The sequence below is a fragment of the Scyliorhinus torazame genome, chromosome 10 (genome assembly GCF_047496885.1).
Source record: "Scyliorhinus torazame isolate Kashiwa2021f chromosome 10, sScyTor2.1, whole genome shotgun sequence".
NCBI lineage: Eukaryota > Metazoa > Chordata > Chondrichthyes > Carcharhiniformes > Scyliorhinidae > Scyliorhinus > Scyliorhinus torazame.
Window position 1 is genome coordinate 183,410,180 of NC_092716.1, and position 72,089 is coordinate 183,482,268.

Consider the following 72,089-nt stretch of genomic DNA (forward strand, 5'->3'; position numbering starts at 1 on the left):
GAAAACCCCTTGCCAGCCCCGGACCACACCCCACCAGTCCCCACAGCTCTCGCCGAAGACCCTACCAGTCCCCCCGGCCTTTGCCGAAGCCCCTCTGGCCAGGGGAATGGCTCCCCCCTGACTGTGGCGGCACTGGACAGAGACCGCAGCCACCACGCGAGGTTGATGAAAACTGAGAGCACAATTGATCCACGCCGTCGTGAACGCGACGCATCGGGGGCGGAGCATCGGGGGAGGACCTTCAGGTGACTTCCTGAGGCCATCCCAACGGCGTGCGGCGTACTCCCCGATGACGCCATTTTGGTGGGGACGGAGCATCTGAAAACAGGCACCACCCCCGATTAATTGTAAAAAGGGGTTCTCGGCCCGATCGCCGATTACAATATTGGCATCGGCCAACGGAGAATCCTGCCCTTGTCCCACTGAGCGACATAGTGCATTATGGGTTTAGATGCAGTTTCTCAATGATCAAATCTTCATTCTTTATGTTTATATTCAATTTTGAACTATTTTCAGATCCCAGTTAATGCCATGCATGGTGCTGCTTCTCTATGCATGGTGCTGCTTCTCCATGCATGGTGCTGCTTCTCTATGCATGGTGCTGCTTCTCTATGCATGGTGCTGCTTCTCCATGCATGGTGCTGCTTCTCTATGCATGGTGCTGCTTCTCTATGCATGGTGCTGCTTCTCCATGCATGGTGCTGCTTCTCCATGCATGGTGCTGCTTCTCCATGCATGGTGCTGCTTCTCCATGCATGGCGCTGCTTCTCCATGCATGGTGCTGCTTCTCCATGCATGGTGCTGCTTCTCTATGCATGGCGCTGCTTCTCCATGCATGGTGCTGCTTCTCCATGCATGGTGCTGCTTCTCCATGCATGGCGCTGCTTCTCCATGCATGGTGCTGCTTCTCCATGCATGGTGCTGCTTCTCCATGCATGGCGCTGCTTCTCCATGCATGGTGCTGCTTCTCCATGCATGGTGCTGCTTCTCCATGCATGGCGCTGCTTCTCCATGCATGGTGCTGCTTCTCCATGCATGGTGCTGCTTCTCTATGCATGGTGCTGCTTCTCCATGCATGGTGCTGCTTCTCTATGCATGGTGCTGCTTCTCCATGCATGGTGCTGCTTCTCCATGCATGGTGCTGCTTCTCCATGCATGGCGCTGCTTCTCCATGCATGGTGCTGCTTCTCCATGCATGGTGCTGCTTCTCCATGCATGGTGCTGCTTCTCCATGCATGGTGCTGCTTCTCCATGCATGGTGCTGCTTCTCCATGCATGGTGCTGCTTCTCCATGCATGGTGCTGCTTCTCCATGCATGGTGCTGCTTCTCCATGCATGGTGCTGCTTCTCTATGCATGGTGCTGCTTCTCCATGCATGGTGCTGCTTCTCTATGCATGGTGCTGCTTCTCCATGCATGGTGCTGCTTCTCTATGCATGGTGCTGCTTCTCTATGCATGGTGCTGCTTCTCCATGCATGGTGCTGCTTCTCCATGCATGGTGCTGCTTCTCCATGCATGGTGCTGCTTCTCCATGCATGGTGCTGCTTCTCTATGCATGGTGCTGCTTCTCTATGCATGGTGCTGCTTCTCTATGCATGGTGCTGCTTCTCTATGCATGGTGCTGCTTCTCCATGCATGGTGCTGCTTCTCCATGCATGGTGCTGCTTCTCTATGCATGGTGCTGCTTCTCCATGCATGGTGCTGCTTCTCTATGCATGGTGCTGCTTCTCTATGCATGGTGCTGCTTCTCCATGCATGGTGCTGCTTCTCCATGCATGGTGCTGCTTCTCCATGCATGGTGCTGCTTCTCCATGCATGGTGCTGCTTCTCTATGCATGGTGCTGCTTCTCTATGCATGGTGCTGCTTCTCTATGCATGGTGCTGCTTCTCTATGCATGGTGCTGCTTCTCCATGCATGGTGCTGCTTCTCCATGCATGGTGCTGCTTCTCTATGCATGGTGCTGCTTCTCCATGCATGGTGCTGCTTCTCTATGCATGGTGCTGCTTCTCCATGCAGGGAGGCTGTTTCCAAAGTGATCGATGAGCCACTTACCATGTGACTCTCTGCATCATACTGTGGGCGCTGCTATTTTCCATCCTCACATTAAACCTTGATCTGTCAAATTACAATGGCAGGCTGACAGTCAACATCATACAACAAGTGCAGACCTCAGAGTCTGAACCTCCTCCTTCTGTGCTGTACACATTCCAAGATTCTATGAATTTAAACTTTATCCACCGTTGATTGATGAATTAATTGAATCCTGTAATTATTGGAGAAAGTATCAAATCAAATTTAGTTTTTAGACAAATTAATTTATGTTACAGTTGGGGTTCATGTTTCTGTTGATTATTTTTCAGTAAATGTTTACCACCCTACTTGACTACTTATCCTGTGATGTCACTTTGTAATTTCATTTTCCTTCTCTTTGATTTAGTCTCACAGCTTGAATGCAGATCACAATGCTGCTCCTGTCCGATCCCCAGGCCTCTCTCTCTGCTGCTGCTCCTGTCCGATCCCCAGGCCTCTCTCTCTGCTGCTGCTCCTGTCCGATCTCCAGGCCTCTCTCTCTGCTGCTGCTCCTGTCCGATCCCCAGGCCTCACTCTCTGCTGCTGCTCCTGTCCGATCTCCTGGCCTCTCTCTCTGGTGCTGCTCCTGTCCGATCCCCAGGCCTCTCTCTCTGCTGCTGCTCCTGTCCGATCTCCAGGCCTCTCTCTCTGCTGCTGCTCCTGTCCGATCCCCAGGCCTCTCTCTCTGCTGCTGCTCCTGTCCGATCTCCAGGCCTCTCTCTCTGCTGCTGCTCCTGTCCGATCCCCAGGCCTCTCGCTCTGCTGCTGCTCCTGTCCGATCTCCAGGCCTCTCTCTCTGCTGCTGCTCCTGTCCGATCTCCGGGCCTCTCTCTCTGCTGCTGCTCCTGTCCGATCTCCAGGCCTCTCTCTCTGCTGCTGCTCCTGTCCGATCGCCAGGCCTCTCTCTCTGCTGCTGCTCCTGTCCGATCCCCAGGCCTCTCGCTCTGCTGCTGCTCCTGTCCGATCTCCAGGCCTCTCTCTCTGCTGCTGCTCCTGTCCGATCCCCAGGCCTCTCTCTCTGGTGCTGCTCCTGTCCGATCCCCAGGCTTCTCTCTCTGCTGCTGCTCCTGCCCGATCCCCAGGCCTCTCTCTCTGGTGCTGCTCCTGTCCGATCTCCAGGCCTCTCTCTCTGCTGCTGCTCCTGTCCGATCCCCAGGCCTCTCTCTCTGCTGCTGCTCCTGTCCGATCCCCAGGCCTCTCTCTCTGCTGCTGCTCCTGTCCGATCCCCAGGCCTCTCTCTCTGCTGCTGCTCCTGTCCGATCCCCAGGCCTCTCTCTCTGGTGCTGCTCCTGTCCGATCTCCAGGCCTCTCTCTCTGCTGCTGCTCCTGTCCGATCCCCAGGCCTCTCTCTCTGCTGCTGCTCCTGTCCGATCGCCTGGCATCTCCCTCTGCTGCTCCTCAAGTCCGATCCGTACCTTATGTGTGGGACCTTTTAAAAAAAACTTCTGAAAATCAAATTACATCACACCCACCAATTTCCTCCTTTTGAATGCAGATCACAATGCTGCTCCTGTCCGATCCCCAGGCCTCTCGCTCTGCTGCTGCTCCTGTCCGATCTCCAGGCCTCTCTCTCTGCTGCTGCTCCTGTCCGATCCCCAGGCCTCTCTCTCTGCTGCTGCTCCTGTCCGATCCCCAGGCCTCTCGCTCTGCTGCTGCTCCTGTCCGATCTCCAGGCCTCTCTCTCTGCTGCTGCTCCTGTCCGATCCCCAGGCCTCACTCTCTGCTGCTGCTCCTGTCCGATCTCCTGGCCTCTCTCTCTGGTGCTGCTCCTGTCCGATCTCCAGGCCTCACTCTCTGCTGCTGCTTCTGTCCGATCTCCAGGCCTCTCTCTCTGCTGCTGCTCCTGTCCGATCGCCAGGCCTCTCTCTCTGCTGCTGCTCCTGTCCGATCGCCAGGCCTCACTCTCTGCTGCTGCTTCTGTCCGATCTCCAGGCCTCTCTCTCTGCTGCTGCTCCTGTCCGATCTCCAGGTCTCTCTCTCTGGTGCTGCTCCTGTCCGATCTCCAGGCCTCTCTCTCTGCTGCTGCTCCTGTCCGATCTCCAGGCCTCTCTCTCTGCTGCTGCTCCTGTCCGATCGCTAGGCCTCTCTCTCTGGTGCTGCTCCTGTCCGATCTCCAGGCCTCTCTCTCTGCTGCTGCTCCTGTCCGATCCCCAGGCCTCACTCTCTGCTGCTGCTTCTGTCCGATCTCCGGGCCTCTCTCTCTGGTGCTGCTCCTGTCCGATCTCCAGGCCTCTCTCTCTGCTGCTGCCCATATCCGATCCCCAGGCCTCTCTCTCAGGTGCTGCTCCTGTCCGACCCCCAGGCATCTCCCTCTGCTGCTCCTCAAGTCCGATCCTTACCTTATGTGTGGGACCTTTTTAAAAAAACTTCTGAAAATCAAATTACATCACACCCACCAATTTCCTCCTTTATCTGTGCTACAGCTAACATCCTGAAAAAGACTCCCAAGCGGTTCGTCAAACATGATTTCCCTTTCATAAATCTGTGTTGCCTGTCCCCGATGCAATCATTTATTTATTTCTAATTGTACAATTATCACATCCTTTATAATATATTCTAGTATTTCTCCAACTGTTGATGTCAGTCTAGGAAATCTGTAGTTCCCAGTTTTACTCTCTCCTTTCTGAAACAGGGGCGCTTCTATTTACGACTTTCCAAGCTGCAGGCACCATTCCAAAATCTATAGAATTTTGAAAGGCGGGTGGCATGGGGGCGGAGTGGTTAGCACTGCTGCCTCACAGAGACGACGACCCGGATTCGATCCCGGCCCCAGATCACTGTCTCTGTGGGGTTTGCACATTTTCCCCGTGTCTGCGTGGGTCTCACCCCCACAACCCAAAAGGATGAGCAGGGTAGGTGGATTGGCCACGCTAAATTACCATTTAATTGGAAAAAGAAAGAATTGAGTACTCTAAATTCATTTTAACAAGAGAATTTTGAAAGGTGCCCATTAGCACCTTTCTCCACCACTTTCAACACCCTGGGATGTAGATCATTGGGTTCTGGGGATTTATCAACATTCAGTTGCATTGATTTCTCCAGCACTACCTCCTAACACACTCATGTCTTTCAATTTCTTATCCACACCAGTCCATTGGTTGTCTCTTATTTCTGAGAGATTATTCTGTGTCTTCTCAAGTGACCACAGGCATTGAGTAATTATTTAGCTTCTCTGACATTTCCCTATTCACCATGATGAATTCCCGTCTCCATCTGCAATGGACGCCCATTTGTCTTTGCTAATGTAAACCTACAAACAGACTGCACTGAAATCTAAACAATGTTCTGCGTACGTGACTTTCAGTGTATAAAAATGCTTGCCGATCTGTCGGCTGCTGCTTCCGGAAGTCCCTCTGATGTAGTGATGTCCCAGCATATGTTGGGAGAATGAATTATGCCCAAGTCTCCTGCCATCGTTTCATGCAAACGTAGCGGCAGAAACTTTGGATACTCATCTAGCCAGCTCTGCAAAGAGGGCGTGTATATTATTGTCTTTTACCACGCCAGTGTCTTGTGAAGGTTAAGTAGGTCGAGTAGCGGGTTGAAGCGGCGCAGGCGGGTACAGTCGGGGGCGGGGAGGGAGGCTGTATTTGAAGTTATGTGAAGTTGAAGCCACACGGGGGCAGGCTGCGATCGGGACAAGACACTCCTCGCAGTCACGCAGAGGTCACAACACTTCAACAAGCTTGCAACGCGCCGCGCAGCTTCAAAGATCGAACCGTGCATCACAGAAAGAGGTTGCCATGAACTTCGCTTGGGAAGCTGAGGGCTCCATCACAAGCTTTCCGCAACAGAATGACAGTCAGAAATAATGAACATGCAGAAAGATGGGTGGAGACACCCCGGAGCATCAAAAGAGTTGGTGGGGAGGCTCGAAGAAGGATGATGAGCAGAGGGGGTAATGATTGTCTAGATTTACAGTGGGGTAGACGAATGAATAGTAAGATCCAGCAGAGTTAAGAAGGAGGGCCGCAGTTTGCAGTGACTTAGGGGAGACACAGGAGCCAGGGAAGGCCCACAGATACCCAAATCCAGTCACTTACCACCCTTCAGTGTGAAAAGCCATCATCTAACCCCATGTCAGTAACTATCAAAGAATAATATAGTACAGGAACAGGCTCTTCGGCCCTCCAAGCCCGCCCCGGCCATGGTGTTACCCAGGGTGAGTTCAAACTCTAGAAAAGGTGGTAAAGGTCTAACTGAAGGGACATCAAAGATGGAGAACCACGAGGCGAGGAGGACAGAATTGTCCCAGCCCCGGAAAAAAAGAAATGTTGTTTAATGAGTTGGCGAGATTTAAACCCCAGCATAAGAGTCCAGCCGAGTTCTGGATTGAATGACAGGAAATGCAGGACTTGCTGGTACTGCATCCTATGGATGTACATGTCTGACTGAAGGTAACATGCCCAGCGGAGTGGGGTGATTGCCCCGGCTGAATGGGCCAACCCAGTGTTCTCAGTTGAGTATTGGCAGTGGAACTGCAGAGCGGATTTGGGAAGGAGTTCAAAGAGGCCGTGGGGAGAGGTGAAAGAACTGGGGGGTAACATCAGTTACCAAAAGGAAGGGTGAGTCAGCAATGGGTTTTGCGGAGAGAAAGTGGGAGGTGTACATCCAGGTTGCGGGCTCGGTCCGGAAAATCAAAGGATCATAAGGTAGGGCCTCTTGCTCGGTTGAAATGAGACGGATATTAGGCGATGGACAGCGGAATTAGAATCTCAGGGAAATGAGGTGTGGCGGTGACCCAAAGGCGGGATGTTTCAACTGTGGAAAGGATGTCCAGAGATCCCCCCATATGTTTATTGACAGGCTGTCAGGGTGGGGGTGGGGGGGGTGGGGGGGGGGGGTGGTTAGTACAGTATATTAGTAGATATTGGAGTATCCATTTCAAATACACACCTGGATTCTCACACAAGTCATGCTGCAATAATGTTGACAGGAATAAGTGGGGTACGTGTGTGGGTAAAAAAGAGCAAGGCGATTCCCTTATTAGTTGTCTTCACACAGATTTGGGTACATCAGACTAATGAAAGAAATATTTTGGGGGTGGACGTTTTGACTAAAGGGGTCCTAATGAGTCCACAGAGCGGCAAGACCATTATCCAAGGTCTACCGATCCTCTGATGCAGCAGAACCGTGGTAAGCAGGAACCACGCTGAATGGGACACCTGGTGCCCACAAGGAACAGGGGTCAGGGCAATATGACACCTACACCTCGGGGACAGCAGCGGTTCAAGAAGGCAACTCACCACCATCTTCTGAAGGGCAACTAGGGATGGGCAATAAATGCTGGACTAACCAGCGACACCCACATCCCGTAAATTAATTTTTAAAAAAACACCGATCCACATCCTGGGACCATCTGAGGAGACAGTATCCCATTAAAGCAGAGGCACCGGACCTGGTATGGGGAAGAGAATGAAGTCTGGAGCGGGATGGGATATGTTAAGTGGCCGGTTAGGAAGCTGGCGGAACTGACCAGCTGACTATTGACTATACAGCCTTAAAATGAAGAAACACCTGGGAACACCTGATAGTGGCCAGCCCAGCTGCTGAATCTAACTGTTTGGGGTCCAATCATATGCTCTTTTCACTTCTAGACATTGCAAATGGGTTTTAGGTGATATGGTTGGATGAGGAATCTCAGAGTAAACATGCTTTCACGGTAGGCTTCCGGCAGTGCACATGGATGTACTTACCACAAGGGTTTCAGAACATCTCCCGCCAGGTAATAGAAACATAGAAATGAGGAGCAGGAGGCCCTTCGGCCCTTTGTACCTGCTCCGCCATTGGATTGGATTGGATTTGTTTATTGTCACGTGTACCGAGGTACAGTGAAAAGTATTTTTCTGCGAGCAGCTCAACAGATCATTAAGTACAGGGGAAGAAAAGGGAATAAAAGAAAATACATAATAGGGCAACACAAGGTACACAATGTAACAACATAAACACTGGCAGCGGATGAAGCATACAGGGTGTGGTGTTAATGAGGTCAGTCCATAAGAGGGTCATTTAGGAGTCTGGTAACAGCGGGAAAGAAGCTGTTTTTGAGTCTGTATCTCCTGCCCGATGGAAGAGTGAGTAAGCCGGGTGGGAGGGGTCTTTGATTATACTGCCCGCTTTCCCCAGGCAGCGGGAGGTGTAGATGGAGTCAATGGATGGGAGCCAGGTTCGTGTGATGGACTGGGCGGTGTTCACGACTCTCTGAAGTTTCTTGCGGTCCTGGGCCGAGCAGTTGCCATACCAGGCTGTGATGCAGTCTGATAGGATGCTTTCTATGGTGCATTTGTAAAAGTTGGAAAGGGTTAATGTGGACATGCCAAATTTCCTTAGTTTCCTGAGGAAGCATAGGCGCTGTTGTGCTTTCTTGGTGGTAGCGTCGATGTGGGTGGACCAGGACAGATTTTTGAAGATGTACACCCCTAGGAATTTGAAACTGCTAACCATCTCCACCTCGGCCCCGTTGATGCTGACAGGGGTGTGTACAGTACTTTGCTTCCTGAAGTCAATGACCAGCATTGAGGGAGAGATTGTTGTCGCTGCACCATTCCACTAGGTTCTCTATCTCCCTCCTGTATTCTGACTCGTCGTTATTCGAGATCCGGCCCACTAGGGTCGTATCATCAGCAAACTTGTAGATGGAGTTGGAACCAAATTTTGCCATGCAGTTGTGTGTGTACAGGGAGTAGAGTAGGGGGCTGAGTACTCAGCCTTGTGGGGCCCCGGTATTGAGGACTATTGTGCAGGAGGTGTTGTTGTTCATTCTTACTGATTGTGGTCTGTTGGTCAGAAAATCGAGGATCCACTTGCAGAGTGGGGAGCCAAGTCCTAGCTTTTGGAGCTTTGATATGAGCTTGGCTGGGGTTATAGGTTTAGGGCAGCACGGTAGCATTGTGGTTAGCACAATTGCTTCACAGCTCCTGGATACCAGGTTCGATTCCGGTTTGGGTCACTGTCTGTGCGGAGTCTGTACGTCCTCCCCGTGTGTGCGTGGGTTTCCTCCAGGTGCTCTGGTTTCCTCCCACAGTCCAAAGATGTGCAGGTTAGGTGGATCGGCCATGATAAATTGCCCTTAGTGTCCAACATTGTCCTTAGTGTTGGGTTGGGTTGCTGGGTTGTGGGGATAGGGTGGAGGTGTTGACCTTGGGTAGGGTGCTCTTTCCAAGAGCCGGTGCAGACTCGATGGGCCGAATGGCCTCCTTCTGCACTGTAAATTCCATGCATAGTTTTGAAGGCGGAGCTGTATTCAATAAATAGCAGTCTGATGTAGGAGTCCGTGTTGTCGAGGTGCTCTAGGAATGAGTGTAGGGCCAGCGAAATGGCGTCTGCTGTGGACCGGTTGCAGCGGTATGCGAATTGCAGTGGATCAAGGCGTTCTGGGAGTATGGAGGTGATGCGCTTCATAATCAACCTCTCGAAGCACTTCATTACGACTGAAGACAGGGCCACCGGACGGTAGTCATTGAGGCCCGTTGCCTGGTTCTTCTTTGGCATGTATGATGGTGGTCTTCTTGAAGCAGATGGGGACCTCGGAGTGGAGTAGGGACAGGTTAAAGATGTCCGCGAACACTTCTGCCAGCTGGTCCGCGCAGGCTCTGAGTGCACGACCAGGGATCCCGTCCGGGCCCGTCGCCTTCCGAGGGTTCACTTTTAGGAAGGCTGATCTGACTTCGGAAGCTGTGAGGGTGGGTATGGGTGAGTTATGGGCTGCTGGGGCTCTCGACTGCGGACTGTTGGTTACCTGCTCGAACCGAGCATAGAATGCATTGAGTTCATCGGGAGGGGTGCGCTGCTGCCGGAGATACTGCTCAGCTTCGCTTTGTAGCCCGTTATGTTATTTAGTCCTTGCCATTCATTATGATCATGGCTGATCTTCCAACTCAATAGCCTAATCCTGCTTTCCCCCCCATATCCTTTGATCCCCTTCACCCTAAGTGCTATACCTAACTACTTCTTGAAAACATGGAGGACGGGATTTTTCGTTCGCTGATGGCAAAATCGGGAAATGCGAGTTTTGGCTTCTGATGCCAAAATCATGGCAGGCGCTGATTTGATGCCAAATCGCGATTCACCGTCACCTCAAAAACGGCGTCAATGCGTGTCACTCTGCACGTACAGTAGGCACCATTTGGATATCATTAGCAGGCCTGATTCAGTACTCTGCAGCACCTCCACGATTCTCCGCCTCCGATGGGCCGAGTTCCCGTGGGGCGTGGTTCACTGGTGCTTTTCAAAATTGTGAAACTGGCATGGCGGCTGCTGAGGGAGAGAGAGAGGGTACAGAAGGTGTCCAGCATCGCCATAGTTTGCTCACAGGTGTGCCTCTGGCTCAGGGGGGGTTCTGCCAGGGCTGGGGGATGTTGTGGAGGGTGGCCCGGCGGTGGGCTGTAGGGTCAGGGTGGACGCACATGGAACACCATTACCACAGCTGGCAAGGCGGCCATGCAGCTGCGCACACCCTGCCAACAGCCCACTTTAAACATGGTGCCATGGGTCACATAGGGGTCCCTGGCCCGAGACGACCCATCAGCTGTGCGGGTGCGCTCCAGCACAACTAGTGCCATCCTTTTGGCTGGAATGAGTGTGTGTGGGGATTGTAATGTGTATATGCGGCTGCAGCTTGTCAGCCTCCTGAGTGTCACTCACGGACCTGGTGAATCCCACATCATTTTTCAGTGGAATCGAGTGTGTTCCACACGGCATCGGTGCTAATAGTAGCAGAATCGGTCCAGGTGAGGTGCCGGATTTTCTGTCATAAAAGTCCACGGATTCACCATTGGTGTCAACACTTAGTCTTAGAAACAAAGAATCCCGCCTGGAATGTTTTGGCTTTGATTACTTCATGTGGTAACGAATTCCACAGGCCAACCACACTCTGGATGGAGAAATTTCTCCTCATCTCTATCCTAAATAGTTTTCCCGTTATCCTCAGACTGTGCCCCCTGTATCTGGACACATCCACCATCGGGAACATCCTTCCTGCATCTACCCTGTCAGAATTTAATAGGTTTCTATGAACCCCCCTCATTCTTCTGAACTCCAGCGAATCCTAACAGATTCAATCTCTCCTCATAAGTCAGTCCCGCCATCCCAGGAATCAGCCTGGTAACTTTTCGCTGCACTCCCTCTATAGCAAGAATATTCTTCCTCAGAAAAGGAGACCAAAACTGCACACAATATTCCAGGTGTGGTCTCACCAAGGCCCTGTATAATTGAAGCAAGACATCCCTAATGTGTGATACGCTGAGTCAGGCAGACGTGGACAGGGCAGTATGGTGACTGAATATGTAGCCATCCGAGATGCCAAGAGACAATATCAGACCAAGCTAGAGTCACAGACTAGTGTTACAGACTCTTGGCGGTTCTGGCAAGATCTAAACAACGTAACGGGCTAGAAAGCAAAGCCGAGTAGTATCTCCAGCAGCAACACACCCATCCCCGATGAATTCAATGCATCCTATGCTAGGTTCGAGCAGGAAACCAATGATCCGCTGTTGAGTGCCCCAGCAGTCCATAACACACCCATACCCACCATCACAGTTTCCAAAGTCAGATCGGCCTTCCTGAAAGTGAACCCTCAGAAGGCGATGGGTTCGGACGGGATCCCTGGTCGTGCACTCAGAGCCTGCACGGATCAGCTGGCAGATGTGTTCGCGGACATCTTTAACCTGTCCATACTCCACTCCAGGGTCCCCACCTGCTTCAAGAAGACCACCATCATACCGGTGCCAAAGAAGAATCGGGCAACATGCCTCAATGACTACTGTCCGGTGGCCCTGTCATCAATCGTAATGAAGTGCTTCGAGAGGTTGGTCATGAAGCGCATCAACTCCATTCTCCCAGAATGCCTAGATCCACTGCAATTCGCACACCACTGCAACAGGTCAATAGCAGAAGCCATTTCCCTGGCCCTACACTCATCCCTAGAGCATCTCAACAACAAGGACTCCTACATCAGACACCTATTTATTGAATTTACAGCTCCGCCTTCAACACCACAATCCCAACCAACCTCTTACCAAAGCTCCAAAACCTAGGTCTTGGCTCCTCATCTGAACTGGATCCTCGACCGTCTGACAAACAGACCACAATCAGTAAGAATAAATAACAACATCTCCTCCACAATAGTCCCTAATACCGGGGCCCCGCAAGGCTGAGTACTCAGCCCCCTACTCTACTCCCTGTACACACACAACTGCGTGGCAAAATTTGGTTCCAACTCCATCTACAGGTTTGCTGACGATACGACCATAGTGGTCCGGATCTCGAATAATGACGAGTCAGAATACAGGAGAGCGATAGAGAACCTAGCGGAGTGGTGCAGCGACAACAATCTCTCCCTCAATGCCAGCAAAACTAAAGAGCTGGCCATTAACTTCAGGAAGCAAAGTACTGTACACATCCCTGTCAGCATTAATGGTGCTGAGGTGGAGATGGTTAACAGCTTCAAATTCCTAGGTGTGCACATCACCAAAAATCTGTCCTGGTCCACCCACATCGATGCTACCACCAAGAAAGCACAACAGCGTTGATACTTCCTCAGGAAACTAAAGAAATTCGGGATGTCCACATTAACTCTGACCAACCTTTACAGATGCACCGTAGAAAGCATCCTATCTGGATGCATCACAGCCTGGTATGGCAACTGCTCGGCCCAGGACCGCAAGAAACCTCAGAGTCATGAACACAGCCCAGACCGAACTTGCCTCCCATCCATTGACTCCATCGACACCTCCCGCTGCCTGGGGAAAGCGGGAAGCATAATCACATGGTGCATCTGTAAAAGTTGGTCAGAGTTAATGTGGACATCCCGAATTTCCTTAGTTTCCTGAGGAAGTATAGGCGCTGTTGTGCTTCCTTGGTGGTAGCATCAACGTGGGTGGACCAGGACAGATTTTTGGTGATGTGCATCCCGAGGAATTCCACCCGGCTTACTCACTCTCCCAGCTTCTTCCATCGGGCAGGAGATACAAAAGTCTGAGAAAACGCACGAACAGACTCAAAAACAGCTTCTTCCCCACTGTTACCAGACTCCTAACCTACCCTCTTATGGACTGACCTGATTAATACTACATCCCTGTATGCTTCACCCCATGCCGGTGTCCATGTATTTACATTGTGCACCTTGTGTTACCCTAGTATGTATTTTATTTTATTTTATTTTCTTCCGATGTACTTAATGATCTGTTGAACTGCTCGCAGAAAAATACTTTTCACTGTACCTAAGTATACGTGACAATAAACAAATCCAAATCCAAATCTTTGATGGTGTGATAAATTGCTAGGGGCACTACTGCATATCCTTGGGTTATTGGGGGCAGCCGAACTCGAAGCCAGTCCAAAGAAAGCTCCGCTGGGAAAATAGGTAGTACAGTATTCAGGTTGTACGATATTACAGGGTAATGGGGAACTACCCGCAGTCACAAGGAGGCTATAGAAAGATGCCGAGAGCAGCAAAAGAGGTTTGCCACGTTTTTGGGATTGTTTACTTGTTGCCGAACATACACAGAAGACTTTGCTAAACTGACCAGACGCAGGAGTTAGGGAGGCTTCACAAGATCACATAAAATGGGACGAGGAACAAGAGCTGCATTTCACAGCCTGGAAACAAGCACTTGTCCGAGCACAAGCCTTGGGGTTATGATGTATGAGGCAAAATGTTTCGCTCATATACACACCATGAGGGAGGATTCAATAGTGCCATGCTGGCCCAGAAACATGGGCATCGTGAGACCCGTGTAATAATTTTCAACAAAATAATCTCATGTAGCAGAGCAGGATGCCTCGATGCAGAGCAGCAAGCGATTGCATCCTGGGCGGTAAAGGCCCGAGAACCCATAGTAATGACAGAAGAGCTGGTATTTCAAACACAATATACATCAGTGGCACTACTCAGCACTGGGAAATTGAAAACTGTCTCAGATAGCAGATAGAAGTCTTACAACACCAGGTTAAAGTCCAACAGGTTTGTTTTGAATCACTAGCTTTTGGAGCACAGCTCCGTCATCGGGTGATTGAAGAGGTGGGTTCCAGAAACACCTATATAGACAAAGTCAATGATGTAAGACGATACTTAGAATTTGAGTCTTTGCAGGTAATTAAGTCTTTACAGGTCCAGATGGTGCGACTGGAGAGAGGGATAATCACAGATTATAGAGGTGTGAATTGTCTCAAGACAGGACAGTTGGTAGATTTTGCAAGCCCAGGCAAGATGGTGGGGGGTGAATATAATATGACATGAATCCAAGGTCCCGGTTGAGGCTGTACTCATGTGTGCAGAAACTCGCTATCAGTTTCTGCTTGGCGATTCTGCGTTGTCGCGCGTCTTGAAGGCCATCTTGGAGAACGCTTACCCTTGACTGCTGAAGTGTTCCCCGACTGGAAGGGAACATTCCTGCCTGGCGATTGTCACACAATGTCCGTTCATCCATTGTTGCAGCGTCTGCATGGTCTCGTCAATGTACCACACCTCGGGACACCCTTTCCAGCAGCGTACGAGATAGACATCGATGGCCGAAACAAACGAGTATGTACCGCGTACCTGGTGGGTGGTGTTCTCACGGGTAATGGTGATACCCATATTGATGATCTGGCACGTCTTGCAGAGGTTGCCATGGCAGGGCTGTGTGGTGTCGTGGTCGCTATTCACCTGAAGGCTGGGTAGTTTGCTGCAAACCATGGTCTGTTTGAGGTTGTGCGGTTATTTGAAGGCGAGTAGTGGGGTGTGGAAAGATGTTCGTCTTCATCGGTGATGTGTTGAAGGCTGCGAAGAAGATGTTAAAGGACAGGTCCATGATGAGGGGAAACCTGATTCAAGGACAGGTGCTGGTGAGGGAAAACTGGTTGTTGAAGGACAGGTGCTGTGTGAGTGGATATTAGGTGTGAAGGACAGGTGCTGGGAAAGGGTAACAGGATATTGAGGGACTGGTACTGGGTAAGGGGTAACAGGATGGTGAAAGATAGGTGCTGGGGAAAGGGAAACCGGATATTGAAGGACTGGTGCTAGTTATCTAGTTATACTTAGATACATAGAATTTAGGAGCAGGAGGAGGCCTTTTGGCCCTTCGAGCCTGCTCCGCCATTCAGCACGATCATGGTTGACTGATCCTGGATATGGGGAAACCGGATGTTGAAGGAGAGGTGCTGGGTAAGGGGAAACTGGATACTGATGGACAGGTGCTGGGTAAGGGGAAACCAGATGTTGATGGACAGGTGCAGCATGAGGGAAAACTGGATGTTGAAGGACAGGTGCTGGGTTAAGGGAAACCGGATGTTGATGGACAGGTGCTGGGTGACGGGAAACTGGATATTGATGGACAGGTGCTGGCTGAGGGGAAACCAGATGTGGATGGACAGGTGCTGGGTAAGCGGAAACCGGATGTTGATGGACAGGTGCTGGGTAAGCGGAAACTGGATGTTGATGGACAGGTGCTGGGTAAGGGGAAACTGGATGTTAAAGGACAGGTGCTGTGTGAGTGGATATTAGGTGCTGAAGGACAGGTGCTGGGAAAGGGTAACAGGATATTGAGGGACAGGTGCTGGGTAAGGGGAATCTGGATGTTGATGGACAGTGTTATTGAAAATATGGAAAGATGTGTCATTTTAAACATGGAAGTCTGGCAATATCAGGTCTGAGAGATACATGAGAGGGTACAGGGAAAGATCCCACGAAGGGTTACTAACAGCTGCAAAGAGCAGGATTATAAAATGCAGATTCCTTCTCCCAAACAGGATTTTTGTATGGAGCTAAAAACAATGGTTCACACCTTCACTGAAATTAACTATCTTAGTAAGCATCTGGAAAAGCATGGATGAGGGTTTCAGTTGAATTAGATGACAAATGTCTTTCAAAGGGTCTTTCAAGTCATAACCAAGTGGATTTTAGCATACAGCTAAAAGCAATGATTCACACCTTCATTGAAATAAAATCAGCAGATAGAAAAGAATGACTAGGGAGGCAAATATATAGGTGTGAAATTCTGCTAACACCAAGTAAATTAAAGAAAACTGGAGACTATCAGTCTACGAGAAACATAATTTAGAACCAAAATCAAAGTCAAAATTATGAGCTGAGGACACAATTGGAAAATAAAACTATAAAAATGACAGGAACAAAACCAAAATTCACACCCCTATTAAAAGCAAAGCGTTTTTGAATATCACAAAGGAACTTTGAACATCACAAAGAAACAATGTAATCAGAGACCTGAGAGGTGAGGTCATGTCAAAATGAATACTTAGTTGTATTAGAATGTTTAGGTCAAAGATACTTTTTATAATCCAATATAATTAACATATATTGAGAATATATCCCAATCCCTGTGAGTTACTGCCTGCCAATTTGAAAAGGACCTATTAATCCCTACACTTTGTTTCCTCTCTGCCAACCAGTTTTCTATCCACCTCAATACATTTCCCCCAATCCCATGCGCTTTAATTTTGCATAATAATCTTTCATGCGGGACTTTGCAAAACGCATTCTGAAAGTCCAAATATACCACATCGACTGTACTGGTTACATCTTCAAAGAATTCCAACAGATTTGCCAAGCATGATTTTACCTTCATTATGCCATGGTGACTCTGACTGATCCTGGATATGGGGAAACCGGATGTTGAAGGACAGGTGCTGGGTAAGCGGAAACTGGATATTGATGGACAAGTGGTGGGTAAGGGGGAAAACAGATGTTGATGGACAGTTGCTGAGTAAGGGGAAACTGGATATTGATGGACAGGTGCTGGGAAGGGAAAATTAGACATTGATGAACAGGTTCTGGGTCAGGGGAAACTGAATGTTGTTGGACAGGTGTTGGATTAGGGGAAACCGGATGTTGATGGACAGGTGCTGGGTGAGGGGAAACTGGATGTTGAAGGAGAAGTGCTGGGTAAGGAGAAACCGGATGTTGATGGACAGGTGCAGGATGAGGGGAAACCGGATGTTGATGGACAGGTGCAGGATTAGGGGAAACCGGATGTTGATGGACAGGTGCAGGATGAGGGGAACCGGATGTTGATGGACAGGGGCTGGATGAGGGGAGACCGGATGTTGAGGGACAGGTACTGTGTAAGGGGAAACTGGATCTTGATGGACAGGTGCTGGGTGAGGGAAACCGGATGTTGACGGACAGGTGCTGGGTAAAGAGAAACTGGATGTTGAGGGACAGGTGCTGGGTAAAGGGAAACTGGATGTTGATGGACAGGTGCTGGATGAGGGGAGACCGGATGTTGAGGGACAGGTACTGTGTAAGGGGAAACTGGATGTTGATGGACAGGTGCTGGGTGAGGGGAAACCGGATGTTGATGGGCAGGTGCTGGGTGAGGGGAAACTGGATGTTGATGGACAGGTGCTGGGTGAGGGGAAACCGGATGTTGATGGGCAGGTGCTGGGTGAGGGGAAACTGGATGTTGACGGACAGGTGCTGGGTCAGGAGAAACTGGATGTGAGGGACAGGTGCTGGGTAAAGGGAAACTGGTTGTTGACGGACAGGTGCTGGATGAGGGGAGACTGGATGTTGAGGGACAGGTACTCTGTAAGGGGAAACTGGATGTTGATGGACAGGTGCTGGATGAGGGGAAATTGGATGTTGAAGATCAGGTGTTGGGGAAGGGGAAACTGGATGTTGATGGGCAGGTGCTGGGTGAGGGGAAACTGGATGTTGATGGACAGGTGCTGGGTGAGGGGAAACCGGATGTTGATGGACAGGTGCTGGGTGAGGGGAAACTGGATGTTGATGGACAGGTGCTGGGTGAGGGGAAACCGGATGTTGATGGGACAGGTGCTGGGTGAGGGGAAACTGGATGTTGATGGACAGGTGCTGGGTGAGGGGAAACTGGATGTTGATGGACAGGTGCTGGAAAAGGGGAAGCTGGATGTTGATGGACAGGTGCTGGAAAAGGGGAAACTGGATGTTGATGGACAGGTGCTGGATGAGGGGAAACCGGATGTTGATGGGCAGATGCTGGTTGAGGGGCAACCGGATGTTGATGGACAGGTGCAGGGTGAGGGGAAACAGGATGTTGATCAATAGGTGCTGGGTGAGGGGAGACCGGATGTTGATGAACAGGTGTTGGGTCAGGGGAAACCGGATGTTGAGGGACAGGTGCTGGGTCAGGGGAAACCGGATGTTGAGGGACAGGTGCTGGGCGACGGGCAACCAGATGTTGATGGACAGGTGCTGGATGAGGTGAAACTGGATGTTGATGGACAGGTGTTGGGTGAGGGGAAACTGGATGTTGATGGACAGGTGCTGGATGAGGGGAGACCGGATGTTGAGCGACAGGGACTGTGTAAGGGGAAACTGGGTGTTGTTGGACAGGTGCTGGGTGAGGGGAAACTGGATGTTGAAGATCAGGTGCTGGATGAGGGGAAACTGGATGTTGATGGACAGGTGCAGGGTAAGAGGAAACTGGATGTTGATGGACAGATGCAGGGTAAGAGGAAACTGGATGTTGATGGACAGGTGCAGGGTAAGGGGAAACTGGATGGTGAGGGACAGGTGTTGTGTAACGGGAAACTGGATGGTGATGGACAGGTGCTGGGTGAGGGGAAACTGGATATTGATGGACAGGTGCAGGGTAAGGGGAAACTGGATATTGATGGACAGGTGCAGGGAAAGGGAAACTGGATGTTGATGGACAGGTGCTGGGTCAGGGGAAACTGGGTGTTGATGGACAGGTGCTGGGTAAGGGGAAACTGGATGGTGAGGGACAGGTGCTGGGTGAGGGGAAACTGGATATTGATGGACAGGTGCAGGGTAAGGGGAAACTGGATGTTCATGGACAGGTGCTGGGTGAGGGGAAACTGGATGTTCATGGACAGGTGTTGGGTTCCTTGTAGTTCAGCTGATATTGATTCCATATCTAACATGCCTAATTTATCGCACCAAAGGATCATACAGGAGATTGTGTTGGGGAGTTAGATTTATCAATTGGGGTAATAGGATGATCCTGGATCAAAGGACCGATTAATACAAATAGTCTGACTGAGTACCTTTTGTTGCTCTTTTTAGCCTTAGTTTTATTAGCTCTGATTAGGTCACCTTTGCTCACGAGTCGCCAGGTATCTTTCTGATACCGCCACGTGGTTCAAGCTCGAGTTCTGATTAATAAGACAGCACACCGCTTAGTAAGATTGAAATCAACGGTCATTTATTATGTACAGCAATCAATACTTACACAGTAATCCTACTTATCTATATCAAAACCTACCACTACTGGCCATTACTTAACTTTTGGGGATGGCCCACCAGGTCAGGGAAACGAATGGTTTATCGAATTGGATCTGGCCTGCGGGATTCAAAAGGCTGATACGGGTCGATGGCTAGGAATCTCTATCGGGTAGCGATCGCTGGAGTCAGACTTACTGTTTCTGGTTGATGTTCTTGCGAAGGTTGCGAGCAGGAGAAGAAGGGAGAGAGAGAGAAATCTGAACTTGGCCCCTCAATTTATAGGGCCCAGGGGCTTCCCGCCTCTCGGGGCGGCCTTTGACCCTAAGTCCCAAGTGATTGGACTTGCTCCCAATCACTGGGTTCGATATGCTCCAATAATGGGGCGATTCCCCGATCGGGGGGTGTCTTTGTTTCGGCCACTGCAGGCGCCGAGAGAGAGGTCTGGCCCGGCATTCAATTGCTAATATGTTGCAATTGTTCCTGGGGATAGCCGATTAAACTGCAGATGTCTGTGTTGATGTGCTGCAGATAGTCGTAGGTATCGATCTGGGCCGATTTCCCCAGAGCCGAATACGCTATTCTGTCTGCAGCTGTCCGTTTGTGTCCTGTTGGCTGCTTTTCCCATCAGCCTTTTCGGTTAGCCATTTTATATTGGGTTTTGGCCAAATTAATAGGGAATCAGCCATTTTAGGTGGCTACACTTTACGACCCAAAGATGGATAACTGTCCAGTATCGGTAGGCAGCTGAAAGTAAAGGTTCAGGACAGTACTTTGAAAGTTGGCTACCTTGGGCTGTGCCAAGGTTAAAAGAGGGATTATAAACTAATGAAACTAATGTGAATTTATTAAAAGGGATCACAACCAATATTAAAGAGATTATAGCCAATATTCATGCTCTTGGAGTAAAAGACACCAAATTCTACATGTGTACATAGGCAGTCAACCATACACCACTGAACTTGACTTCCTGGTTGCTCACATCAGTAAGAGGATCTTCCCAGGTGAGCCTTATACTCCTCCTCAATGACCTGAATGAGCAAAACACCCCAATGTAAGGCTATGTCTGCTTCTGTATAAGGAACAGACATCGAGGCAAACGATTGTGTGCAGCCTCTGGGAAGATAAGGGTGGACAGATAATGCCTAAGCTGGGAAACACCCTGCCTCATGTACCACCTGGAACCAAATATATCTGTTTAATGTAAACCTATAAGCAAACAGCATTGGAATCTAAACAATGTTCTGGGTTCATGACTTTCTGTGTATAAAGGTGCTTGCAGAACTATAGATTGGCAGAGTACTGCTTTTGGAGTTCCCTCTGATGTAGTGCTCTCAGCGTATATGTTGGAAGAATTAACGATTATGCAGTACCGAGTCTTCTGAGATCATTTTGTGCAAACGTCACTACAACATTCTCACTCTTCGGATTACTGTTTTTTTTGGCCACTTTTTAAGTTGCTTCCATTGATCTAATACAATATTTAACTTCCTTTGTTAGCCATGGTTCACTATTGTTGTAGCATTTTCTTGCCACAAAGAATGTATATTTGTTGTAATCTATGCATTATTTAAATACTAGCCATTGACTGTTTACCATCATACCTTTTAATATCTCTTCACACCTATCACAGTCAAACTTCCCTCACACCTTCATAATTCCTTTTGTTTAGATTTCCAATCCAAGTTTCATATTTTTAAAATATTCATTTATGGATTGTGAGCACCCCTGGCGAGGCCCACATTTATTGCCCATTTCCTGTTGCCCTTGAGATGAAACACCATGGGTGGGATTCGCTGTTGGCCGGTGCCGAAATCAAGAAAGGCAATTGGGTGGAAAATAGGTTCCGACACCAAAATCGCAGCGGGCGCCAATTTTACACCAAATCACAATTCTCCATCACCTCAACAGCGGCATCAATGTGTTCTGGAACGCATGTATAATAAACATCATTTGCATGTTATTAGCAGGCCCGACCCGGTACACTCTGGGGCCTCGACAATGCTCCACCTCCGATGGGCCGAGTTCCCAACAGCGCAGTTCACTTGCGCTTTAAAAAATCGTGAAACCGGCACGGCAGTTGCTGAGGGAGAGAGGGGGTACGGAAAGTGTCCAACATCGCCATACTTTGCTGACAGTTGTGCCGCTGGCCGGGGGGCTACTGCCAAGGCCCGGACGGAGTATTGAGTGTTAGCCAGGAGGTGGGCTGTGGGGCCGGGGTGGTCCGGCATGGAGCACCATTGCCGCAGCCGGCACGGCAGCCATGCAGCTGCACACACCACTTTGAACTTAGTGCAACGGGTCATACAGGTGTCCCCCCAGGGCATCCCCCCAGGTGCCCTCTGGCCCCAGCCGACCCATGTTGTATGGGCATGCTCCAGCACAATCAGTGCCATCTTGTTGGCTGGGATGAGTGTGTGTGGCGATCGTAATGTGTATGTGTGGCTGCAGCCTGTCAGCCTCCCAAGTGTCAATCACAGACTCGGCGAATCCCATACTGTTTTTCAGTGGAATCGAGTGTATTCCATGCGGCACCAGTGCCAACCCCTTAATAGGAATCGGTCTAGGTGTGTCGCCAGTTTTTCTATCGTGAATGTCCACGAATTGTGCATGGGTGTCAACACTTAGAGAATCCCACCCCATAGTTTTCAAATGTAATGGAAAATTCCATCATATAAGTCTTTCTTCCCTAAAGGTTTTTGAACAACAAGATTGCTAATTAGCCCTTCCATATTGCATAATATTAGATTACAACAGAGTGTTCCCTGGTTCGTTCCAACTGATGATGAGTCATGTGTGTAGAACAAGAGAACACTGAACCATGATTAATTGTAAGAAAATAAGGAGAGAGAGCAAGGTAGATTCCTTAGCATAGAGAGTTGTGAGGCAGTGGATTTTTTTTCAATTAATTTTTTACAGGACCTGGGCTTCGCTGGTGAGGCCGGCATTTGTTGTCCATCTCTAATTGCCCTTGCGAAGGTAGTGGTGAGCTGCCTTCTTGAACCGCTGTAGTCCATGTGATGTAGGTACACCCACAATGCTGCTAGGAAGGGAGCGACAGGATTTTGAGCCAGTGAATGTGAAAGAATGGCGATATATTTCCAAGTCGGGATTGTGAGTGACTTGGAGAGGAACTTCCAGGTGGTGGTGTTCACATGTGTCTGCTGCTCTTGTCCATCTAGATGGTAGTGGTTGTAGGTTTGGAAGGTACTGCCTAAGGAATCTTGGTGAGTTACTGCAGTGCATCTTGTAGATGGTACACACTGCTGCTATTGTACATCAGTGGTGGAGGGAGTGAATGTTTGTGGAAGGGGTGCCAATCAAACGGGCTGCTTTGTCCTGCTTTGTCAAGCTTCTTGAGTGTTGTTGGAGCTGCATTCATCCAGGCGCGTGGGAAGTATGCCATCACACTCCTGATTTGTGCCTTGTAGGTGATGGACAGGCATTGAGCAGTCAGGAGATGAATTATGCGCCACAGGATTCCTAACCTCTGACCTGCTCTTGTATCCACTGTATTTTTTTTGGCTAGTCCAGTTCAGTTACTGGTCATTGATAACCCCCATGATAATGCCATGGTTTGATTCTCTCTTATTGGAGGTGGTTATTGCCTGACACTTGTGTGGCACAAATGTTATTTGCCACTTGTCAGCCCAAGCCTGGATATTGTCCAGGTCTTGCTGTATTTGCACGTGGACTGTTTCAGTATCTGAGGAATCGTGAACGATGCTGAACATTGTGCAGTCATCAGGAAACATCCCCACATGTGATCTTATGTTGGAAAGAAGATAATTGATGAAGCAGCGGAAGATGGTTGGGTCTAGGACACTACCCTGAGGAACTCCTACAGTGATGTCCCGGGACTGAGATGACTGATCTCCAACAACCACAACTATCTTCCTTTGTGCCAGGTATGACTCCAACCAGTGGACAGTTTTCCCCCTGATTCCCATTGACTCCAAATTTGCTAGGGCTCTTTGATATCATCATCTATCAAATGCTGCCTTCTTTTTAAGGGCAGTCACTCTCACCTCAACTCTGGCATTCAGCTCTTTTGCCCATGTTTGAACCAAGGTTATAATGAAGTCAGGAGCTGAGTGACTCTGGCGGAACCCAAACTGAGCAAGTGCCGCTTGATAGCACTGTTGATGACACCTTCCATCACTTTACTGATGACCGAGAGTAGACAGATAGGGCGGTAATTAGCCTGGTTGGATTTGTCCTGTTTCTTGTGTACAGGACATAGCTGGGCAGTTTTCCACATTGCCGGGTGGATGTCAGTATTGTAGAATGTACTGCTCTTTTATTTTCTGTTACAAATGCAGCAAATCTGAAGCTTTATAAATATATTAGGTGGCTGGACAATAAGGTAATGAACATGAGAACGAGGAGGAGTAGGCAATTCAGCTCAGTGAACCTTCTTCGCCATTCAATATGATTATGGTGAATCACATCTCGGTCTCCTGCCAGTAACATACCCTGGTACCCACACAGCCCCTCCACCACTCAACTGTTCTTGTGGCGAACAGCCATACGTGCCCCACCCCTTGCTGGTGAGCAAACCCTCCTCACCTCCACAGACCGACAGTCAAAATATCTATTTGTTCATTTCATAAAAGTTGGTCAGAGACAGTCTCTGCCACAGCCACCCAATAGCAGGCGAATCACGGATAGATTGGACCGGGGAGGGGTGTGAGCAATTCAGGTTGTGTTTGAATAGAAACGATTGAACTGAATCATTCCAGTGCCCAACACTGAAAGCATTTCACACGGGTAAACTTGACCTGATGAAATGCTGTAACAGATTTAACATTGGATTTCACTTGCTAAGGTTTGTAATTAAACCAACATTTTTGAATGTTAAACTAGTCTGAAAGGTAAAGGGCATTGCATCATTTTTTCTGTTCACGAAAGCACAGCGTTTAATTTGGTCACGTGTGTCCAGAGTTGGGGTATTTGCTGTGGAGAGCCCAGGAATCATGCTACAGTTAGCAAGAGAGATGCAGGAATGAGGTGGCTGTCGGGACAATAATTTAAGTAGAGCCCCAGCAACAGCAACATGTAGAGAGGGAGCAGCAGCCGGTAAATCCTGGGGATTGGCCAGATCATGTGCAGTTTTGGGAATTTTGGTTGCGTTTCTAGGTACCAGTGGGTTTATAGACGACAGATTTGAGATTATTGCTATGAGTTAATGGTGTGACTTCAGTTGCTATTTGTTACTGCGAGAACTTTCCTTCCATCTCCGATTGTGTATCTGTGATTCCATCACCACATCCCTGGACTCTCACCACTCCGATCCACCCAAACCACCCCCACCCCCATCCACCCAACTCACCCGCACTCCCATCCACTCAACTCACCCTCACTCCCATCCACCCACCCAGCCCCACCCCCATCCACCCAACCCACCCCCACCCCCATCCACCCAACCCAACCCCACCCCCATCCACCCAACCCAACCCCACCCCCATCCACCCAACGCAACTCCACTCCCATCCACTCAACTCACCCCCACTCCCATCCACTCAACTCACCCCCACTCCCATCCACCCAACTCACCCCCACTCCCATCCACCCGACTCCCATCCACCCAACTCACCCCCACTCCCATCCACCCAACTCACCCCCACTCCCATCCACCCGACTCCCATCCACCCAACTCACCCCCACTCCCATCCACCCAACTCACCCCCACTCCCATCCATCCGACTCCCATCCACCCAACTCGCCCGCACTCCCATCCACTCAACTCACCCCCACTCCCATCCACCCAACCCAACCCCACTCCAATCCACCCAACTCACCCCCACTCCCATCCACCCGACTCCCATCCACCCAACTCACCCCCACTCCCATCCACCCAACTCACCCCGACTCCCATTCCTCCGACTCCCATCCACCCAACTCACCCGCACTCCCATCCACTCAACTCACCCCCACTCCCATCCACCCAACCCAACCCCACTCCCATCCACCCAACTCACCCCGACACCCATCCACCCAACTCACCCGCACTCCCATCCACCCAACCCACCCCCAATCCCATCCACCCAACCCAACCCCACTCCCATCCACCCAACTCACCCCGACACCCATCCACCCAACTCACCCGCACTCCCATCCACCCAACCCACCCCCAATCCCATCCACCCAACTCACCCCCACTCCCATCCACCCAACCACTCCCACTCCCATCCACCCAACTCAACCCCACTCCCATCCACCGAACACAACCCCACTCCCATCCACCCAACTCACCCCGACACCCATCCACCCAACTCACCCGCACTCCCATCAACCCAACCCACCCCCACTCCCATCCACCCAACTCACCCCCACTCCCATCCACCCAACCCACCCCCAATCCCATCCACCCAACTCACCCCCACTCCCATCCACCCAACCCAACCCCACTCCCATCCACCCAACTCACCCCGACACCCATCCACCCAACTCACCCGCACTCCCATCCACCCAACCCAACCCTGCTCCCATCCACCCAACCACCCCCACCCCCATCCACCCAGCCACCCCCACTCCCATCCACCCAACCACTCCCACTCCCATCCACCCAACCCAACTCCACTCCCATCCACCCAACCACCCCGACTCCCATCCACCCAACACCCCCCCACTCCCATCCACACTACCCACCCTCACTCCCATCCACCCAACTCACTCCCACTCCCATCCACCCAACCCACCCCCACTACCATCCACTCTACCCAACCTCACTCCCATTCACCCAACCCAACCTCACTCCCATCCACCCCACTCCCATCCACCCAACCCACCCCCACCCACCCCCACTCCCATCCACCCAACCACCCCCACCCACCAAACCCACCCCCACTCCCATCCACCCAACCCAGCCCCACTCCCATCCACCCAACCCATCCCAACTCCCATCCACCCAACTCACCCCCACTCCCATCCATCCGACTCCCATCCACCCAACTCACCCCCACTCCCATCTACCCAACTCATCCCCACTCCCATCCACTCAACCCACCCCCACTCCCATCCACCAAATCCACCCCAACTCCCATCCACTCAACCCACGCCCACTCCCATCCACCCAACCCACCCCACTCGCATCCACCCAACCCAACCCCACCCCATCCACCCAACTCACCCCCACTCCCATCCACCCAACCCACCCCCACTCCCATCCACCCAACTCAGCCCCACTCCCATCCACTCAACCCACACCCACTCCCATCGACCCAACAACAATCCCATCCACCCAAACCACCCCCACTCCCATCCACCCAACCCACCCCCACTCCCATCCACCCAACACATCCCCACTCCCATCCACCCAACCCACCCCCACTCCCATCCACCCAACCACCTCCATTCCCATCCACCCATCTCACCCCCACTCCCATCCACCCAACCCACCTCCACTCCCATCCACCCAACACACCCCCACTCCCATCCTCCCAATCCACTCCCACTCCCATCCACCCAACTCACCCCCACTCCCATCCACCCCCACTCCCATCCACCCAACCCACCCCCACTCCCATCCACTTAACCCACCCCAGTCCCATCCACACAACTCACCCCCACTCCCATCCACCCAACCCACCCCCACTCCCATCCACCCCCACTCCGATCCACCAACACATCCACACTCCCATCCACCCAACCCACCCCCACACCCATCCACCCAACTCACCCCCACTCCCATCCACTCAACCCACCCCCACTCCCATCCACTCAACCCACCCCCACACCCATCCACCCAACCCACCCCCACTCCCATCCACAAAGTCCTCCCCCACTCCCATCCAACAAACCCACCCCCACTCACATCCACCCAACTCACCCCCACTCCCATCCGCCCAACCCACCACCCCAATCCCATCCACTGAACTCAACCCCCACTCCCATCCACCCAACCCACCCCCACTCCCATCCACCCAACTCACCCCACTCCCATCCACCCAACCCACCCCCACTCCCATCCACCCAACCCACACCCACTCCCATCCACTCAACCCACCCCACTCCCATCCACCCAATCCACCCCCACTCCCATCCACCCAACTCACCCCCACTCCCATCCACTGAACTCAACCCCCACTCCCATCCACCCAATCCACCCCCACTCCCATCCACCCAACTCACCCCCACTCCCATCCACCCAACCCACCCCCACTCCCATCCACCCCCATTCCCATCCACCAACACATCCATACTCCCATCCACCCAACCCACCCCCACACCCATCCACACAACTCACCCCCACTCCCATCCACTCAACCCACCCCCACTCCCATCCAACCAACCCACCCCCACACCCATCCACCCAACCCATCCCCACTCCCATCCACAAAGCCCTCCCCCACTCCCATCCAACAAACCCACCCCCACTCACATCCACCCAACTCACCCCCACTCCCATCCGCCCAACTCACCCCCACTCCCATCCGCCCAACCCACCACCCCAATCCCATCCACTGAACTCAACCCCCACTCCCATCCACCCAACCCACCCCCACTCCCATCCACCAAATCCACCCCAACTCCCATCCACTCAACCCACGCCCACTCCCATCCACCCAACCCACCCCATTCGCATCCACCCAACCCAACCCCACCCCATCCACCCAACTCACCCCCACTCCCATCCACCCAACCCACCCCCACTCCCATCCACCCAACTCAGCCCCACTCCCATCCACTCAACCCACACCCACTCCCATCCACCCAACAACAATCCCATCCACCCAAACCACCCCCACTCCCATCCACCCAACCCACCCCCACTCCCATCCACCCAACACATCCCCACTCCCATCCACCCAACCCACCCCCACTCCCATCCACCCAACCACCTCCATTCCCATCCACCCATCTCACCCCCACTCCCATCCACCCAACCCACCTCCACTCCCATCCACCCAACACACCCCCACTCCCATCCTCCCAATCCACTCCCACTCCCATCCACCCAACTCACCCCCACTCCCATCCACCCCCACTCCCATCCACCCAACCCACCCCCACTCCCATCCACTTAACCCACCCCAGTCCCATCCACACAACTCACCCCCACTCCCATCCACCCAACCCACCCCCACTCCCATCCACCCCCACTCCGATCCACCAACACATCCACACTCCCATCCACCCAACCCACCCCCACACCCATCCACCCAACTCACCCCCACTCCCATCCACTCAACCCACCCCCACTCCCATCCACTCAACCCACCCCCACACCCATCCACCCAACCCACCCCCACTCCCATCCACAAAGTCCTCCCCCACTCCCATCCAACAAACCCACCCCCACTCACATCCACCCAACTCACCCCCACTCCCATCCGCCCAACCCACCACCCCAATCCCATCCACTGAACTCAACCCCCACTCCCATCCACCCAACCCACCCCCACTCCCATCCACCCAACTCACCCCACTCCCATCCACCCAACCCACCCCCACTCCCATCCACCCAACCCACACCCACTCCCATCCACTCAACCCACCCCACTCCCATCCACCCAATCCACCCCCACTCCCATCCACCCAACTCACCCCCACTCCCATCCACTGAACTCAACCCCCACTCCCATCCACCCAATCCACCCCCACTCCCATCCACCCAACTCACCCCCACTCCCATCCACCCAACCCACCCCCACTCCCATCCACCCCCATTCCCATCCACCAACACATCCATACTCCCATCCACCCAACCCACCCCCACACCCATCCACACAACTCACCCCCACTCCCATCCACTCAACCCACCCCCACTCCCATCCAACCAACCCACCCCCACACCCATCCACCCAACCCATCCCCACTCCCATCCACAAAGCCCTCCCCCACTCCCATCCAACAAACCCACCCCCACTCACATCCACCCAACTCACCCCCACTCCCATCCGCCCAACTCACCCCCACTCCCATCCGCCCAACCCACCACCCCAATCCCATCCACTGAACTCAACCCCCACTCCCATCCACCCAACCCACCCCCACTCCCATCCACCTAACTCACCCCACTCCCATCCACCAAACTCAACCCCCACTCCCATCCACCCAACCCATCACCCCACTCCCATCCACCCAACCCACCCCCACTCCCATACATCCGACTGCCATCCACTCAACTCACCCCCACTCCCATCCACCCAACCCACCCCCACTCCCATCCACCCAACTCAACCCCCTTCTCCCATCCACTCAACCCACCCCACTCCCATAGACCAACAACAATCCCATCCACCCAGCCCTACCCCACTCCCATCCACCCAACCCACCCCCACTCCCATCCACCCAACCCACCCCCACTCCCATCCACCCAACTCACCCCCACTTCCATCCACCCAACCCACCCCCACTCCCATCCACCCAACCCACCCCCACTCCCATCCACCCAACCCACCCCCACTCCCATCCACCCAACCCACCCCCACCCACCCAACCCACCCCCACTCCCATCCACCCAACTCACTCCCACTCCCATCCACCCAATCCCCCCCACTCCCATCCACCCAGCCACCCCCCATGCACCGATGAAATCATGTTTCTTGAACCTGTCGCATAACAGTGGCTGACACCAATCCACCAGCAGGAGGTCCATGCATCAAATCTCCAAATGCCTCCTGTCAGATCAGACAACCCAGGGTCTCAAAGTTACAAAACACAAGGAGGACATTACAGATTCAGCTCATTGGTTTCAGCCTCACTGGTGAGTGAACATGAGCCAATTAGGGAGGCAAAAGAATTCCCTTAGATTTCCGGCCCCTCCAAATGATCTCCTCCACATTCCACCACCAGTAAAATCTGTTCAGTTCCGTTTACACATGCATATGTTCGACAGAAAATGACCCAGAGTCCCATCCAGATTGTCCCACATGATCCAGACACCTTCCACACACCTGGATCACTATAACCTCCAAGGACAGAGGTTTCCTTCATCTCTACACTCATCTCATTGAGTTATTGAGCAGACCAACGCAATGCCCTAGGATCTGTCAAAGCAACTTCGGAATATAACGAGCAGAATTTTGATGTTGAAAACCCTCCTGTGGTACTGACTGGCAATCCACAAAGCTGCCTTTCCCAGAACAAAGTGCATCATTCCAATTGAACAATTGCAATTAACCACCAATCAATCTGTGGTTGCAAGTAAAAGCTTATTTTTACTGTCATGAGGAAGCCTTTGCAGACAAGATAGCTTTATTGGCGCAAACAAGCCCACACTTTGACCACGTCTTACATATTCCAGCACTACACATACATTATAGATAGACAGATGAATAAGAGACAAGAGTGCGTCAAGCAACTTAAAAGTGTTCAGCCATAAAAAGGCTCCCAACAAGGAAATGAGATGCGGCTTCCCATTTGGTTCAATTCTCAACCTCGGGAGTTGTTCTTCGCATCATGACCGCGAGACACACAATAATGATGATGAAGCTGAGGATGGCCAGCACTGTGGCTGCGATGTTGAGTGCTCGGGCTGTAGATGCATACTGCCGAGCTCCTTCCACATCTCCCAAAACTTTCCGGTCCCTAGTCTAAAAGAAAATAAGTGTGGTTATAGATATTACTACTTATAAAGCTTTGGAAGTTCCATTTGTGTTCAGCGACAGGGAAACGCTTGAATATTCAACACATTCATTTCCAGCAAAAAAACACCAGTGCATTTTGACAGACTCGACTCAAAAGTATTCCTCAATCCAGCAAAAGAATAAAGAAACAAATTGCACCTGCGAAGCCAAAGCAGAGCAAAATAGCTGGTTCATTAAAATAACATTTGTTACAGTGACATTAAAGTGAAAGATTGGGTTGGTTTTTGCTATGTAGATAAAACTCAGGTAAACGGTTAAGAATCAGCTCAGCTCACTTTAAGCTCACACAGCTTTTGTAAGGAGGTGGGTTCAGGGTCCACTCCAGGACATGCTCTGATCTGGTATACTGAGGGAGTGCTGTATTGCCAGGAGTGTGATCTACCTGATGGATATGAAAGGTCCCATGACACCATTGACAGTACAGCAGAGATTTCACATTGTTTTCTCCTAACAATTATCCCTCTGCAACAACACTGAAACAAACTGGTCCTGTAGTTCATCATTCTTTCCAGGATCTTGCTTTGTACAAATCGGTTATCATGATTGCATACATGACATCAATTACACTTCATCGGAGGGGATGCTGAACGAGGCGCAGTACTCAGGGAGAACTCTAATATAATCAAATTGAGATCATCCAGGTTTCGGTGCCCATGACATCCCCGCAAAGCCCCGCAAATGATTCCTTTACAGCTAATGATCCAAATGTCTTTGGGACTCCATGACACTGCATTTCAGAACGCAACTATGGTCGCAGGCAAAACAGTTCAGAACGCAACCACTCACTGAATAAAAGTTTACTCTCATGTCAGTGTTGCTTCTTCTACCAACTGACTTAAATCAGTGTCCTCTGGTGTTCCAGCGTCCACAAATGGGAACAGTTCCACCCGATGGATTGTCGGAGGATCATTGCTAAAACACTACTGCACTGTCGGAGCGGTTAAGCCAAGGCCCAGTCTGACCTCGTAAAACATGGCATGGTGCCATTTTGAAGAACACAGGAGTTATCCCTGATTTCCCGGCGGATATATTTCTTCCTCAATCGACATCACACAATACCTACCTAGTTATTATCACACTGTTCAATATTTCAATAATGACTGGTCCTAATTGGCTGTAAGGGCCATGGAGGCATCTGGTGATCATGAGAAATGTGATAGAACAAAGAACAAAGAACAATTACAGCACAGGAACAGGCCCTTCGGCCCTCCAAGTCTGCACCGATCCAGATCCTCTATCTAAAACTGTCGCCTATTTTCTAAGGATCTGTATCCCTCTGCTCCGTGCCCATTCATGTATCAGTCTAGATACATCTTAAATGTCGCTATCGTGCCCGCCTTTACCACCTTCGCCGGCAATGCGTTCCAGGCACCCACCACCCTCTGCGTAAAGAACTTTCCACGCATATCTCCCTTAAACTTTTCCCCTCTCACCTTGAACTCGTGACCCCTATTAATTGAGTCCCCCACTCTGGGAAAAAGCTTCTTGCTATCTACCCTGTCTATACCTCTCATGATTTTGTAGACCTCAATGAGGTCCCCCCTCAACCATCGTCTTTCTAATGAAAATAATCCTAATCTACTCAACCTCTCTTCATAGTTAGCGCCCTCCATACCAGGCAACATCCTGGTGAACCTCCTCTGCACCTTCTCCAAAGCATCCACATCCTTTTGGTAATGTGGCGACCAGAACTGCACGCAGTATTCCAAATGTGGCCGAACCAAAGTCCTATACAACTGTAACATGACCTGCCAACTCTTGTACTCGATACCCCTTCCGATGAAGGAAAGCATGCCGTATGCCTTCCTGACCACTCTATCAACCTGCGCAGCCACCTTCAGGGTACAATGGACCTGAACACCCAGATCTCTCTGTACATCAATTTTCCCCAGGGCTTTTTCATTGACTGTATAGTTTGCTCTTGAATTGGATCTTCCAAAATGCATCACCTCGCATTTGCCCGGATTGAACTCCATCTGCCATTTCTCTGCCCATCTCTCCAATCTATCTATGTTCTGCTGTATTCTCTGACAGTCCCCTTCACTATCTGCTACTCCACCAATCTTAGTGTCATCTGCAAACTTGCTAATCAGACTAACTATACCTTCCTCCAGATCATTTATGTATATCACAAACAACAGAGGTCCCAGCATGGATCCCTGTGGAACACCACTGGTCACAGTTCTCCATTTTTAGAAACTCCCTTCCACTACTACTCTCTGTGTCCTGTTGCCCAACCAGTTCTTTATCCATCTAGCTAATACACCCTGGACCCCATGAGACTTCACTTTCTCCATCAGCCTACCATGGGGAACTTTATCAAATGCCTTACTGAAGTCCATGTGCATGACATCTACAGCCCTTCCCTCATCAATCAACTTCCTCAAAGAATTCTATTAAGTTGGTAAGACATGACCTTCCCTGCACAAAACCATGTTGCCTATCACTGATAAGCCCATTTTCTTCCAAATAGATCCTATCCCTCACTATCTTCTCCAGCAGTTTCCCTACCTCTGACGTCAGGCTCACCGGTCTATAATTCCCTGGATTATCCCTGCTGCCCTTCTTAAACAAGGGGACAACATTAGCAATTCTCCAGTCCTCCGGTACCTCACTCGTGTTCAAGGATGCTGTAAAGATATCTGTTAAGGTCCCTGCTATTTCCTCTCTCACTTCCCTCTGTAACCTGGGATAGATCCCATCCGGACCTGGGGACTTGTCCACCTTAATGCCTTTCAGAATACCAAACACATCCTCCCTCCTTATGCTGACTTGACCTAGAGTAATCAGACATCTATCCCTAACCTCAACATCCGTCATGTCCCTCTTCTCGGTGAATACCGATGCAAAGTACTCAGTAAGAATCTCACCCATTTTCTCTGACTCCACGCATAACTTTCCTCCTTTGTTCTTGAGTGGGCCAACCCTTTCTCTAGTTACCCTTTTGCTCCTTATATATGAATAAAAGGCTTTGGGATTTTCCTTAACCCTGTTTGCTAAAGATATTTCATGACCCCTTTTAGCTCTCTTGATTCCTCGTTTCAGATTGGCCATACATTCCTGATATTCTTCCAAAGCTTCATCTGTCTTCAGTCGCCTAGACCTTATGTATACTTCCTTTTTCCTCTTAGCTAGTCTCAAAATTTCACCTGTCATCCAGGGTTCCCTAATCTTGACATTTCTATCCCTCATTTTAACAGGGACATGTCTGTCCTGCACTCTAATCAACCCCTCTTTAAAAGCCTCCCACATATCAAATGTAGATTTACCTTGAAACAGCTGCTCCCAATCCACATTCCCCAGCTCCTGCCGAATTTTGATATAGTTGGCCTTTCCCCAATTTAGCACTCGTCCTTTAGGACCACTCTCGTCTTTGTCCATGAGTATTCTAAAACTTACGGAATTGTGATCACTATTCCCAAAGTCATCCCCGACTGAAACTTCAGCCACCTGGCCGGGCTCATTCCCCAACACCAGGTCCAGTATGGCCCCTTCCCGAGTTGGACTATTTACATACTGCTCTAGAAAACCCTCTTGGATGCTCCTTACAAATTCTGTTCCATCTAGATCTCTCACACTAAGTGTATCCCAGTCAATGTTGGGAAAATTAAAATCTCCTATCACCACGTACTGTTGCTCCTACATCTTGCCATAATCTGTTTACATATTTGAACCTCTATCTCACGCTCGCTGTTGAGAGGTCTGTAGTACAGCCCCAACATTGTTACCACACCCTTCCTATTTCTGAGCTCTGCCCATATTGCCTCACTGCTCGAGTCCTCCATAGTGCCCTCCTTCAGCACAGCTGTGATATCCTCTCTGACCAGTAATGCAACTCCTCCACCCCTTTTACCTCCCTCTCTGTCCCACCTGAAGCATCGATATCCTGGGATATTTAGTTGCCAATCATGCCCATCCCTCAACCCTGTCTCAGTAATAGCAATAACATCATACTCCCAGGTACTAACCCAAGCCCTAAATTCATCTGCCTTACCTACTACACTTCTTGCATTAAAACAAATGCACCTCAGACCACCAGTCTCTTTGCGTTCATCATCTGCTCCCTGCCTACTCTTCCCCTTAGTCACGCTGACTTCATGATCTACTTCCTTACAGGCTTTAGTTACTACCTCCTTACTGTCCACTAACCTCCTCATTTGGTTCTCATCCCCCTGCCACATTATTTTAAACCCTCCCCAACAGCATTAGCAAAAGCACCCCCAAGGACATTGGTTCCAGTCCGGCCCAGGTGTAGACCATCCAATTTGTAGTAGTCTTTCTCTCTCATTGTTTTTATTTGTTAATATTTTATCTTTATCACCCGGTTCTGTTCTCTTTCACTAGTGAAAACATCTTTTCAATGTCTAATCTATTAAAAAGTTTTCATATTTAAAGATGCCATCAGTTAGTAGATTACATGGACTCAATCTGTAACACTATTGCTTATAGATGTGAACAGATGTCGACATGTACAGGTTAATACCATAGAAAGCATCCTATCGGACTGCATCACAGCCTGGTATGGCAACTGCTCGGCCCAGGACCGCAAGAAACTTCAGAGAGTCATGAACACCGTCCAGTCCATCACACAACCCTGCCTCCCATCCATTGACTCCATCTACACCTCCTGCTGCCTGGGGAAAGCAGGCAGCATAATCAAAGATCCCTCCCACCCGGCTTACTCACTCTTCCAATTTCTTCCATCGGGCAGGAGATACAGACGTCTGAGAACACACACGAACAGACTCAAAAACAGCTTCTTCCCCACTGTCACCAGACTCCTAAATGACCCTCTTATGGACTGACTTCATTAACACTACGCCCTGTATGCTTCATCCGATGGCAGTGCTTATGTAGTTACATTGTATATGTTGTGTTGCCCTATTATGTATTTTCTTCCATTCCCTTTTCTTCTCATGTACTTAATGATCTGTTGAGCTGCTCGCAGAAAAATACTTTTCACTGTACCTCTGTACACGTGACAATAAACAAAGCCAATCCAATAAAGGAAAGCCAGTTAGATTGTTAAAGACAAATCAGATGTAAAATGATTGGATTATTTGATGGAGTAACAGAGAAGGTTGGTCAAGGATGTTGTCAGGGTCTTCAGTTATGAGGAGAATTTGGAAAAGTTAAGACAGTTCTCCTCGGAAGAGAGAAATTTAAGAGGTGACTGAAATTTAAGAGGTGACTAAATAAAGGTTTTCAAGATGATCAAAGACTTTGATAAATTCAATAGAGAAAAAATATTCCCTCTGGTGACTGGATCAATAACCAGAGGTCAGAGATTTACAATCATTGAAAAACATTGAGGGGCGATGGAGAGAAATGTTTTCACTCAGTTGTCGGGATCGGGAACATTCTACCAGAAAAGCTGCTGGAAGCTGATTCCATTAATAATGTGGGGCAGGAGTTTGAGAATGAGGAATTTACAGAGTTACGGACAATAAAACAGCAGCGAGGGACTGAGCATGACTGCTCTTTCAGAGAGCCAGCACAGACTGGATGGGCCAAATGGTCACTTTCTGTGCTGTAAGTTTCTGTGACAGTCAGTCTGTTACACTTTGTAGATTACATGTTCAATTTGTAACAGTTTCCCGAGTAAGAAATAGACACAAATGATTAACAACACGGCAGAGATTGCCCAGTGAGACTTTCTCATTGTTAAACACAGTCCAGCAGACCCGGGATATCACAGCTCTGTGAACTTGGGTGATGCTCCGAAAGGTTCTCGTTGTTGTACAACCACCAAACAGCATTTTTCTCCACTCATGGACCAATATCCCCCTCCCCGGGGTCTCTGTCCCCCCTCCCGGGTCTCCGCCCCCCTCCCCGGGGTCTCTTCCCCCCCACCCCGGGATCTCTGCCCCCTCCCCGGGGTCTCTGTCCCCCCTCCCCGGGGTATCTGCCCCTCACTCACTTTGACGGAGAAAACCAGCGCCACGAATCCCAGGCAGCAGAAATTCATGTAGAAGAAGTTGAAGATGGACCAGGGCAGGTGGTCCCGGACCGGGGGCGCATTCGGGGCCATGGTAATGACGGTGGACTGGACCTGCTGCTGTCCCTGGTACGGGTAGACGCCGGGATTCATCGGCACTTGTTCGGCTTTGTACTCCATCCTGGTCCCAGTGTCAGTGAGAGGGGTAACTGAATGTGGACCGCCTTGGACTCGGCAATTTATAGAGCGGGGCGGAGCGAGATACTGAACCCACCCCCAACATCCCAACTGATTGAGTGTGTAATCCTCACAGAGACAGGGAATAGACCCAGAGACACGAAATAGACCCAGAGACAGGGAATCGACACAGAAACAGGGAAGAGACCCAGAGACAGGGAGATCCTGAGCCACGTGATTCATTCACAGTCTCCATCACAAACCGACTGTCCAGTTGGCTGAGCTAAGGGCTGGTTTAGCTCAGATGGCTAGACAGCCGGTTCATGAGGCAGTGTGAATGAATCTCCCTTCATGATTAACTTATACTTAAAATTGTTGAAGAACCAGGACAAGACTAATGTTTCATTCGCAATTGTGAAGTATCTCATTGATATGTATTAAACTTTCTTGAGAAACAACTGACTAAAGCAGCTTCACCTTGTTAGAATAATGTCCCTGCAACTAGCATTATCGCTATTTTCAATGGTTTATTGAAATTGGGAGCACTCAAAACTGCTTCCTGTATTCATTATAATAGCCTCTTTTTTTTTAACAAACGATTTTATTGAGGTATTTTAAGCATATAGAAAAAGTGACATTGTACAGTACAAAAAAAAGAAGTCAAGACGCAAATTACAAATTAAACATAGTGCAAACCACGGTACTGTTCACGCACCGACCTGCCTCAATATCCCCCCCCCTACTCTACTCTACTCTACCCTAGCCCCCCCCCCCCCCCCTGCTGACACTTACTCCTCTGCGAAGAAGTCAATAAATGGCTGCCACCTTTGTGCGAACCCGAGTAGCGAACCTCTCAAGGCGAACTTTCTCTAGGCCAAGAAAGCTCGCCATGTCCGATACCCATACCTCAGCACTCGGGGGCTTTGAGTCCCTCCATGCTAACAGTATTAATCGCCGGGCTACCAGGGAAGCAAAGGCCAGAACGTCGGCCTCCCTCTCTTCCTGGACTCCCGTGTCCTCCGAAACCTCAAAGATTGCCACCTCCGGGCTCATTACCACCCCAGTTTTCAATACCCGGGACATGACATCTGCGAATCCCTGCCAATACCCTAAGTTTAGGGCACGACCAGAACATGTGTACATGGTTAGCCGGCCCTCCGGTGCATCTAACATACTTGTCCTCCAGCCCGAAGAATCTGCTCATCCGGGCCACCGGGTCATGTGGGCCCGGTGCACGACCTTAAACTGGATCCGGCTAAGCCTGGCGCATGCTGCGGTCATGTTCATTATAATAGCCTCTTAACATCCTCATTGCCATTCACATTACCACCAAGTTTTGCGTCATCATGCAAGCTTGGAAATATTATATTTGCTTCCCCCATCAAAATCATTAATGTACATTGTGAATAGCTGGGGCCCAAGCACTGATCCCTGCAATACCCTGCTAGTTACTGCCAGCCACTTCAAAGTAGACCCATTTCTTCCTACTCTGCTTCCTGCCTGCGAACAAATTTTCAACCCATGCCAATATATTACCCCCAATTCCATGTGTGTTAATTTTGCACACTAATCTCTCATGTGGGAAGCTTTCTGAAAATCAAAAAATACCACATCCACTGGTTCACCCTTATCTGTTCTACTAGGCACATCTTCAAAAAGCTCTAGGAGCTTTGTCAAACATGATTTCCCTTCCATAAATCCATGTTAGAGTCAGAGAATAATAGAGCTTTTACAGCCTGGAAAGAGTCCCTTTTGTCCATCGTGTCCACGCTGGCTATCAATCACCTATTTGCTCTAATCCTATATTCCAGCACTTGCCCCTTAGCCTTGCATGCTATGACATTTCAAGTGCACATCTAAATATTTCTTAAATGTTATGAGGCAGTGAGTTTCAGATTTTCACCACACTCTGGGTGAAAATCCTCACATCTCCTATAAACCTCCTGCCCATTGCCTTAAATCTATGCCCTCTGATTATTGACCCCTCCGCTAAGTGGAAAGGTTCCTTCCTATCTGCCCTTTCTATGCCCCTCATAATTGTATACACCTCACTCAGGTCACCCCTCAGCCTTCTCCAAGGAAAACAACCCAGTCTGTCTAGTCTCTCTTGATAGACAAAATACCCCAGCCCAGGAAACATCTTGGTGAATCTCCTCTTCCCCCTCTTCAGCGCAATCACTTCCTTCCCATAGTGTGGTGGCCAGAACTTACACAGTACTCTTGCTGTGGCCTAACTAGCATTTTATACAGCTCTATCATAACCTCCATGCGCTTACATTATATGCCTCGTTAATAAAGGCAAGTATCCCATATACTTTCTGAACCATCTTATCTACCTGTCCTGCTGTCTTCTATTGACATGCACATCAAGGTCCCGCTGATCCTCTGTGCTTTCTAAGGTCCTACCATTTATCATATATTCCCTTGTTTTGTATGTCTTCCCAAAATGCATTACCTCATATTTTTCATGGTTAAATTCCATTTTCCACTGTTCTGCCCATCTAACCAGCTCATCTATATCGCTCTGTCATCAAAAGGCTTTCCCACTCACTATTTACCACACTACCAGTTTTTGTGTGAGCTGCAAACTGACTGATCATACCCCTTACATCATGTGCAGATTATTAATGTACAAACAGCAAACAATGCAGTACCAATCCCTGCAAAACACCACTGGACACAGGCTTCTAGTCACAAAAACAACCTTCAACCATCACCCTTTGCCTCCTGCCACTGAGCCAAATTTGAATCCAATTTGCCAAATTGCCCTGGATTCCATGGGCTCTTAGCTTCTTGACCAGTCTCCCATGTGAGTACTTGTCAAAAGTCTTACTGAATGCCATGTAGACTGCATCAACTCCACTACCCTCATCTAGTCACCTCCTCAAAAAATCCAATCACATTTGTAAGGTATGATTGCCCTTTGACAAATCCATGCTGACTATCATTGACTAATTCAATCCCACCATAGGCCTTCTTCACAGCTCTATCCACTTGAGTGGCAACTTTCAAAGATGTATGAACATAGACCCCAAGATCTCTCTTGCTCCTTCACATTGCCAAGAACCCTACCGTTAACCCTGTATTCCGCATTCATATTTGTCCTTCCAAAATGGACAACCTCACACTTTTCAGGTTTAAACTTCATCTGCCACTTCTCAGCCTATCTCTGCATCCTATCTATGTCTCTTTGCAGCTGACAACAGACCTCCTCACTATTCACAACTCCACCAATCTTCGTAACGTCTGTACATTTACTGACCCACCCTTCAACTCCCTCATCCAAGTCATTAATGAAAATCACAAACAGCAGAGGACCCAGAACTGATCCCTGCGGTACCCCACTGGTAACTGGGATCCAGGCTGAATATTTGCCATCCACCACCACTCTCTGACTTCTATCGGTTAGCCAGTTTATTATCCAACTGGCCAAATTTCCCACTATCCCATGCCTCCTTACTTTCTGCATAAGCCTACCATGAGGAACCTTATCAAATGCCTTACTAAAATCCATGGACACTACATCCACTGCTTTACCTTCATCCACATGCTTGGTCACCTCCTCAAAGAATTCAATAAGACTTGTAAGGCAAGACCTACCCCTCACAAATCCGTGCTGACTATCCTAATCAAGCAGTGTCTTTCCAGATGCTCAGAAATCCTATCCCTCAGTAGCCTTTCTATTACTTTGCCTACCACCGAAGTAAGACAAACTGGCCTGTAATTCCCAGGGTTATCCCTCTTCCCTTTTTTGAACAGGGGCACGGCATTCACCACTGTCCAATTCCCTGGTACCACCCCTGTTGACAGTGAGGACGAAAAGATCATTGCCAACGGCTCTGCAATTTCATCTCTTGCTTCCCATAGAATCCTTGGCTATATCCCGTCCGGCCCAGGGGACTTGTCTATCCTCAAGTTTTTCAAAATGCCCAACACATCTTCCTTCCCAACAAGTATTTCCTTGAGCTTACCAGTCTGTTTCACACTGTCCTCTCCAACAATATGGCCCCTCTCATTTGTAAATACTGAAGAAAAGTACTCTTTCAAGACGTTTTCTATCTCTTCAGACTCAATATACAATCTCCCGCTACTGTCCTTGATCGGACCTACCCTCGCTCTAGTCATTCTCATATTTCTCACATATGTGTAAAAGGCCTTGGGGCTTTCCTTGATCCTACCTGCCAAAGATCTTTCATGCCCTCTCTTAGCTCTCCTAATCCCTTTCTTCAGTTCCCTCCTGGCTATCTTGTATCCCTCCAGCGCCCTGTCTGAACCTTGTTTCCTCAGCCTTACATAAGTCTCCTTCTTCCTCTTAACAAGACATTCAACCTCTCTTGTCAACCATGGTTCCCTCACTCAACCATCTCTTCCCTGCCTGACAGGGACATACATATCAAGGGCACGTAGTACCTGTTCCTTGAACAAGTTCCACATTTCACCTGTGTCCTTCCCTGACAGCCTATGTTCCCAACTTATGCACTTCAATTAAACTGAGGGGTAATAGATATAGGACAGAGGTCAGAGGTAGGTTCTTTACGCAAAGAGTAGTGAGGCCGTGGAATGCCCTACCTGCAACAGTAGTGAACTCGCCAACATTGAGGGCATTTAAAAGTTTATTGGATAAACATATGGATGATAATGGCATAGTGTAGGTTAGATGGCTTTTGTTTCGGTGCAACATCGTGGGCCGAAGGGCCTGTACTGCGCTGTATCGTTCTATGTTCTAATTCTTGTCTGACAACATCGTATTTACCCTTCCCCCAATTGCAAACCTTGCCCTGTTGCACGCACCTATCCCTCTCCATTACTAAAGTGAAAGTCACAGAATTGTGGTCACTATCTCCAAAATGCTCCCCCACTAACAAATCTATCACTTGTCCTGGTTCATTACCAAGTACCAAATCCAATATTACCTCCCCTCTGGTCGGACAATCTACATACTGTGTTAGAAAAGCTTCCTGGACACACTGCACAAACACCACCCCATCCAAACTATTTGATCTAAAGAGTTTCCACTCAATGTTTGGGAAGTTGAAGTCACCCATGACTACTACCCTGTGACTTCTGCACCTTTCCAAAATCTGTTTCCCAATCTGTTTCTCCACATCTCTGCTACTATTGGGGGGCCTATAGAAAACTCTCAACAAGGTGACAGCTCCTTTCCTATTTCTGACTTCAACCCATACTACCTCAGCAGGCAGATACTCCTTGAACTGCCTTTCTGCAGCTGTTATACTATTTCTAATTAACAATGCCAACCCCCCCCCCCACCTCTTTTACCACCCTCCCTAATCTTATTGAAACATCTGTAACCAGGGACCTCCAACAACCATTTCTGCCCCTCTTCTATCCAAGTTTCCGTGATGGCCACCACATCGTAGTCCCAAATACCGATCCATGCCTTAAGTTCACCCATCTTATTCCTGATGCTTCTTGCGTTGAAGTATACACACTTCAATCCATCTCCGTGCCTGCTGGTACTCTCCTTTGTCAGTGTTCCCTTCCCCACTGCCTCACTACACGCTTTGGCGTCCTGAATATCGGCTTGCTTAGTTGCTGGACTACAAATCCGGTTCCCATTCCCCTGCCAAATTAGTTAAACCCTCCCGAAGAGTACTAGAAAACCTCCCTCCCAGGATATTGGTGCCCCTCTGGTTCAGATGCAACCTGTCCTACTTGTACAGGTCCCACCTTCCCCAGAATGCGCTCCAATTATCCAAATACCTGAAGCCCTCCCTCCTACACCATTCCGCAGCCAAGTGTTCAACTGCACTCTCCCTATTCCTACGCTATCACGTGGCACTGGCAACAAACCAGAGATGGCAACTCTGTCTGTCCTGGCTTTTAACTTCCAGCCTAACTCCCTAAACTTGTTTATTACCTCCACGCCCCTTTTCCTACCTACGTCGTTGGTACCAATGTGCACCATGACTTCTGGCTTCTCCCCCTCCCCCTTAAGGATCCTGAAGAAATTATACGAGACAAAGAAGATTTGAAAATTGTCAAGTCTCCACCCTTGCCTCCCACAAAGGCCTGGAATACATCTCATCTGGACCTGGGGGTTTATCACTTTGAAGCCCACTAAAACCGTTAATGCCTTCTCCCTTTCAATATTAATTTGTTCAAGTACATCACCGTCCCCCACCCTGATTTCTCTACCTACATCGTCCTTCTCCATAGTGAACACAGGTGCAAAGTACTCATTTAAAACCTCCTTTACCTCTTCCGGCTCCACACACAGACTTTTTTTAAATTAAGGGCCAATTACTGTGGCCAATCCACCTATCCTGCACATCTTTGGGTTGTGGGGCGAAACCAATGCAAACACGCGGAGAATGTGCAAACTCCACGCGGACAGTGACTCAGAGCCGGGATTGAACCTCGGCGCCATGAGGCAGAAATTCTGACCACAGCGCCACCGTGCTGCCCTGGTTCCACACACAGATTGCCACATAGCTTCCTGATGGGTCCTACTCTTTCCCTGGTCATCCTCTTGCTCTTAATCTTCTTATAAAACACCTTTGGATTTTCCTTTATTTTACCCGTCAATGTTTTTGTATGCCCCCTCTTCATTCTCCTAATTTTATTTTTAAGTAACCCCCTGCATACACTATACTACTCTATGATTTCCCTTGTTTTGAGCCCTCTGTATCTACCAAAAGCATCCTGTTTTTTCCTTACCCAACCCTGGATATCCCTTAACATCCAGGGTTCTCTAGACCTATTACTCTCACCTTTCATTTTTTTGGGAACAGGTTGGCCCGGTGCTCTCTCTATTTCTTTTTTGAATGAATCCCACTGTTCTGATGCAGATTTTCCCACAAGTAGCTGCTCCCAGTTGATGCTTGCCAGATCGTGACTTATTCTATTAATATTGGCCTTCCCTCAATTCAGAGCTTTTATTTCCAATCCATCTTTGTACCCATCGATAACTATATTAAATCCTACTGAATTATGGTCACTGTTACCATAATGCTCGCCCACTGAAACACTTCTATCACTGACTTTGTCTAATCCCTGTTGATATTTTCTAAGCATCCTGTTATCATGTGTAGCAAGGTAGCAAAGTGGTTAGCACTGTTGCTTCGCAGTGCCACGGACCCAGGCTTGATTCCCGGCTTCGGTCACTGTCTGTGCGGAGTCTGCATGTTCATCCTGTGTCTGTGTGGGTTTCCTCCGGGTGCTCTGGTTTCTTCCCATAAGTCGCGAAAGTCATGCCTGTTAGGTGGTTGGACATTCTGAATTTGTCCTCAGTGTACCCGAACAGGTGCCATAGTGTGGTGACTAGGGGATTTTCACAGTAACTTCATTGCAGTGTTAATGTAAGCCGACTTGTGACACTGATGAGATTAGATTAGATTAGATTAATAGACCTTAATATTAAACTGATGTTAGGCTAACCGTTCTGAATTTCTCTGTTTCCTGTGCTCCACCTCCCCCACCCCCCCCCCCCCCCCCCCTACCTCCCCCCCAAACCCCTTCTTAAGTAGTGGGCTTACATTTGCCACACTCCAATCTGCCTGGAATGTTCCAGAATCTACAACATTTTGGAAAATGATAATCGATTTGACCACAATTTCCATTATCGCCTGCTTTACTAGCCTGGAATGCAGATTGTCAGGCCCTGGGGATTAGTGGACTAATTGACTAATTGGTTTCTCCAGCACTTATTTTGAGTAATGCAAATTTCCTTCACTTCCTCCCTTTCACTGGACCCTTGGTTCCCTTGTATTTCTCGGAAGTTATTTGTGTCTTTCTCCATGAGGACAGAACAAAATAGTTGTTCAATGAGAGTTTTACAGCACCAGCCATCAAGTACCTATCCTAACCCCATTTTCCAGATCTTACTTAGTTTAACGTTTAATTTTTTTAAAAGTGTTATTTCTTCACTATTACAGTTTCTTTTATAAATTTAATTTAAATAAACTCATTCACTTGATGGTCTGAATTAATTGAATTAATTCAATTCATATTTTTCATAATGTTCATATTTTTTCTTCGAAACAGGCAAGATCTGAAACAGGTAAGATCTGGGCGGCACAGTAGTACAATGGTTAACACTGTTGCTTCACAGCGCCAGGGTCCCAGGTTCAATTCCCAGCTTGGGTGACTGTCTGTGCGGAGTCTGCACGTTCTCCCCTTGTCTGCATGGATTTCCTCTGGGTGCTCCGGTTCTTCCGAAAAATGTGCCGTGAGGTAATTTGGACATTCTGAATTCTCCCTCTGTGCATCCGAACAGGCGTCAATTGTGGCAACTAGGGGCTTTTCACAGTAACTTCATTGCAGTGTTACTGTAAACCTACTTGTGACAATAAAGATTATTATTATTATTAAAAATCCGATGTAGATTCAGTCCTGAGATTGCTGTTTTTCAGAAAATGTATCTGTATTATGGAATGAATACTTAACTAATTTCTTTTATATTTTTCTTTCCAGAAGTTGAAAACAAATCTTTTGATTCTTGGTTTAAGCATTTATCTGCTAATGTTCCTTCCCTTCAGTTGGAGGTGAATACTGTATGTAAAGTGTTACCTTCGCAGGACATTGGTACTCAACTCTTAACAGACAAAATATTTCTGATAAAATAAGTTTGAACAGAGATTTACAAAAGCTCTGCCCTTTCCTTGTTCTCTATCGATAATTCTCTCATTTTAGACTACAAAGGACATTTGTCTCCATTAATCTTTTTCTTTTTATATACAAATAGAACCTTTTACAGTTCGCTTTTATGAAACTTGCTTACTCCATTTTTCTTAATCCTCCTTGGTCCGCCTTGGCTGAATTCTGAACTGTTCCAAATGCTCAAGCTTGCTACTTTTTCCAGCAAATTTACATGACTACACTTTGGATTTAATACTACCCTTAATTTGTTCTGTTAATCATGGTTGGGCCACCTTTCTTGTGTTTTTGTGCCAGAATGCAATCTATAACTGTTGCAATCCATACACTCAACCCTTAAATGTTAACCATTGCCTATCCACCGTCATGCCTTTTAGTGAGGTTCCCCAATCTAACTTAGCCATGCCTCAGACCATCGTAGCTTCCTTGGTTTATATTTAGGACCTTAGTTTCAAATTGGAACTCTTGACATTTCATCCTAATGAAGAATTCTATTATGTTATATTCACTGAACCCTAAAGGACCCTGCACAACAAGATTATTAATTAACCCCTTCTCATTGCCTAATACAAATGGTTAGCAAGTTTCCTCGTTGGTTCCAAAACATACTGGTCTGAAAAAACACCTCGTACACACTGTAGAAATTCACCCACCACAGTATTATTGCTAATTTGGTTTCCCCAATCTATATGTAGATTACAGTCATCCAGGATTACTGCAGCACCATTACATGCATCACTAATTTCTTCTTTAATACTATCCTCTACCTTACCACTGCTGTTTGGAGGCCTATTGAAAACTCCCACTAATGTTTTCCATCCCTTATTGCTTCTTTGTTCCACCTAGACTGATTTTGTCAATGGAAGCGATTCTCCGGCCTCGTTGCGCTCTCGCTCAAGCGTAACGAGGCCAGTGAATAGCGGGAGAGGCCAAAAACGAGATCCGTGCCGGGCGCCAAACAGTTTGCGATGCAACCGGCCCGCTCCTGTAGGGAAAATTGGGATCTCGCCGTAGGGTGGCGATACCAATCATCACCACTTAAGCCCAGTGTGGTGGGGGGGAAGCGCTCGGGTGGAAACTGGGAGGTAATTGCTCGCAGCACCACCATGCCAGGCCCTGGGTCATTTGCGTCTGTTCTGGAGGCAACCCTTGTCCCTGCCCGTCTGCTCCACCGATCACCCATAACTCCCACCGACTGCTGAGGCCTCTGGCCGCCCGGCTGAAGGCTATTGCCACTAGGGAATTGGGAATCATGATTAAGTGAGCACTTGACACGTGCCAACTGGATACCCATGGGTGGACGGGTCATGCAGCATGCGGGAGTCATTGCCTAGCACCCAATCAAACCCTGATGCCTGGACATTGTGCTTGAACACTGCGGGAGGTAACACCACACACGCAACATCCGAACAGCCAGGGATGGGATACAGCTCCGGGGACATGTCCATGGCTGGAGGGTGGGTGTGCACCATGGGGAGAAGGGGATGACTGGAGAGAAGGGCAAAGGGTCCAGGAGTCAGCCCGCATTGCGGAAGAAAGTGACAGAGGCATCATAATGGTTGTACAAAAAGTTGTTTAATGGGCTATACAATACCCCACTCCCGGTGGTGCCAGCCACGGAGCGCCCCATCTCCCCCATTCCCTCCGCCGGTCTTGGTCCTCTCCCGCTGATTATGAGAGAGCGTTTCCTGCGGAGACACAGAGGCAGTATCGTTAGCCGCACGTGTGGTTCAGTGATGGGAAAGGGGGTTTGAAGACAGGGTTGGGGGAAGGGGGGAGAGAGGGCTGGGGGTCACTTGGAGAGTTGGGGGGTGGATGCTCCCTTGGGGGGGAGGTGTGGGGGGCGTTGATGTGTACTCACTCGCGCTGCCCGCTGTAAGTCGTTGATCTTCCTGCACTGTTGATCAGCCCTCTTGGTCAGACTGTTGGAACTGACTGCTGCCGCCACCTCATCCTAGGCAGCACTGGCTGCCTTGTGCCTCACCCTCAAGGACCCCTGGGGGAACAGGACATCTCTCCTGGTCTCCACCGCTTCCAGCCTCCCCAGGTCAGCATCCCTGAATCTCGGGGCCGGTCTCCTCGGTGCCTTTATTGCAAGCTGGCTGGGGTTGGCAGAGCAAGTGCAGCCTAAGTGCTGCTCGACCTTTTAGCGGGGGGTTGGCGAGCGCGGTCCTGGTGAATCAGCTGGCGAGGCGTTAACTGCAGCGAGAAGTCTGCGAGGCCTCATTAAGTCGATCAATTAACGTTGAATTGCATTGCCGGTTTCGTTGGGCCAAGCGCTGCAAGCTCGCGGCAATTCCCGCTCGCTACTTAGAAAGTATCCGGAGAAATATCTCAGCCCACTATTGCACTTATTTCATCCTTAACTAACAACACCACCCCAACTCCTTTCCCTTTTTGTCTAACCTTCCAAAATTTTTAATGCACTTAATATACAACTCCCAGCCTGCAGTCATTTTTTGAAATTCATTTACACGATGAGTGCGTCGCTGGCTAGACCAGCATTTATTGCCTATCCCTGGTTTCCCTTGAGAAAGTGATGGTGAGTTGCCTTCTTAAACCACCGCAGTCCCTGAGGTGTAGGTACACCACAGTGCTGTTAAGGAGGGAACTTCATGATTTTGCACCAGCGAGAGTGAAGGAACAACAATATATTTCCTAGTCAGGGTGGTGAATGACTTGGAGGGGAACCTCCAGGTGGTGGGGTTCCCAGATATCTGCTACTCTTGTCCTCCTAGATGATAGTGGTTGTAGGTTTGGAAGGTGCTGTCTTTGGAACCTTGGTGAGTTGCACCTACAAGTGCATCTTGTAGGTGGTACGCAAGGCTGCAACCGTTCGTCGGTGGTCGACGGTTTGAATGTTTGACGAAGGGGGAGTAATCAAGCGGGCTGCTTTGCCCTGGATGGTGTTGAGCTTCTTGAGCGTTGTTGGAGCTGCACTCATCCAGGCAATTGGAGAGTATTCTATTACACTCCTAACTTGTGTCTTGTAGATGGTGGACAGGCTTTGGACGGTCAGGAGGTGAGTTACTTGCCATAGAATTCCTAACCTTTGACTTCCCTCATAGCCACAGTATTAATGTGGCTAGTCCAGTTCAGTTTCTGATCAATGGTAATCCCAGGATATTTATTGTGAACGATTCAGCAATGGTAATACCATTGAATGTCAAGGGACGGTGGTTAGATCCTCTCTTGTAGGAGATGGTCATTGCCTGCCACTTGTGTGGCACAAATGTAACTTACCACTTGTCAGCCTAAGCCTGGATATTGTCCAGGTTTTGCCGCATTTGGACATGGACTGCTTCATTATCTGAGAAGTCGCGAATGATGCTAAACATTCTGCAGTCATCCGCAAACATCTCCACTTCTGACCTTATGATGGAAGGGAGATCATTGATGAAGCTGCTGAAGATGGTCGGGCCTAGGACACTACCCTGAGGAACTCCTGCAGTGATGTCCTGGAGTTGAGATGATTGACCTCCAACCACCACAACCATCTTCCTTTGTACCAGGTACGACTCAAACCAGCGGAGAGTTTTCCCGATTCCCATTGACTCTAGTTTAACTAGGACTCCTTGATACCATACATGGTCAAATTCTGCCTCTGGGTGGCATGGTAGCACAGTGATTAGCAGTGTTGCTTCACAGCACCAGGGTTCCAGGTTTGATTCCCCGCTGAGTCACTGTCTGTGCGGAGTCTGCACGTTCTCCCTGTGTCTGCATGGGGTTCCTCCGGGTGCTCCGGTTTCCTCCCACAAGTCCTGAAAGACGTGCTTGTTAGGTGAATTGGACATTCTGAATTCTCCCTCAGTGTACCTGAACAGGTGCTGGAATGTGGTGACTAGGAGCTTTTCACGGTAACTTCATTACAGAGTTAATGTAAGCATACATGTGACAATAAAGATTATTATTATATCAAGGGCAATCACTCTCACCACATCTCTGGCATTCAGCTCCTTTGGGGTAAGAGGGACTGTCATATCTCCGTAATGTCACTCATATCATACCTATTTATATCAGATTGTGTTCTCTATGCTATTGTGAATGCTCTGTGCATTTAGATGCACTACCTTCAGACTTAAAAAAAACAAATGTTTACACATTTTATTGCACGGTGCAGGAGTCGGTTAGCTCAGTTGTATGGATGGTTGGTTTGTGATGCGGAGCGATGCCAACAGTGTGGGTTGATTTCTTATACTGAATTACCATGAAGGCCCCACCTTTTCAACCTTGTCCCTTGCCTAAGGTGCTGTCACCCTTAGGTTAAAACACCACCAGTCAGCTCTCTCTCTCTCTCAAAGGGAAAAGCAACCTATGGTCATTTGAGGCTATGCCTGTTTCATTTTTATTGTACTGTGACCCCATTTCCTACTAGCCCTTGTTCCTCCTGCCTTCCAATTTTACTTTCTAATTTTCTGTCTCTCATTTATATCTTTGCTTCTCTCTTGTGGTCTACCCGCTCAGGTTCCCATCACTCCTGGCACTCTAGTTTAAACCCTCCCCAACAGCACCACCACCCCTGTGAGATGACTGGTTCCAGTCCTGCTGGGGTGCAAACCAGCCAGCTTGTACAGGTCCCGCCGAACCAGAATCACACGGACTGTGCTTGCCAGCCCCCTGCGCTCCCCCCCACCCCCCCCCACCCCCGCTAACAAGGTCGAGCAGCACTTAAACAGCACTTGCGCAGCCAATCACACTCAGCTGCAGCCATGGCGCCGAGAAGACCGGCCCCAACATTTGGAGATGTAGACCTGGGGAGGCTCCTAGATGCGGTGGAGACAGGAGGGATGTCCTGTTCCTCCGAGGGTCCTGGAAGGTGAGTCAAAGGGCAGCCAGTGATGCCTGGGATTAAGTGGCAGCAGTCGTACGCTCGGGCCAGGACTTTGGCCTCCAGTGCCAACGACACACGGATAAGTTGACACCACCACCCCCTTCCTCCTCCCTCCGGAGCCTTTGCACTCCCCAACCCTCCATCTGCTCCCCCACTCACCCTTCACCCCCCCCCCCCCCCCCCCCAACACTGTGACCCAAGCGTGTGGCTAATGATGCCCTCTCTGTGTCTGTGCAGGAGAAGCACTCCCACAATCACCAGGAGGGGGCCCAGGCTGACGGAGGGGTGCTGGACATAAGAATCCTTACGACATTCCAGGAACGAGCCCTGGCAGTGGTGGGGGTGGCCTAGGACAGAACGGTGATCAATGTGGAGGGCGGCGCACGGTGCAGAGGCGAGGAACCACTGGGCCACACCCGGATGGACTGTCACACGCGAGTTGTTATTGCCATACAGATTGACCTTCCCTCCCACTGACCACATGTTCATTCTCCTGCAGGTCCTCCAGCTGACGTTGCCGACCCATCCGCCTCAACACCCCCCCTCCCCCCCCCCACCCCGCCCACCCCGCCCAATCACTGATGAGCATCGTCTAGAGTGTCGACAATGGGGAGCCACCAGGGATGGCAGTGCCAGGTGACTCAGGGGCTCATCCAGCTGCCCCTTTGTCCCGAGGTGAACCCCAGGGGATGCTGGGTGGCAACCTGCACCCATCCTATGGACTGGCGATGGTGGCCACCCACTCCCCCGAGTTCCACCCCTCTGATAAGGCGGAACAGGGCGGCATGCCTGTGCATATGCCACCGACAAATGAGCCAGGGCTCTCCGGCCCCAGCGCCCCAGAAGATGCACGCCAGGGGCATCAAAGGCAACAGAATGTGGCAAGCAGCTAGCTGCCTCCACCTCATGTGCATCCTGGGGACACAACTAGACGTAGTGGTAGAACTAGGAAGGCAAAGCACATTGAGGATCACTGAGGGCGCTGGGGGCGTGAGGGTGGGTGGCAGGTAAGAGGTGGAGAGTGCATTGTGCTATTCACCAGCATCGTCTTGCTCGAGCGAGAGTGCAATGAGGCCAGAGACTCGCGCCCCCAGACTCCTCATCCACCCCTCATATGACCAGCCCTTCATTCCCGAGTTCATTCTTGTGAACCTCCTCTGGACCCTTACCAAGACCAGCACATTCTTCCTTAGATATGGGGCCCAAAACTGCTCACAATACTCCAAATGGGGTCTGATCTTATACAGACTCAGAAGTACAGCCCTGGTCTTGTATTCTCGCCCTCTCGACATGACGTGAATGCTGACATTGCATTTGCCTTCCTACCTGCCCTCTGAACCAGCACGTTAACCTTAAGAGAATCCTGAACTAGAACTCCTAAGTTTCTTTGTGCTTCAGATTTCCAAATCCTTTCCCCATTTAGAATACAGTCTATGCCTCGATTCTTCCTACCAAAGTGCATAACCTCACACTTTTCCTCATTGTATTCCATCTGCCACTTCTTTGCCTGCTCTCCAAACTTGTCCAAGTCCTTCTGCAACCCCCTGCTTCTTCAGCCTGTCCCTCAACATACCTTTGTTTCATCTGGAAAATTATCAACAGTGCCCTCAGTTCCTTCTTCCAGATCCTTAATGTATATTGCAAATAGTTGTGGTCCCAACATTGACCCCTGTGGAACATCACTAGCAACTGGCTGCCATCTTGAAAAATACTCCTTTATCGCCACTCTCTGCCTTCTGCCAGTCAGCCAATCCTCTATCAATGCCAGTACCTTGCCCCCAGCACGATGGGCTCTTATATTATGTAGCAGCCTCCTGTATGGCAACTTGTCAAAGGCCTTCTGGAATCCAAATAGATGACATCCAATGGCTCTCCTTTGTCTAATTTCCTCATTACCTCCTCAAAGAACTTTAACAGGGTTGTAAGGCATGGCCTCCCCTTGACGAAGCCATGCTGACTCAGTCCTATTTTATTATGCACTTCCAAGTACTCCGCAATCTCATTCTTAATAATGGACTCTAAAATCTTACCAATTACCAAAGTCAGGCTAACGGCCTGTAATTTCCCATCTTCTGCCTCCCTCCCTTCTTAAACGGGGTGTTACATTAGCCATTTTCCAGTCCTCTGGGACCCTCCTTGACTCCAATGATTCCTGAAAGATCACCACCAATGTCTTCATAATCTTCTCAGCTACCTCCTTTAGAACCCTGGGGTGTAGTCCATCCAGTCCAGGTGATTTATCCACCTTCAGACATTTCAGTTTCCCCAGAACCTTCTCCAAAGTGGTGGCCACTGCACTCATCTCTGCCCCCTGACTCTCTTGAAGTTCTGGTATCCTACTGGTGTCTTCCAGAAGTAAAGACTGATGCAAAGTAACTTTTCAGTTTCTCTGCCATTCCTTTGTTCCCCATTACTACTTCTCCCGCCTCATGTTACAATATCCATTCTTGCCTCTCTCTTACCTTTTATATAGCGAAGAAAACTCTTGCAACCTTCTTTTATATTACTAGTTAGCTTACACTCATATTTCATTTTCTCCACCCTTATTGCTTTTTTTTAGTTGTCCTCTACTTGCTTTAAATCCTCTAGCTTCCCACTAATCCTCGCCACTTTGTGTGCTTTTTCTTTTGCTTTATGCTGTCCTTGACTTCCCTTGTCAGCCATGGTTGGCTCATCATCCCCTTAGCAAGTTTCCTCCTCCTTAGGACGAGTTTCTGTTATGCCTCCCAAATAACCCCGAAAACACCTGCCATTGTTATTCCAGTGCCTTCCCTGCTAGGCTCCCCTTCCAATCAACTCTGGGCAGGACCTCCTTGATGTCTTTGTAGTTACCTTAACTCAATCATCACACCATTACAACTAATTCTATCTTCTCCCTCTCAAACTTCAGGGTAAATTCAATCATATGGTGGTCACTGCTCCCTAAGGGTTCATTTACCTTAAGTTCCCTAATCAAGTCTGCCTCATTACACATTGTTGCTAACTTTTGGTTGGCTCTTAATTTGGCTCTGTTTAATCACATTTGCTTAAGAGTCGCCAGGTATCTTTCGACACCGCCACAAGGTTCAGAACCGAATACTGATCAATGACTCGATACACCAGTTAGTAAGTTCAAAAGCAATGCTCATTTATTTACACACAGTCAAATCTACTCATGCATAAACTCTACGAACTAAACTACCACCATTACTAAAGCCTATACTTAGCTTTGGGCGCCCACTCAGTCAGAGGAACAATGGCCGTTGCTCGGTTCTGAGGCTGCTGGGTTGAGCTGTTTACAGGGTAGCAACTAGGAGTGTCTATCTCGTAGCGTGCGTGGCTTGGGACTTACTTGGTCTGATGCAGCTGCTAGGCAGGTCTCTCTCTTCGATGAGAGCCAAAGCCAAAGGAGGAACATTCTCCCTTGGGGGATACCTTTTATACTGAAAAGGGCTTCGCGCTCTTTTGGGCGGGCCTTGAACTTGACATCAACTAATTGGGTCTTTCTCAATCAGTTGTATCGATTTTCCTCCAATAGAGGGGTGGTTCCCTGATCACTGGGCGTGTCCTGGTGACTGTCAGTCTGCTTTGTCTTAGCTTTTTCTGGCACCGGGGAGTCTGTCATTGTGTATCGATATGCTTCCCTTTTGTCCCCGGAGATGGCTCATTAGTATGTTGATCGTTTGGTAGTTTTTGTCCTGTCTGAGAGTTTAAGGTTCTAATCAACAGACAGAGCTTGCACCTGCTTATTTCTTAGCATTGTCCAATTTTCCCTGCATTCTTTGTGGGTGTCCATTATATAATCGGGACGTGGCCATCCCAGATGGCTACACTCCCTCATTGTAATCCTCAACGTGAAGCGTGAAGGATCACATTACTATGGCGCCTTCATCCTCTGATCCCCAGGGCACCCATGCTTAGGCTCTACACTGTCCTATCCTATGCAACACAATATTACCTAAACCATTTTAAATACATTCATTATCATAAAATTCTACGGGGCGCTATGACATTAATACATGCATTACAGAAAAATAAAAAAACTGGAACCTCTAACTATTCTCAATAAGCTATCCTCATTCAAACAATCAAAAAAAAATACAAACAATCCAAAAATACAAACAATCCAAAAATAATCTGTACATCTTAAACTGTACAAAATAACAGCACACAAATTTCTCTGGTCTGGCAGTCAGACACAGAGGTTTACATCTCTTTATTCCATAGAATACATTAAACAAAATGGATGCTCTTTAATCCGTCCCAATGGGTTCGGGGGTCTGGTGAAATCCGAAAATGGGGGACATAAATCTGTATACCGGGGTGCGAGAGCAATATGCTCTCCTTCGCCATTTCTTGACTCTAAACGTTTGCACGACACTGCAAAGTATCGCCAGCACTAAGAGTGCTTCGACTACATATGAGAGTGAGTACCAGGTGATAAACTTATCACACCAGGTCGGGGTATTGCTAGCTGTCGCTGGGCTAGTTATCTCGGGGTTCCGTGTATTACAGGGGTGAGGGTCATTTGCGGTTTGTGTGGTAGGGGTCAGGGGGTTAGCGTCCGTGCGCAACTGAAGGGATCCCGCTAAGATCCATGTGAACACGAAGGCTGTCTTCATCTTTGTCGGACTTCTTTGTCTTCTTCTGGGGTTCCTGGGTTTCTGGAGTTCTGTGAACACAAGCATAATTTCTGTTATTATCTTGCTTAAGATCTCGTATGTCTGTTTGTCTGTCCTTTATTGCCAATTTCCCTTTATAATTGGTCACCATCTGTGACTCCCTCATTTTAAAAAAAACCCCGAATATTTGGACAAGACATCTAAGAAAATCCTGCCATACTGCGAGCCGTCTCGCAGCCTGTGTGATTTATCAACCCAGTGTTTAAGGATGTAAATAGCATAGGGAAGCAACCTAAGGGTTGCCAAAATCAAACAAAAGAATTTTGAACGTAATGAGCCAAAATGGAGTGCATGTGGGCCGCGTGTGGAATCCCTGGGTTGGACGGTGATCAATGCCGTATGTGCTCTACCCGAGTATAGCTGACCAGAGGGGGGTCCTCAGGCAGGGCGGGGACCAATGCCGTTTCTCCACTGCCTGAGCACCCGGCAAGAACGGGTAAGAATGTGGTCGTCGTGGGGGGCTGCCTCTCGAATTAGGAGAGCCACAATGAGTCGGGTTCTGTCGACAGACTAGTTCCTCTGAACTACTGTCTGGGACAAACTTGTACCTTTAACAAGGTTCTGGTGACAAACTAGTTCCTCTGAACTATTTTCTGGGACAAACTTGTTCCTCTAACAGCCATTGGGCGTCAAAGGGGGTGGTAACATGGGGCCGTGAAAAAACTTTCCAAGTTTACACACAACACTTAATGATAACACTAACGAACAAACATTCAACAAACATGGTGCAGGTTCCATCAGAAAGGACACCGTATCTCTCCATCGGTTCCTTTTTCTGCATCATCTGGACACCTCACTGCTCAATAGCGAACAGGGTCGCAAAGGGATCTGTTTGGTGAGAGTCAGACTCTAAGTCATCATCTTCTCCTGACTGCCAAATTCTTGTCTGTAGTGACCGTGCTAAAGCTGCTTGGGGCGAATTGGGGTCCATCTCATCATTCCGGATGAGCCTGAACGAATTGTCTCGGTGCCAGAATCGTGTGTCGATGTTGGAGCTACTATGCTTCAATCCGTAATCGTTGGGCGGTGGGTCTGGGTCAGGGGCTTTGATATAAGTGATCTCAAATGGGTCTGTGGAATCATGCTCAGATTCGCTGGGAGTGGGGCCTGGTGCAGGGGTGTAGTTGTATCGTGGTGTGCTATGGCTGTCATCATCTTGATCGCTATCACTGTCGCTGTCGCTGCTGGTTGAGGGAAGGGAGAGGCGGAGTCGTGCCTCTGGGGGCGGAGTTGAAGTCGTGTCTGAGGGCGGGCTGGAGTGGTAGGGGGAGGGTAGGAATACTTCATCTGTGGGCGGGGTGTGATCGTCTGCTGCTGCGAGCAGGATGTGGTTATTCTGCGAGCCGTAAGCCTTGAGCTGGTTTATATGAAACCACGCAGACTTATCATTGGGATAGGTTATTTTATATACTGAGGGGCTGACTTTGTCTGAAATGGAGTACGGTCCGGAAAATTTTGGGGAGAGGAATGAACTGGGGTTGTAAAGGGAAAGCATAACTTGTTGCCCTACTGTAAACTCAGTGGCGTATACTGTTTTGTCGAAACAGGCCTTGCTCTGTTCCTTCCTGGTTCTAAGTCTCAATGCAGCGGTGAGTTGGGCTGCCTTTATGTTCTGTGTCAGTTGTGTAACCGCGGGGCTGGCCAAATCCAGTCCTAGTAAATACTCAGTGCCTTTCATGGGGCGTCCGGTCATGAGGGTGTGGGAGGTGTAACCTGTGGATGTAGATACTGTGTTTCTTAAAAACATCAAAGCAAATGGAGTACTGAATCCCAGGTGCTATTATTTTGCTGAACCATTTTCCTGAGGGTGGCTTTCAATGTCCTATCCATTCCACTTGACTGGGGATGGTATGCAATATGGAACTTTTGTCGAATGCCGAAGATCGTGAGGACGTTTTTCATTACACGTCCGGTGAAATGGGAGCCTTGGTCAGACTCTATACTGCGTGGGAGGCCCCATCTTGTAAAGAGGTGATGTGTTAATATTTTAGCCGTTGCCTTGGCCGTATTAATTCTTGACGGAAATGCTTCCACCCATTTTGTGAAGGTGTCTATGACCACCAACACATACTTGTAACCATTTCTGCACGGGGGTAGGGGTCCTATATAATCTGTCTGGAGAATTGTCCAGGGTCCATTAACGGGGCGGGTGTGGCTAAGTTGAGCCTTTTTTGCATATCTGTCCAGATTGTTCTGGGCACAGATTAAACAATTCTCTACGTAGTATGTGAGATCGATTTTTAAATCAGGCCACCAGCAAAGCGATCTGAGGTGGGCTAGGGTGGGTTCAATTCCTTGGTTTCCATGATTCTCATGGAACTGACAAATGATCTGGTTCCTGTCCCGGCTGGGAACTATATAAATGCCATCCTTTAAAATCACACCGTCGTGTGTGGTAATTGCGTTTTTATACTTGTCATACGGGGCTGGGAAGGTTCCCTTTAAAACTTCCCTGAGTTTCTCGTCCTCTTTCTGGGTCTTCGCTAAATCCTGAATGTTGGTCTGTGAGACCTGAACTGCGTGTACTGGGGCGTTTTCGGGGGGTTCCAAAAATAACCATGCCTGGAGCCTGCCTTCGCTAGGGCGTCTGCTTTAACGTTACCGGGGGGGAAGAACGGTGATGACGGCGAACCTTAATTATTCCGTATTTCCTATCCTTCGCTGTCTCTAAGATATGGCGGAGTAATGGGGCTGAGGGTAGGGGTTTACCATCCGCGGAAACAAATCCTCTTGTTTCCCAGAGTGGTAGGAACTCTGTCAAACTATTACAGACATACAAGCTGTCTGAATAGATGTCTGCTGGGGTCGGGAACGAGTCTGGGTGGTCTACAATATATGCAATCGCTGCCAGTTCTGCTGCCTGCGCGCCTAAGTGTCCTGGCAACTTTAAGGAAATTTCATCTAGGGCGCGTCCCTGCACGTCCTCTACATATATACCGCAACCGGTAATTCTCTCTCCGTTTAACAGTGTGGAGGAGCCATCCACATAAATCTTCAGGGGTGCGCACGTGTCTGTGTGCTGGGGTCTCTGGGGTGTACTACCTGTTTTCCTGGGGGGTGTTTTGGGAATAAATGGGCCTGTGTTCTGTTTAGTGGTGATGATCTCACATTCATGAGGGGTGCCTGAATACTGCAAATTATCGGCTAGGAAGGTGTGGGTCTTGGTTCTCTTTACCCGTGATGTCCCGTCCCTGTAAAAGAAGGGTCCAACGGGCTGCGCGGATTTGGCTGACTGTGCCACAGTCGTACTTGTGCTGTGCAAATGTTGCTTTATGTTCCTGCAGGACTGCCCTAACCTGTTTGTGTGCACTAATGGCTCGAGGGTCGAACCAGAAGTCTCCTACTGAGCTAATCCTGTTTACATACTACTGTGAGCGTGGCGGGGGCTCGTGCTGCCTTTGCCATTTTCCAAACACACTTGTTCACTGGATCAAAAGAAAGGTTATGGGAGCTCATGAAATCGATCCCAAGGATATGTTCTGCTGTCTGGGGCAGATCAACTAAAACTACGGGGTGCTTGGTTGCGATGTTTCCTATCTGTATTGCTATAGGGGCTGTGATGTGTCCCTGTTGTAAATGGCCTGTAAAACCGCCGAGTGTGATGGTGTCTGTTGTGGGCCACGTGTCTCGCTGGAACATCGTGGAGGGATTGAGTGTGGTGCGGGACCCTTCTGTGTCCCAAAGAAATTCCATGGGTTGTCCCCGAACTTTGCCTGCTACTACCGGTCTACCGGACTTGACCCAAAGGGTGTCGCAGACCCAAGTTGGGGAGCCCGAACACCATCAGTCGGTGCCGTTTATGCCTGCATTCTCTGAACGGGCGCTAACGCTATGGATCGGCTTTGCTCTAATCCTGTTTAGGGTGCCTGTCTGTTGGTTTCTCTGCTGCTTCTGGGGCGCGTTGCACTCTCGTGCAAAGTGTCCTAGCTGTCCACAATTATAACATTCCTGAGCTTTGGGCTGGGGTGGGCTGTTCCTGCCCTCATTTACCCATGCGGGGTTCTGGTGTGCTTTAACTGGGTTAATCTCTGCCTGCTCTTCATCAGGTGTTATAAATGTGGTTTTGCCTGCAATTGATTGCTCCCAGGTGCAGGACAATCTTTTCAAAACCCATTTTTCATTGTGGGCCTCATCTGAGGGGTCATAATTTGCGCAAGCTTTTCGTCCTGCGTCTGTGGCGTGGGAGACTAGAATTCGGGTCCATTTGGCCGTATTATCTGGGGATGGAGCCACCTAAAATGTCTGATTCCCTATTAATTTGGCCAAAACCCGATTTAAAATGGCTAACCGAAAAGGTTGATGGGAAAAGCAGCCAACAGGACACAAACGGACAGCTGCAGACAGAATAGCGAATTCGGCTCTGGGGAAGTCGGCCCAGATCGATACTCAGGACTATTAGCAGCACATCAACCCAGACATCAGGGGCGTCATTCTCCGACCCCCCGCCGGGTCGGAGAATCGCCGGGGGCTGGCGTGAATCCCGCCCCCGCCGGTTGCCGAAGTCTCCGGCACCGGAGATTCGGCGGGGGTGGGAATCGCGCCGCGTTGGTTGGCGGGCCCCCCCGCTCGATTCTCCGGCCCGGATGGGCCGAAATCCCGCCGATAAATTGCCTGTCCCGCCGGCGTGGATTAAACCACCTTTTGAACGGCGGGACAAGGCGGCGTGGGCGGGCTCCGGGGTCTTGGGGGAGGCGCGGGGCGATCTGGCCCCGGGGGGTGCCCCCAATGTGTCCTGGCCCGCGATCGGGGCCCACCGATCCGCGGGCGGGCCTGTGCCGTGGGGGCACTCTTTCCCTTCCACCTCCGCCACGGTCTCCACCATGGCGGAGGCGGAAGAGACTCCCTCCACTGCGCATGCGTGGGAAACTGTCAGCGGCCGCTGACGCTCCCGCGCATGCGCCGCCCGGGGATGTCATTTCCGCGCCAGCTGGCGGGGCAACAAAGGCCGTTTCCGCCAGCTGGCGGGGCGGAAATTCCTCCGGCGCCGGCCCAGCCCCTCAGTGTTGGGGCTCAGCCCCCAAAGATGCGGAGCATTCCGCACCTTTGGGCCGGCGCGATGCCCGTCTGATTGGCAAAGTTTTGGGCGCCAGTCGGCGGACATCGCGCCGTTTCGGGAGAATTTCGCCCCTGCAGTTTAATCGGCTATCCCCGGGAGCAATTGCAACATATTAGCAATTGAATGCCGGGCCAGACTTGTCGGCGCCTGCAGTGGCCGAAACAAAGACAGGTGAACGACCACCCCCCGATCGAGGATTCGCCCCATTATTGGAGCATATCGAACCCAGTGATTGGGAACAAGTCCAATCACTTGGGACTCAGGGTCAAGGGACGCCCCGAGAGGCGGGAAGCCCCTGGGCCCTATAAAGTGAGGGGCCAAGTTCAGATCTCTCTCTCCCTTCTTCGCCTGCTTGCGACCTTCGCATCAACCTTCAACAAAGAACCGTAAGTTTGACTCCAGCGATCGCTACTCGATAAAGACTCCTAGCCATCGACCCGTAACAGCCTTTTGAATCCCGCGGGCCAGATCCGATTCGATAAGCCATTCGTTTCCCTGACCTGGTGGGCCCTTCCTAAAGTTAAGTATTGGCCAGTAGTGGTAGGTTTCGATATAGATAGTAGGTTTATTGTGTAAGCATTAATTGTTGTATATAATAAATGACCGTTGATTTCAATCTTACTAAGCGGTGTGCTGACTTATTAATCATAACTCGAGCTTGAACCACGTGGCGGTATCAGAAAGATACCTGGCGACTCGTGAGCAAAGGTGACATAATCTGAGGTAATAAAACTAAGGCTAAAAAGAGCAACAGGGACAAATGGGCGCGGGCTAACTCTCCAAAAACTGCGGTAAAGTGAATCCACAAACGTCCAGCAAACGCTGTGGGGTGCTCTGTCTTCTTTTGCCGACACTTATTTAGGCCTTCTATGGGGTCTCCTCTGTCAAAGCCGATCGCATCAAGGATCGCTGTGTGCATGTCTTGGAGTGTGCCTCCTCCTACATTCTGTGGGTCAGGAAGGGCTGCTACGACTGAATGAAAAAATGAATGAAAATGAAAATCGCTTATTGTCACAAGTAGGCTTCAAATGAAGTTACTGTGAAAAGCCCCTAGTCACCACATTCCGGCGCCTGTTCGGGGAGACTGGTACGGAAATTGAACCGTGCTGCTGGCCTGCCTTGGTCTGCTTTCAAAGCCAGCGATTTAGCCCTGTGCTAAACAGAAGGGTCGAGGCTTAAAACTGTGAGCTTCACTTGCTCCTTTTCGTCCAGGCCGTACATGGTAGCCTGTTGTCTGACTTTCGCGAAAAATTGGTGAGGGTCTGATGTGGGAAGGAACGGTGTAATTTTTCCACACGTGTCCCGTAATTGGGTCACGGTTAACGGGGTTGTGTAAAGGAAATCTGCTTCTCCTTCTCCTGCGGCCTTGCAGTGTGTGGTTACAGGGTTCATGGGGGTGTGTTCTGCCTGTTCGGTTGGGGGTTGGGACGCTTTCCTTTTCTGGGGTTTTTCCTGCGTACATGTCCCATGTCTGTATCCATGGGCAGTCTCGTTCAATTCCTGCCAATCGGGCCCCTTTTCTTGATCTAATTGGGGTCTGAATGTACTCTGAAAGCCATTTTGCACGGACAGCAGAGATTGCAATTCTGCAATTTGCTTCCGTCACTTTGCATGGTCTACGGAGCTCTGCCTTTGTTCCGTTATGGAAGTATGGAGTGCTCGTAGGGCTGCTTTTAAATCATTTTCACTGTTTCTGCAATTTCTCAACTTGCTGTTCTGTTTCTTGTCTTACCAAGACCGCACGTTGCGTGTCCTGGTAGGCCTTATCATATTGCGTCTGAAAACTGTTCAAATGCACAAGACAAGACTGATGTGCCCACTTGGCATCATCCACCTCTCTGTCCCTCGTTGCTAACTGCTCTTTCAGGTCTCGATTCTCTTTCTCTACCTCACTCACGTCTACCTCACTACTTCTGTCTCTCTCCTGTATCTCTCTACGGAGCGTCCTAACGACCTCCTCTGTGCCTCGCAATTGTGCCAAACAGGACACGATTGTCATCGGCTTGCGAGCTTTCCCTAAGCTTTTCTTGTGGATCTCTGACAGGTTCTCCCACCAAGTATGTCCTATACTCCTGGGTCCTGTTTCCTCATTATACACAGAATTCACTCCAAAGGGGCCATCCTTTCCCTTTGAGATATTTCCTGATCTCTTCTTCCCAAACGGGACACTGTCCTACTCTACTAGTCGTTGCTACCTTGAATTCCTAGGGGTTCATAAGGCGTTCCATTGCCTTCATTGCCATTTTCTCTACTAGGATCTCTACTGAATTTGGAACAGGGGGTGATAAAGTGGTGATGTAAACACGGGTACAGCTTACGCTAATTTCCGGCCTACAAAACTCCCGACAGTTTTACGCAACAAAATCTCTCAGGTTTACCTTATATCCCTGCTAGTACGCATGCATTAACACACTGCCAAATCTCACAGGCTTGATCAGTACTGTTTTGACGCTTCTGGTTTTTCTTTCTGTTCCCAATTGGATTCTCAATTCAAATTTTGGGTGCTCTCGGAGTGGTTAGGCCACTTCTAAATCGAGCCCGCCAGATGTCGGCAGTAAATGTTGCTAACTTTTGGCTGGCTCTTAATTTGACTCTGTTTAATCACATTTGCTCAAGAGTCGCCAGGTATCTTTCGACACCGCCACAAGGTTCAGAACCGAATATTGATCAATGACTCGATACACCAGTTAGTAAGTTCAAAAGCAATGCTCATTTATTTACACACAGTCAAATCTACTCATACACAAACTCTACGAACTAAACTACCACTATTACTAAAGCCTATACTTAGCTTTGGGCGCCCACTCAGTCAGAGGAACAATGGCCGTTGCTCGGTTCTGAGGCTGCTGGGTTGAGCTGTTTACAGGGTAGCAACCAGGAGCGTCTATCTCGTAGCGTGCGTTGACTTGGGACTTACTTGGTCTGATGCAGCTGCTAGGCAGGTCTCTCTCTTCGATGAGAGCCAAAGCCAAAAGAGGAAGATTCTCCTTTGGGTGATACCTTTTATACCCAAAAGGGCTTTGCGCTCTTTTGGGTGGGCCTTGAACTTGGCCTCAACCAATTGGGTCTTTCTCAATCAGTTGTATTGATTTTCCTCCAATAGAGGGATGGTTCCCTGATCGCTGGGCGTGTCCTGGTGACTGTCAGTCTGCTTTGTCTTAGCTTCTTCTGGCGCCGGGGAGTCTGTCCTAACATTGTGTATCTAAATGTTTCCCTTTTGTCCCTGGAGATGGCTCATTAGTATGTAGATCGTTTGGTAGTTTTTGTCCTGTCTGAGATTTTAAGGTTCTAATCAACAGACAGAGCTTGCACCTGCTTGTTTCTTAGCATTGTCCAATTTTCCCTGCATTCTTTGCGGGTGTCCATTTTGTAATCGGGAAGTGGCCATCCCAGATGGCTACAACATCACCAAATCCAAAACTCCCTGTTCCCTAGTGAGCTCCACCACAAGCTGCTCCAAAAAAACATCTTATATACATTCCACAAATTCCATTTCTTGGTATCCACTACCAACCTGATTTTCCCAGTCCACCTGCATATTGAGGTCCCCCATGATTATTGTAATATTTCCTTTCTTGCATGCCTTTTCTCTCTCCTGATTTATTTTCTGCTCCACATCCTGACTACCGCTAAGGGGCGTGTACATAACTCCCAAAAAGGCTTTTTTCCTTTACGATTCCTCAACTCCACCCACACAGATTCTGTGCTTTCCGACCCTGTATCACTTCTTGTCATCGATTTAATTTAATTTCTTTCAACAATGCAACCCCGCCCCCTTTGCCCATCTGCCTGTCGTTTCAATAGGACACATATCCTTGGATATTTAGATCCCAGCCCTGATCCCCTTTTAGCCACGTCTCTGTGATGCCAACAATCTTGTCCCCACCAATTTCAATGTGCGCTACAAGCTCATTTACCTTGTTTCGTATTCTGCGCGTATTTAGGTACAACACCCTCAGTCCCACATTGACCACCCCCCTTCTCATAGTTATCCCCTTATCTGCTGTAGCTGAAGTTAGAATCCTGCTGTTTTCCATACTCTCAGCTCTATTACTTGTTCTGAAAACTTTACTAACCTCTCAGGAGCAACCCTCTTCCCCCCACCTTTAACTAGTTTAAAGTCCTCATCATTAACCTGCACTCCTACCTTCTCCTTTAATTTTGATTTTCCAATTTTTCAGACAACTGAACTCCCCCCGCACCCCCCGCGCCCCACGATTTAATCTACAGCCCTAGTTCTGCGATTCGCCAGGACTCTGGTCCCAGCATGATTCAGGTGAAGGCCATCCCATCGGAACAGATCCCTCCTTCCCCAGTACTGGTGTCATTGTCCCATAAATTCAAACCCATTTCTCCCACACCTACCTCTGAGTCACACATTTACCTCTTTAATCCAATTGATCCTGTGCCAATTAGCTCATGGCTCAGGTAGTAATCCAGGAATTATTACCTTTTTGTTTATACTTTTTAATTTAACCCCTAGCTACTCATATTCTTTCAGCACAACCTCTCTCCTTGTTCTATCTATGTCGTTGGTACCTACATGGACCACGATAACTGGATCTTTACCTCCCACTCCATGTTCCTCTGCAGCCCAGGTAAGATATCCCAAACCCAAGCAACAGGGAGGCAACACAACCTTCGGGACTCACGATCCTGGTCACAGAGAACAGCGTCTATACCACTAACTATACTGTCCATGATAATGACTCCATTTCTTTTCTCTCTCCTCCAACTTGAATGTCTCCCTGTATCACCTGTGGAGCCATGGACCTGACTCTTGCTGCATTTCCCTGAGAAACCACCTCCTTAACCAGTAGCCAAACCAGAAAGCCTGTTAGAGAGGAAATGGACCCAGAGGTCTTCTACACTACCCGCTTAGTACATTTACTGCATCTGGTGGTCACCCATTCCCTTTCTACCTGTGCACTCATTACCTACAGTGTGATCCCCCCCCCCCCCCCCCACCCCCCCACCCCCCTCACTCTACATGCTATGGACAAAGATCTTGTCCTTGCGGATGCTCCACAGTGACTTCAGTCACAGCTCCAGCTCTGAAACGTGGATCTCACCTGGATCACTACCTGCACACCTTGAACACTGGGCATGCCCCTGACCTCCCACATTGCACACGCTCCACATGGCCTAGCAATGCTGAAATTTCTCCCTTTACTTTTACTTCTTCTTAGGGTATATTAAGGGCAGCAGAAATACTCATCAGGTTAATTTAACAAGACTACTGCTCTGCTTCCTGAGAAGAAGTAGAAAATGAAAGGATCATCTCGCTCCCTCAGTCACCACACTCAAACTTAAGCACTCTACTGCAGTTCCGAGTCACACTCCAGTACATAAATACTTAAACTTTAGATTTTCTGGATAACACTCGAACCAACCCAACAACGTATCCAAAATAGGAGACTTTGTTTAGCCTTGGGAAACTCACTTCTTGCCAATTAAATTGAGATGATTGAGTTAAGGTCACTACAAAGACATGAGGGAGGTCCTGCCCAGAGTTGATTGGAAGGGGAGCCGAGCAGGGAAGACACTGGAATAACAATGGCAGGTGTTTTCGTGGTTATTTGGGAGGCATTACAGAAATTCGTCCTAAGGAGGAGAAAACTTGCTAAGGGGAAGATGAGCCAACCATGGCTGACAAGGGAAGTCAGGGACAGCATAAAGCAAAAGAAAAAGCACACAAAGTGGCGAGAATTAGTGGGAAGCCAGAGGATTTAAAGCAAGTAGAGGACTAAAAATGATCGATTAAATTGTGTCTGTAGGTGGTCTAAGCCAGTTTAACTGTAGACCAATAGATCATCAATATGCACGATAAGGGGGGGGCACATGGCGCAGTGGTTAGCACTGCAGCCTACGGCGCGGAGGAACTGGGTCCGAATCTCGGCCCTGGGACACTGTCCGTGTGGAGTTTGAACGTTCTCCCTGTGTCTGTGTGGATTTCACACCCACAACCCAAAGATGTGCATGTTAGGTGGATTGGCCACGCTAAGTTGCCCCTTAATGGAGAAAAAAATAATTGGGTTGTATAAATTTAAAAAGAAAACAAAATACACAAAAATCAGAAATAACCGTCTTTGAAAGGTATCTGGTAGTTTGGCCATGCTAAATTGTCCATAGTGCCCAGGAATATGCAGGTTAGGTTATGGGGTTACACGGATGGGCCGGGTGGATGGGGGAGTGGATCCAGGTAGAGTGCTCTTTCGGAGGGTAGGTGCAGACTTGATGGGCTGAATGGCCTCTGTGATGAATGGTTACTATACTCTTAACACCATGTAGGCGATGCCCCTTTAAGACCGGGTTTGGAACCCTGGGGGACTCCGCCTCTGGCTCCACCCAGCAGGGAGCCGTATATAAGGTGACGCCCTGTAGGTGGCACTCAGTAAGCACACATCTCGGTGACTGACTAGTTCTCTGTTTATTAAAACCTTCATTTACCATTCTACACTCTCGTGTCGTTATTGAGGATACTACAATTTAATAAACAGATTACGTTAGGATGGACGCAGGTCTCAAGCCCGAAAAGCTCAACCTGGAAGCACGGACACCGGAGCCAAAGAAATGTTTAAGTACTGGATCCGCTGCTTCGAGTACTACCTGGAATCCTCGGAAACTCCCGTCCTAGGGCCTCGCAAGCTGCGCCTACTCCACGCCCGGGTGAGCCATAGAATCTCCGCCATGATCGAGAAAGCGACCACTTACGACGAGGAAATCGAGATCCTGCGAATGCGTTTCGTCAAACCCATAAACGAGGTACATGCACGGCACCTGCTCTCTACCTGCCGGCAGCGCTCAGGGGAAACGCTAGACGAGTACATTGAAAAGCTTACCGCGCTCGCTAGGAAGTTTAATTATCAGGACGTGACGGCGGAAGTCCACATGAACCTGCACATCCGAGACGCGTTCGTATCCGGCATCCGTTCCATCTATATCAGGCAGCGACTCCTCGAAAATGGAGCAAAAGACCTTCAGGACACGGTAACGCTCGCCACCTCGCTGGAAGTGGCCCGCCACAACCGCGGACCCTGCGAGCCTCCCTCAGACTTCCCCAGACTCGGTCACGCTACGGGCCTGTGCCGCGCGGTGACCCGCCCAGACCGGGGGCACACCGTGCTATTTCTGTCGGCAGGGCCAGCACCCACATCCACGCTGCCCAGCCCGCTCCGCCATCTGCAGCGACTGCGGGAAGAAGGGGCATTTCGCGAGGTTCTGCCTAGCCAGGCCCACGGCCCAGAAACAAAAAGATCACCAGGCCCGAAAATCAAGCTCACAGGCCTACAGGCCCCGCAACGCGGCTGTGCACTGGCCAGACACACCCCTTTCTGATGCGTCATCGGCCTCGTGCGAGTCATGGGGCGGCCATCTTGGCAGCGGCCATCTTCTAGACCCGACACGGGCGACCGAAGGCGGCGGCCATTTTGTGAATCCGACTCGGCTGAGGACTCGGACTACCCACAACTGGGAGCGATCAACCTTGACCAATCGCGGCCAAAGCACCTGCAGAATTCCATGATGCAGGTCCAGATCAACGGGCGCGACACTCCCTGCCTCTTCGACACCTAACATGCACGGAGAGCTTTATCCACCCAGAAACGGTAAGGCGCTGCTTCTTGCGCACCTATCCAGCCTCCCAAACCATAGCCCTCGCCTCCGGGTCCCACTCGGTCCAGATCAAGGGGTATTGTGTTGCGGATCTCACGATCCAGGGTGCCGAATACGCTCGCTTCAATCTCTATATTCTCCCTCACCTCTGCGCCCCCCTGCTGCTCGGTCTGGATTTCCAATGCAGCCACCGAAGCCTGACCCTGAAGTTCGGCGGACCCTTGCCCCCCCTCACGGTATGCAGCTTTGCAACACTGAAAGTTGCACCCCCTCACTATTCGCAAACCTCACCCCCGACTGTAGGCCCATCGCCACCAGGAGCCGGCGGTACAGTGACCAAGGTATGACTTTTATCAAGTCAGAGGTCCAGCGTTTACTGGAAGAGGGGGTCATCGAGGCTAGCAACAGCCCCTGGAGAGCACAAGTGGTGGTAGTACGGTCCGGGGACAAGAAACGGATGGTCGTGGACTACAGCCAGACCATAAACCACTTCACGCAGTTCGATACATACTCCCTTCCCTGCATAGCAGAAATGGTCAATCAGATTGCTCAATATTGTGTATTCTCCACTGTCGACCTCAAATCCACCTACCACCAGCTCCCTATCCGACTGAAAGACCGTCCCTATACTGCTTTTGAAGCAGCTGACCAGCTCTTCCACTTCCTCAGGGTCCCCTTCAGCGTCACAAATGGGGTCTCCATCTTCCAGAGGGTGATGGACCAAATGGTGGACCAGTACGGCCTGCGTGCTACTTACCCGTACTTGGACAATGTCACCATCTGCGGCCATGATCAGCAGGACCACAGCGCGAACCTTGAAAGGTTTCTCCAGACCGCCCGGGCTCTCAACCTGACCTACAACGAGGAGAAATACGTTTTCCACACAACCCGACTAGCCATCCTCGGCTACGTCATGGAAAACGGGGTCCTAGGCCCAGACCCCGACGGCAGGACTTCTCCTTACCCGTAGCCTCATGGCCCTCAAACCGTGCTTGGGGCTTTTCTCCTATTACGCCCTGTGGGTCCCCAGATATGCGGACAAAGCCCGCCCACTCATAAAGACCACGACATTTCCCCTGACGCCTGAGGCCCGGTCGGCCTTCAGTCGCATCATGGCTGACATCATCAAGGCCGCTCTGCACGCGGTGGACAAAACTATCCCTTTCCAGGTAGAGAGCGATGCGTCAGACATCGCCCTGGCTGCTACCCTCAACCAGGCAGGCAGACCAGTAGCATTCTTGTCCAGGACACTCACCGCCTCCGAGATTCGGCACTCTGCAGTCAAAAAGGAGGCACAAGCCATTGTGGAGGCTGTGCGACACCGGAGGCACTACCTGGCCGGTAGGAGGTAGCCTTCATGTTTGATAACGCACAACGGGGCAAAATTAAAAATTATAAAATCTTGAGGTGGAGGATCGAACTCTCCACCGACATGTACGATATCAAATACTGTCCTGGGGAGCTCAACGAGCCCCCAGATGCCCTATCCCGCGGCACGTGCGCCAACGCGCAGGAGGAACGCCTGCGGGCTATCCACGATGACCTCTGTCACACAGGGGTTACCCGGCTCGCCCACTTTATCAAGTCCCGCAACCTACCTTACTCAACCAAGGAGGTCAAGGCCATGACCAGGGCCTGCCAGATCTGTGCGGAGTGCAAACCGCACTTCTACCGGCCGGACAAGGCTCGCCTTGTAAATGCCTCAGGGCCCTTTGAGCGACTAAGCGTGGACTTCAAAGGCCTTCTCCCGTCCACAAACCACAATATCTAGTTCCTAACCGTCATTGACGAGTTCTCCTGCTTCCCATTCGCTGTTCCCTGCCCTGACATGACCTCGGCCACCGTGATAAAGGCACTGCACAGCATCTTCACCCTGTTTGGTTTCCCCGCTTATATCCAGAGCGACCGGGGTACATCGTTCATGAGCGATGAACTGCATCAGTATCTGCTCAGCAAGGGCATTGCCTCGAGCAGAACGACCAGTTATAACCCGCGGGGAAACGGGCAGGTGGAGAGGGAGAATGCGACAGTTTGGAAGGCTGTCCTTCTGGTCCTACGGTCGAGAAGTCTCCCAACAATCCGCTGGCAGGAGGTCCTACCCGATGCCCTCCACTCCATTAGGTCGCTCCTCTGCACGGCCATGAATGAGACCCCTCACAACCGCTTGTTTGTCTTCCCCAGGAAATCCACCTCCGGGGTCTCGCTTCCACCTTGGCTGAAAACTCCTGTTCTTCTCCGGAGGCACGCGAGGAGCCATAAAACGGACTCCCTGGTCGAGTGGGTTCAACTGCTACATGCGAACCCCCGATATGCCTACGTCGAGCACCCCGACGGCAGGCAAGACATGTTTCTCTCCGGGATCTTGCACCCGCTGGTTCCCCCACTACTGATGCCCCCCCGGGACCCCCGCCCCATCGGTAGACACCGACAGCGCACCCCCCCCACACTCCCTGTCGGCGCCGGCACCGTTACCCCCAGCCCCAGCTATTCGCCCAGCTATTCCCCCTGACCCCCGGCCCCCTACCCCGACCCGGACCAAAGCTCCGACCACCGTGCTCCCGGATGTACTCTCGCCAAAGACGTCCATGTCCGCCGCACCACCGCCTGAGCTGAGAAGGTCGACGAGGACGATGCAGCCGCTGAAAAGACTAGACATGTGATTCCACTTCACCCCCGACGGACTTTGCTTTTTTTTTTAAACAGGGGTGAATGTGATGAATGGTTACTGTACCCTTAACACCATGTAGGTAATGCCCCTTTAAGACTAGGTTTAGAACCCTGGGGGACTCCGCCTCTGGCTCCGCCCACCAGGGAGCCATATATAAGGTGATGCCCTGTAGGTGGCACTCAGTAAGCACATGTCTCGGTCGCTGACTAGTTCTCTGTTTATTAAAGCCTTCATTTACCATTCTACTCTCTTGTGTCATTATTGAGGGTACTACAGCCTCATTCTGCACTGTAGGGATTCTATGATTCTGCGTTTGAAATGGTTTAATCTTACATTGGTAAAGATCGTCTGATGTTACAAAAGCAGAGATTCCTTTGGTTTGACCTGTTACAGCATTAACTTTCTGTAATCACCGCTAAATTGTTGAAACACACAGGGTGGGATTCTCCGACCCCCCGCCGGGTCGGAGAATCGCCGGGGGGGCAGCGTAAATCCCGCCCCCGCCGGCAGCCGAATTCTCCGGCGCTGGAGATTCGGCGGGGGCGGAAATCGGGCCCCGCCGGTCAACGACCATTGGCAGCGCTCCCCCCCCCCCCCCCCCCCCGCGATGGGCATAGTGGCCGCCCGTTTTTTGCCGGGCGGCCTCCGGGGTCCTCGGTGGGGCACGGGGGGATCTGGCCCGGGAGGTGCCCCCACGGTGGCCTGGCTCGCGATCGGGGCCCACCGATCCGCGGGCAGGTCTGTGCTGTGGGGCACTCTATTCCTCCGCATCGACCGCTATGGTCCTCCGCCATGGCCAATGCAGAGACGAACCCTCCTGCGCATGCGCTGGGATGACGCCAGCACACGCTGGTGCTCCCGCGCATGCACCAACTCACACCCGCTGGTGGAGGCTCTTTGGCGCCGGTTGGCGTGGCGCCAAGCCCCTTCCCCGCCGGCCGGCGGGGCGCAAACCAGCCCGGGGCGGGCCTAGCCCCTGAAGGTGCGAATTGGGGCGGCCCGACGCCGGAGTGGTTCACGCCACTCCTTGGTGCTGGGAACCCCTGCCCCGCAAGGTAGGGGAGAATCCCGCCCACAATGTACTGACTTGAAATTAGATCACCGCCTCCTCACTGTCACTTTGTCAAAATCATGGAACTGCCTATCTAACAAGACTGTGGGTGTTCCTACAACATGATGGCCTAGCCAGTAATCCCCAGATCACAGGAACAAGTGGAAAGCAGAAACCTAGTGATGCATATTTCTGATGGTTTGTCTTGATAGGAGAAATTCCTTAAGTCCAGGTGTAGGGGCTGGGAGCAGATACAGAATCAGGTAGACTTGGTGAAAATGGGCGTATAAACAATTGAGGTTGTGTCAAAAGGGCAATGATTTAAATGAAATAGTGCCACACTTAATACCAAAAGCATTTCACAGAGCAACATTTATCATCTGAAACTTTGCAATAGATTCCACTTGAAATATAATTTCCAAAGATATGAAATTGAATCAACATTTTCCGGATATCAAACTACTCTGAAAGATAAAGGCCTCTGCACAATTCTTTTTCCATGAAAAGCATAGTGTTTAATTAGATTACATTGTGTTGGAATACTGAGCAGATTTGGGACAGAGGGAGAACCCGCTTGCTACTTCTTAATGGTAGATCTTAAATTCCTCTCACTTCCTCATGTACGTCTTCGAAACTTTCCCCACTCAG

At 49.9% G+C, this 72,089-nt stretch overlaps 1 protein-coding gene across 1 annotated transcript; it reads right to left on the minus strand.

The window, feature by feature from the left end:
* Positions 1-30,428: 30,428 nt before the first annotated feature.
* On the minus strand, positions 30,429-36,980 carry LOC140384415 (dispanin subfamily A member 2b-like). The gene is made up of 2 exons (XM_072466096.1): positions 36,747-36,980; positions 30,429-30,772 (listed from the first exon to the last, which is right to left on the minus strand). The coding sequence occupies exons 1-2, from the start codon at positions 36,942-36,944 to the stop codon at positions 30,605-30,607; spliced, it is 366 nt and encodes a 121-aa protein (XP_072322197.1). The 5' UTR covers positions 36,945-36,980; the 3' UTR covers positions 30,429-30,604.
* Between the last annotated feature and the right edge of the window lie 35,109 nt (positions 36,981-72,089).

Excerpts from the sequence above, each read along its gene's own strand:
- LOC140384415 (XM_072466096.1), bottom strand. The coding sequence starts at position 36,944 with ATGGAGTACAAAGCCGAACAAGTGCCGATGAATCCCGGCGTCTACCCG. Across the intron at positions 30,773-36,746 it reads CGCTGGTTTTCTCCGTCAAA|ACTAGGGACCGGAAAGTTTT; the intron begins GTGAGTGAGGGG and ends ATTTTCTTTTAG.